At 32.6% G+C, this 72089-nt stretch overlaps 4 protein-coding genes across 5 annotated transcripts; 3 read left to right on the top strand and 1 right to left on the bottom strand.

The window, feature by feature from the left end:
• The first annotated feature begins 22072 nt into the window (after nt 1–22072).
• LOC8275122 (protein BOLA2) lies at nt 22073–25550 on the top strand. Its single transcript, XM_002522154.4, has 3 exons — nt 22073–22308; nt 25039–25061; nt 25155–25550. The coding sequence occupies exons 1-3, from the start codon at nt 22246–22248 to the stop codon at nt 25348–25350; spliced, it is 282 nt and encodes a 93-aa protein (XP_002522200.1). The 5' UTR covers nt 22073–22245; the 3' UTR covers nt 25351–25550.
• Nucleotides 25551–25918: 368 nt separating this feature from the next.
• Nucleotides 25919–28339, top strand: LOC8275121 (fibrillin-5, chloroplastic). Its single transcript, XM_002522153.3, has 7 exons — nt 25919–26503; nt 26613–26728; nt 26822–26944; nt 27217–27315; nt 27434–27478; nt 27698–27771; nt 28186–28339. The coding sequence occupies exons 1-7, from the start codon at nt 26233–26235 to the stop codon at nt 28256–28258; spliced, it is 801 nt and encodes a 266-aa protein (XP_002522199.1). The 5' UTR covers nt 25919–26232; the 3' UTR covers nt 28259–28339.
• Nucleotides 28340–38973: 10634 nt separating this feature from the next.
• Nucleotides 38974–48693, bottom strand: LOC8273910 (2-dehydro-3-deoxyphosphooctonate aldolase). Of its 2 annotated transcripts, XM_002522151.4 has the most exons (14): nt 48480–48692; nt 48292–48389; nt 48042–48138; nt 47193–47258; nt 45514–45573; nt 45314–45388; nt 45113–45197; nt 42364–42422; nt 41621–41665; nt 41188–41286; nt 40736–40783; nt 40523–40570; nt 39247–39315; nt 38974–39153 (listed from the first exon to the last, which is right to left on the bottom strand). In XM_002522151.4, the coding sequence occupies exons 1-13, from the start codon at nt 48513–48515 to the stop codon at nt 39259–39261; spliced, it is 873 nt and encodes a 290-aa protein (XP_002522197.2). In that variant the 5' UTR covers nt 48516–48692; the 3' UTR covers nt 38974–39153; nt 39247–39258. The 2 variants fall into 2 exon arrangements, with proteins under 2 accessions (XP_002522197.2, XP_048233107.1); XM_048377150.1 differs by having other exon boundaries at nt 38974–39315; nt 48480–48693.
• Nucleotides 48694–67937: 19244 nt separating this feature from the next.
• On the top strand, nt 67938–71045 carry LOC8273908 (50S ribosomal protein L15). Its single transcript, XM_002522149.4, has 4 exons — nt 67938–68500; nt 69236–69319; nt 69412–69501; nt 70545–71045. Exons 1-4 carry the CDS (start codon nt 68108–68110, stop codon nt 70803–70805), a joined length of 828 nt encoding a protein of 275 aa, XP_002522195.1. The 5' UTR covers nt 67938–68107; the 3' UTR covers nt 70806–71045.
• Nucleotides 71046–72089: the final 1044 nt, after the last annotated feature.

Below are 72089 nucleotides of genomic sequence, written 5' to 3' on the forward strand. Positions count from 1 at the left end.
CTCATCTACATACAACAGTAAGATAATAAAATCACTTTTACCAAACCTCTTGAAATATGCACAAGGGTCTGCATTAAGTCTGTTGTATTCAAGGCTCATGATGAAGGAATCAAATCTCTTATACCTACACCTCGGCGCCTACTTTAGACCGTATAGAGATTTGTTCAACCTACAAACCAAGTTTCGCTTTCCTTTTTCTTCAAAACCTTCTGGCTGGAGCATATAAATTTCTTCCTCAAGATCTCCATAAAGAAAAACTATTTTCACATCTAGCTGCTTTAGATATAAGTCAAATGTAGCACACATCGTCAAGACTACTCGAATAGTTGTTAATCGAACCACAGGAGAAAATATTTCGTTGAAGTCAATCCCCTCCTTTTGAGCATATCTTTTCACCACCATTCTTGCACGAAACCGCTCCACTTGATCATCCCTATTTCTTTTGATCTTAAAGACCCATTTGTTGCCAATGGCCTTTCTTCCTTGTGGCAGTGGCACAAGCTCCCAAGTCTTGTTCTTATGCAGAGCTTCCATCTCTTCTTGTATTGCTGCCATCCACTAAGATGCATCTGAACTGCTCATTGCTTCTTAGAGAGTTGATGGCTCCCCTTCATCAGTTAGAAGACAGTATGCGACATTGCTGCCTATATCATAATCTTTTTGCCAGGTTGGTGTAAATTTTGTACGTTCTCCCTTTTCAAGTTTTGACTCTTCAGACTCGGGTAGCTCTTCAAACTCGACTGGTTCTTCCTCTTCGTGCGCTAGTGCTGCTTTAGAAGAATCTTCTTCTGTAGACTTTCTTTCCACCTATATAGTTGTAGTCTTTGAATTTTTTTTCAAGTGCTATCATCTTCTCCCTTCAATTTATCTTCTAAGAAGGTTACATTCCTGTTGATTATAACCTTATGGGCAGTGGGATCCCACAGGCGATATCCCTTCACACCATTAGCATATCCCAAGAACAAACACTTCTTGGATTTTGGATCCAGCTTTGTAGTTTCTTGGGTATTATACATCACATATACAAGACTTCCAAATATATAGAGGTTTGAATAATCAAATGGCTTCCCAGTCCACATCTCCATTGGTGTCTTTTGATCAATTGCTGTAGATGGAGACCGATTAATCACATAATGTATGTTAACGAATGCCTTATTCAGGCCTGCAGCTCCCAACATTGCTCTAGTTCTTTCTAATAGAGTTCTGTTCATCCGCTTTGCCACTCCATTTTGTTGAGGAGTGTATGCCGTAGTGAATTGCCTCTTGATGCATTATTACTTGCAAAAGCTATTAAATTCATTACTTGTGTATTCTCCTCCATTATCTGTCCTCAAACACTTGATCTTATTGCCTGAATCAAGTTCAACCCGCGCTTTGTAAGTTTTGAAAACTGCAAATACATCTCCCTTGCTCTTGATAGGATACACCCAATATCTCTTAGAGTAATCATCGACGAAGGACACAAAGTACTTAGCTCCTCTTGGTGATGAAACTGGTGCTTGCCATACATTAGAGTGAACTAATTCTAGGACATCCTTGCTTCTAGAATTGGATGTATTGAACTGTAGTCGATGCTGCTTGCTTGTTATGCAATGCTCACAAAAGGGTAATGACACCTTTGTGAGACCAGGAAGTAGATTTTTCTCAGCAAGAACCTTCATGCCTTGTTCAGACATATGTCCAAGCTTCTGATGCCACACCATTGTAGATCTCTCGCTCGAACTACTTGAAGCAACAGATGCTTCTGCTTCATGCACGGTCTCTCCCAAAAGCATATACAAATTAGCATCAACTTTTTCTCCTTTCATAATTACAAGCGCTCCTCGGCTAATCTTCATGATTCCTTTCTGAACTTTGATGATGCAATTAAGATCATCCAGCTGTCCTAGAGATAACAAATTCTTCTTCAGACCTTCCATATGTTGCACTCATTGAATAGTGCGGACTGTACTATCGTGCATCTTCAACCTAATGGTTCTAATGCCTATAATCTTTAAGGCATTATCTTCACAACTATACGTAGATCCTTCTAAGATAGGTTCATAATGATGGAACCACTCTCTTCAAGAGGTCATGTGATAAGTTGCTCCTAAGTCAAGAAGTCATACATCAGCAAATCTCTTCCTACTCTCGATTGATATTGCTGCTTCACGGCACAATATATTTCCATCATCCGAAGTGCATGCCACATTCCTTTGAGGTTGGAATTCTTCAGACGCCAACAATCCTTCTTTAGGTGACCTTTCTTACCACAATGGTAGCATTTATAATTCTTTTTACTTTTTGATTTTGATCTACCATGATTGTGACTCCCATTTGGGCCATGTTCTATTGATCTTTCTCTCATCACCATCAAGGCTTCCACCTATTGTGAACCTGCCTGCTTGTCTTCCTTGTTCCTTTGCCGATTTTCTTCTTCAAGAATAGCGGCTGCTATATCATCAAAGACTAGAATTTCGGTAACAATATTATTTATCAAACTGATGATGAGTTGATCATACGAATCAGGTAGACTTTGGAGTAGAAGTTCTGCACGTTCTTGTGACTCTATTTTATAGCCCAAAGATGTGAGTTGAGAAAATAGAGTATTCAAGACATTAAGGTGCTCTGTCACTGAAGTAGATTCTAACATTTTTAAGGTGTAAAGTTTCCTCTTAAGGAAAACTTTGTTCTGTAATGACTTGGCCTCGTACAGTCTAGTGAGATGGTCCCAGATCTCCTTTGCCATTTTCTTTTCTTCTATACTGGACAAGATCCCATCTGCAAGTGCCAAATGAAGGTTTACAATAGCATTCCCATCCATCTTGTTCCACTTATTATCATCTGTGAGTGTTGTCGGTCGTCCACTGATAGCCACAAGACAATTGTCTTTTCTTAATACAGCCTTTATCTTTAATTTCCACAATGAGAAATTACTCCCGTTGAACTTTTCAATCTTAAATTTTACCGCCATTGCTTCAACCATAAATGGTGTCTTTTAGCTTATAAAATGAACCGCAGTAATGAACACAACTCACTAGGTAAGTTCCCAAGAAAGACTAGAGGGTCACAAGCGGACCTCTTAAGAACCAATCTCCTTAGACAGAACCTTCCCTAAATTGTAAGTGTTCTTACTACTCAACACAAGCTCTTTTGCACCAAAGAAACCTCAAAACCCTTTTCTGATGTGAAAGATCAAACTGAGCTGCAACCATAAAATTTTAAGGAATTTCTTGCCAACCAAGCTCTGATACCAATTGTAGAAAAACATGAACCTGATAGAGCAAAATCACAGCTAATAATTTGAGAAAATAAAGATAAAGAAAAATAAAATACACAATAGAACACACAAATTTACGTGGAAAACCCCTAAACAAATTAGGGTAAAAACCACGGGCAAAGATAGAAGAATTTCACTATAAGAAAATAATAGGAGTTACAATCTCTCTATTTATAAAGGAGAAAACATTAAAATTCTCTCTTTATAATATGAGAAAAATAATTGCTTAACTCTCTAATATTTTTCTCTTATTTTTGGAATGAATGAATAACAAAGTGAGGCATCTATTATATAGACTTGGAAGGTACTTCAAGATTGTTAACTTAGCAATGTGGGAGAAATACTCCTCAAAATTAATAACTTAGCAATGTGGGAGAGATACAAACTCCCTAAATATCAACAAGTTCTTGGTTATTGGTTATTGGTTATTGATAAAAGAGAAAACATCATTGTTTGGCTTTTGAAGTAAAATTAGAATATATAAATTTAAAGTAAATACATTATTACTTATAAAAATTTAACTTCAAAATAACAAAACAACAATCTTACAGAAGCTAGTTATTGCCCAAACATTGGATATGATAACTTGATTGCTAAATGAGCTATCAACAAGATCTATAATTACTGACATGATCTTCAGAGTACATGCAAGGATGATTAGAAAGCACCAGACGAGGTTGTCCGGCCACTTACTCTGATAATTATGTAAGTAATTGTGAAAGAGTGACTTAAGTATAATGAATATGTAAAATAGCATGTACCTGTAAATACACTGTAGTGGTTCCTTATATAGACATTGAAAATCTTTTAGTCCTATTAGAAGTGAACTTCTACATTCGTAGGTCGTCCTGCTTATTTTAGGACTTGTCTTCTTAGCTGTTAGTAGAGTTCTAGGTCGGGTCATATTCTTTGACTAGAGTCCGACTATTACACGATCTCTGAGACTCCCTATTATAATGGAATACAGACATGGTCAACCCTGTCTTTCTTGGCGCATGACAGATTGGCATATTATGCTCAGTTATCATTAGTCTCCCCTCTTGTCTGAGAGTATTTATGCTCGGTACATCCTGATAGCTCATACTCATATAATCTTGCTATATAGCGAACTTTATATTATCTAATGAGATGGTCACTTGTGCTTGATCATATTGTTAGTAAGAGATAAGCTCAGTCATGTCATATGAATTTCAAACATGTAATACTTGGAAATTTTTTTTAATAATAATTTTATTAATAATAATAAATAAATGACTTTTGATTTAAATTAATTTTACTTTATTTTTATTTGGTTTAATTTGGAATGATGTGATAGAAATTTTAATGTTAGACAAATAAATGAGTTATTTTCCATATCCAATTAGTTTAATTTTTAAGGAGTTAATTAAGTAAATTATTTGAGGAATAAATTATATTTTGGTTATTCAAATTTTTTTCAAATGAATATATTTAATTAAATTATATATTGGAGAATTATGGAAGAATTTGTAAAGGATGTTTTTATAAAAGAAATTTCTTGGGGAAAAAGGGTATTTTAATTAGTTAATGGTGTAAATTTTTAATTGGAAATATTTAGCAAATTGGTTATTTAATTTAATTGTGTGTTAGGACTAAATTGGAAATTTATTTTGGAATAAGGATTAAAATTATACTTTTATTATTATGGGGGTTTAATAAAAATTTGTATGTTTGGTATTTTTGTAATTAAATATATCGGCAAGGGCTTTTTGATAATTTTACATTTAAAAGCAAGAGTGTATATATAATTATGTATTTTCAATAATTCTAATTTGGCCCAAACTAAATAGTTAGGGGCTTAATTGAAAGTCAAAGAAAAGTTTAGGGGTTAATTAAAAATTTTACAGGATGAAATTGCAATAATTATAAAAGTTGAGGGACCAAAAGGTAAGAAAGAAAAGATTAGGGACCAAAAGTTGATATGGAGAAGAAAGAAAAAGAAAAGGGATCGGGGAGAGAGAAGACGCGGGGGAGAAGAGGAAGAAAGAGGAGCTCGCGAGGCCGACCGGGCGCGAATGGCGGTGTTAGCGCAGGGGCGGCCGAGGAGCGAGAAGAGCGAAGAAGCAATGACTTCCGGACATCATTCCAGCCGTTTCCGACGGCCTTTTCAGCTGATCTCTGTGGCGATCGGCTCCTCTTGGCGAGAGCTTCCTTTTGGCGGTAGCGGCATCGATTTTGGTGGCCGGAGGAGGGAGTTCCGGCAAGGTGTAGGCAGGAGCGTTTTTGGGTTTTTCCGGCAAGCTCCGGCGGGCTTTGGATGATCGGAGGACGTATCCCGACTCTCCTTAGCTCAAGCTTCGTAATGGCACCAGGTTTCGTGGCGATCGGACTTCGTTTGCAAATCTACGGCCGAGATCGTCCATAAATATCTCCGGATGATCGGGGGTCGGATCGAAAAATCTGAAACGGGAATCGTCATCAGCGCCTCGTTTCGAGTCCGATGGTGAGTTTGAATTATCGATCAGACTCCGGCGACTGGAAGCGAATAGACTGAGCGATCAAGCGTCTCGGTAATTTTCTCTAGCCGTTAATTTTGGAATTATTTGATTTAATTTATGCTTATTGATTTGTGTTGAGTATTAAATGATATTTATGAGTCAAAATAATAGTTTGTCGAACTGCCTGCCGTAGTCGTGATTTTGTGCTGTGTGGCGGAGTCGGGAAATTAGTGAAGTCTTGGGACCAGACTCCCATTGTATTAAATTGTTAAATATTTGAAGTATCTTTATGGCAGGTCCTAGACCCGTTTTATGAGGGGTAAATGTCTGTATATTAGGAAAGGTTCTGCTGGATTTTCGGTAGAATTTACCCGAGTCATGATTCTTAGACAGTCAGTCCTAGGAATCTAGACCTAGGATTAATGGTCAATTGTTTCAGCGTTTTGATAAATTTTTTTCCGTGATTAGATAATCTGTCTGTTCGGCTCGCTCCAACCAAGGCACCAAAGCAGAGCAAGAAGGTCGCCAAAGCTGTGAGTTAAAGTCATATATCTGCTTACGTGTGTCATGCAAATATTTTATATGATATCTCTGATTTAATGATTACTATTTTGACTAATTGGTTATGTACTGTTTACGCATGCTTCATTTTTCACATTACAATTTTCATTGATTTTGTGTTGACACGGGATGGGACGGCAGTAGAACACATTAGGTTGATGAGTGTACCAATATAGGTCCGAGAGTGATGGAAAATGGTAAATAGGTAAATTTGAAAAGTAAGGATTAGGACTTGCCCTGGTCGAGCATCGCTCTCTGGGCTTAGTAGAGTGTGGTTACCGGAGTAAAGATTCATGGTTGAGCATTGCTCTCTGGGCGCCGGCTTATTTGGAAATCTAAGTGACCAGACTAGAGGTATGGTCCCTGGTCGAGCTTTGCTCTCAGGGCGCTGGTCTTATTGGAATAAGAGAGCCGAAAGGCTTAGGCATATGGTGAACATTAAGTGACCGGACTGGAGTTAAGGACCCTGGTCGAGCTTTGATCTCTGGGCGCTAGTCCTATTGGAATGAGATTAGTCGGAATGTTAGAGTTGAGATTAGCCGAGATGTTAGTATGGAGATTGATCGAGATGTTTGTGTTGGGATTAGGGTTCTATTGGAGTACTCCATCCCGTAGCGTGTGAAAGTTATTTTATTTAATTTAAGCATGACATGACACGTATGTTTTTAAATGACTTATGTTCATTTCAAATTAAATAAATGTATGATCGAAGTATATGCAAATATTTTTGGGTATATGATTTTAACTCACTCTTGAGACTGACAGTCTTAATTTTACTGTTTTTCAAATCTGTGACATCTTCCCGCGACTCTTATTCAGTAACCCGACTCCTTCATCATCGGGTAGTGAATTTGATTTGGTATGTTAATTTGTAAAATCTTAGATTCTTCGCAGTAGTAAAAGTAGATGTATCAGCTGTAAATTTTCTGAGTTTCGGATCTTACCAAATTCTTCTAACAGACCGAATTAATTGTGTAAAAAATTTAATGGTTTCGATAAATTATGGCATTAATAACATTGATTGAGATGAGATTTGTTTAAGTCAGTGAGTGTCAGGCTTATTATGGGATTCGGTGGTCTTACGCCTACACATTCCCTAGTGCCAGTCGCGGGCCCACATATGGGGTCGTGACAAAACATTTGTGATGTCTGATAAGCCCATTGATGTTTTGTACATCGCATCCCTCATTATGAGAACTGTTCTCCATTTTTTACCTATTCATCATCGGTTATGCCCTTACCTTCTAAACTATTCCTTCATTGATTTGAAGGGTATTCTTATTTAATATTTTGAGGCTATAAAAACTAGTTTTCCCTTTCTTTCTAACATTTGCACTCTTTTTCTTTCTTTCTACTTTCTCTGTCTCTCTTGACTTTATGTCCTTAGAATCATCTATTTACGGTTGACAGATTTTCTCATCTTCATTAGTAAGTACTTTCTTGACTATTGTTGCCTTTTCTTTTTTAGTTTTCCTTCTTTTTTATATTATTTCCTATTTCTATGGACCCTCGTCAGCCTCCAATCCAAAACCCATTTTTTGAGTCCGTTAATGGGGAAGAACCTGTTTAGAACCGTTCCTAGAACCTTTTTGTTGAGTCAGTTAGTAGAGAATGACCTTCTTCTCATCAGGAGGAGTCTGAAAGCCTTGAGTCGTCCCCTAAAAATGGTGAAAATGACTATCATCTTTATCCATCTAAAAATAATCTTTTTATCGCCTCAACTATATCAAAGATTGGTATAGGATCTCGCCCGAGTTTGTCCTTAAGGAGTGCCCCGAACATTTCCTCGGTAACAACACTCCTAAAGTAAATCACGTAGTCCTATATGAAGAGCACTCGAAAGCTGGCCCTAGGTTACCTCTAGATCCTCTTATTAAAGTAGTTATCTTAGATACTAACATCTTCATAGCTCAACTTCATCCTAATTCTATATTTTTTCTCATTGCCTTCAAACAACTTTCTAAAAACTTCAATTTTAATCATACTCCTTATTTCTTTTCTTCCTTTTATTTGGTTGCTCGGACAGCCGAGTACGCCTTTATTTACCTTAGGGCTCGAGCTAGTCACAGGATTTTAGACGGTCTTGTTTCTTTTGTATATAACTGGTGAGACTACTACTGTCTAGTCGCTCACCCTTTTGCATTCACCAACATTCTGAGAAGGTGGCATGTGCCTTCTGCTTGAAAACAACCGAAACTAAATCTTAAGAAGGACCTAAAGAACCAGAAAACCTTGTTGAATGTTAAAAGGGAGGAACTATTTGCCCATTTCTCCTCTCATTTCTCAATTCTTAGTCGAACTTGAAACTCTCGAACAACAAAGAGTTGAACAAGGTGACAACTTTTCAAGTATACTTACTATTGTTCAATTATTTCTTTTATCGACGATGTAGCTTTAATTTGATCCTTTAATTCTTTTTCTTTTACAGTGATTGATTTAAAGCAGTTGAGAAAATTTAAATTGGTCAAGGGCAAGAGGTCCACTAGTACGTACTCAACTCCTTCTACTCCTTCTCCCAGGTCCACCAAATCATGGAGCTCCTGAGGATAGCACGACTGTTACTGACCCGAGCTTGGGGGTCTCTACTAAGGTTGCTGATCATGTGATGGTGGTGCGCTCTCCTTCTTCTAACCTGAACTTTGGGAAGCATCCTCAGTTGGTGGATACGGACAACATTATCGAGTTAGACATTCCTCATTCGTTATCTCAATGTCCAGATACTTGACCCTATATGGAGAAGAAATATAGGACAGCCCCATCTATTCAGACTCCTCTAGTTAAGGAACTAGCAAGCTTGATAAACTTCAAGCACGATCTAAAGAAGCTAAAAAGTGTCCATCCATCCGAGCTTCATGCTCAATAGATGTCTCTTATCCTTTAAGTAAACTTACCGGTTTATCATCGATCTTTTAATATATTCTTCATTCTCCTTATCAAGCTAATTTTCTATTCTTTTCAGGCTGTAACCTTGGCTAATGCTCGGTAGCGCTATCAAAGCCAACTGAGGGAGCAAGCCTTTCATGATCATGTAAAAGCTGAGAACCCTGAGCATATCCTGCAAAAGCAGTCTTAGGACTTCTCTGCCAAGGAGAAGAAATAGGAGAAAAAGCTTTGAGCTGCAAATGCTCATGCTGAGAACACCACAACTAAACTCAGTGCTATTATGGTTGATAAGAGGTTTGCTAATCTATGGATTGCCAAGTTGGAGCTGGAGTATGCTGCCATCACCTTAAAACTTGTTGATCAGACCTTAAGTAAGAGACTAGAGGCTAAGAAAGAGGGCTTCTATACCGAGATGTCTCTTCTTCTTAACAGTTATGAAGAGGGAGCGAAAAAAGCTATCAAGAACAAATTTCCCGATGTTGACCTGAGCTTTTTAGAATAATTAGATATTTAGGAGATTTGGAGCAAGGCTCGGGAGAGGGCTTATCAAGAACTTGAGGATGTCGAACAAACTGGGGATGCCTGTGAGGTTACCAATGTAATTCCCTCTTCCAGTGATTTGAATGTATAAGGCGATCTTGTTAAAGCTCGGGACATAGTTAATGAATCCTAAGCTTCTAATACTTGTAATTTTTTTTTTGATATTATCCGATCTAATCTTTCTTTCTTTCTTCAAGTATTCAAGCTCATATGCTTTTCTTCAACTCTATCACAATATTTCATTGAGCATAGTAACTCAATAATATTTAAAATAGGATAAACTTTCATACTTGAATAATATTATACTAAGTGTTAGAACTCGGTATATTCATATCCAATGCTTTGATGTGGATGGATCGCCTTTACAGGTAATGTTCTTTTCCGAGATTATCTTTAAGCTGATGTACATGATTGAATGCTAAATGTTCCAAAATTATCTTGATGCGCCTACGATGGTGTCTTTAGGTTAATGCACTGGTAATATGCTAAACATTCAACAAAGCTAGATTAGTGGTAAAATGTTACAACCAAGAGGAATGTATTGATTATGATAAAATCTTTACTCCGGTTATAAGATTAGAAGCCATTATAATTCTTTTGGTTTATGCATGTCATATGAATCTCAAGTTATTTCAAATGAATGTGAAATATACATTTCTAAATGATTTTATTGAGGAGGAAGTATATGTAGAACAACCTCCCGAATTTGAAAATCATAAATTTCTAAATTATGTTCTTAAATTAACTAAAGCCTTATATGGTTAAAACAAGCTTATAGACCTTGGTATAAGAGGCTTTTTTATTGAAAACAGTTTTTCAAAAGGAAAGGTTTACACAACCTTGTTTATAAAAAGACACAAGCATGATAACACTCATTGTATAAATTTATGTTGATGACATTGTATTTGGAACTACTAATGAATTTCTTTGCAAGGATTTGCTAAGTGTATGACTAGAGAATTTGAGATGAGCATGATGGGAGAGTTCAAGTTTTGCCTTGGTCTCTAAATCAAGCAAGGCAAGAATAACTTCTTCTCCAAATCAAGCAAGGCAGGAATGACATCTTCATCAATAATTCCAAGTATATAAAGGAATACCTATAGAAATTTGATATGAATGGTTGTAAAATAGCCAAAACTCCTATGAGTGTCTTAATAAGATTGGACAAAGATGAGAAGGGTAAAAGTATAAATGAAAAGCTCTATAAAGATATGATCAGTTATTTCTTATATTTAATTCCTTCTAGACCCGATATCATGTATAATGTTTGCTTGTGCGTAAGATTTCAACCAAATCCTAAAGAGTCTTATTTATATGCGATCAAAAGAACTTTAAAATATTTATATGAAATATTACATTTAGGACTTTAGTATCTTAGGAACTCATTTTTTGACATCATTGGTTTCTCGGATGCTGATTATACGAGAAGTATTCTAGATAGGAAAAGCACTTTTGAAACTTGTCACTTCTTAAGTAAATGCGTAGTTTCTTAGTTTAGTAAGAAATCAGTTTTGGTAGCTCTTTCTATCGTGGAAGCCGAATATATGGTAATAGAATGTTATTGCACTTAAATTCTATAGATGAAGCAATAACTTAGAGACTTTAGGAGAAAGGTTGATCACATTCTCATCAAATGTGACAATATAAGTTTATAAATCTTTCTAAAAATCTCATTCAATATTTTAGAAGTAAGCATATATATATTAGGCATCATTTGTGTGCAAAATAGTGAAGTTGTGTTAGAATTTATTGATACAAAAAGTCAACTAGCCGATATCGTCACAAAACCTCTCAATGAGAAAAGATTGAACTTAATAAAAAAAGAGCTAAGAATGCTTGATGAAAGCACAATAGGCTAGACTTTCATGATCATATTATTTCATATGCATTTCACTTCTTATTCAGGGTTCTTGATTGAAATAGTGTGCTCTATGTGTTAATTTATTGTGATACGAAGTTATGTGTATAGTATTTGACTATTTTGATAAATTGAGTATCCTTTAGCATATGAGTTTCTTATAATCTTATTATGCTTTTTCCATGCTCAATTACATTAATATTATGATCAAGCATTACAACTCTATATTTATGCATTGTTTTGAAAATGTTTTCAACAAATTTAATAAAAAGCAAGCTTATGCCTATATAGAGTGCTCGTACTTTCTTGGTCATCAACAAGTATCTAAACTAACCTCAAAGCGGGTCTGCAACCCTGAAGAATGATCATTATTTTACTTAAAAATAGTCATTGTAACACGATTTTCAATTGCACGACCGCGTCTAGCAAGAGTGCCCGCACTCTCACTCGATATCTGCAAAAATATAGTCATTACATAGTTTTCTAAATTTATAATTAAAGCAAATATAGCTGGTTTTAGACGTTTTCTTCCTTCCCCAAGGTCTATATAAGACCCATGTTGAAAGTTTTTATCACTTTTGCTTACCTTTATTTCTAATGTACTAAAAACCTTTTTCACTCCACTAAATTTCAAACTTCTTCTATATCTTTTTTATTCTTTAATTCAAATGGGTCCAAGAAAACTAGTTAGTAGAAGGTCTAATTCTTTTCAAAACATTCAAGAGAGAATGAAAGGCATTAATGATGAAGGTAGGATTAAGTGCCTAATAATATATAGAAAAGAAGTCTAACCCACACGATTCTTTAATGAGGAAACTCTTTATAAATTGGGTATTGATCAAAAGGTGAACACGCCCTTAAAGAATGTAGGTTTAAACCATTTCTTTTACCCCACGCTCTTGATGGAGGTTGTGAAAACCTCACTCAGAAATTTCTTTTCTCCTTAGTGATAAATAAAAAAGAAGATGGTGATGATTACTACAAGATATAGTTTATGATGTTTGGAGAGAAATACTTATTGTCTAGAACTCAATTTCTCTCTATCTTTGGGTTTCAATAAAAGGGTCCTATGAGAATCATCAAAAATATAGTTGATATGACCCTTTCTCTTTCTCAATTTTGGAGACAAATCTCCACCAAATAAACTCACATTGTAGACTCTTTATCTAAAACTCTCAAAAATTCCTTTCTAATTAGGTAGCACATAAAATGGTGACCTCCTAACCTTGTTAGATTAGGAGTTGAAAAGATTCCTTAAAAAGACTTAGTTTTCTTGTTTGCAATGATTCATGGTAAAAGGATTCTCACTTCAAAGTTTTTTCCATCACCTTCTCTACCTTGAAAATATTTTAAAATGTATCATTTTTGTTTCTTCTCATATCACAAAACTCACCAAACACCTTCAACTTATCACTTTTCTAAACAAAACCTACCTCACACCATATATTGCTCCTATCTTCTTAGGTCTTTCCTTCTTTAAACATGCTAGGTCATTAGATTAAGCCCTAAGTGGAAAACAAATGGGGAGTTCTCCCTTTTGATTAGTGAGTATGTAGATAATATGAAGAAAAGAAAAAAGGACTACAAAACCCCTAGTGAGTCTACTCCTACCTTTAAGAGTGAATCTTATCTTTCCTTTCAAGAAAAAGCGTTAAAAGAATATGGGGCAAACTTGGAATTATCTCCATCATCTTCATGTAGATACATGTTATATTGAGAATTAGGAAGAAGAAGAAAAGGAAGTGAATCCCCCTACTCAAGTTGGCACTAGTGGTTTGACTTCATTTAAGGGCAAGGCTCCAATGGAAAAAGAGGAAGAAAGTGATAAAGATTGATCTTATGTTTTCAACTATGTTTTCTCTTTCATTTTCCTTTATTCTCCATGGATCCTTGCGCGATCTTATATCTATATGTATTTTTTTACTTCTTATTAATGCAATTCTTATATGTGTTCTCTACTTTCTAGCCTTCTTTATCTTTTACCTTATTATTTTCTTTTCTTTTTTTTTTTTTGCCAAAGGGGGAGGGATATATTAAGGTGTAATATTCAAATTGAAAAGAAGAGAGATGATATTGAAAATAAGAGTTAATAATAATATAATACCCAAAGAGGGGGAGATGATATTGAGAAAAACTATACCTAAAGGAAAGATGCATAGAAATCTCTAGTTGATTGCAACCCACACAAGCTCCTCACTTCCTTAATCTAGCTTCCATAATAGAACCAATTGAAATAGCATTATTTTGAAACTATTACATTTTTACCCTATTTCTTTATTTATTGCAATTTTACATTTTCATGTATACGTTCTTTTACTTTTTTTAGTTTTATTAATTAAAGTAAATTTTTAAGCATTTTTAAAAATAGAATAGAATATTAGCACTATGTAATATTATTATATTTTTCTAAAAAGAAAACAATGTAATTAGTGGCAGAAGCAGATTTTAAATCTTTGGGGGATACTACATGTTAGATAAATTATGTATGCAAATAATATATATTTAGCAATTTGTAAGAAAAAATATGAACAAAAATAAAATAAATTATAATGGAATCTAACCTTGATAACTATTTTATAATCTAAATTCTAAAATAACATTCAATTCCAAGACTGAGTTCTAATAGCATTAACAAAATCTGCTCTAGGTGGTGGTATGATCTTCTTTTTGAATAAAAGAAAAGAATATCAAAAACAATAAAATTTTAGTCTACTTAAACATATATATAAAATAAAAATGAGAAGAAAAAAATATTACTCACCTATTTCAATATGTTAAGCTATTTAAATTGCAATTGTCTTTCTTTCATATAAAAAACATTCATTAATTATTGGATCGTCTTAAGAAATTTGAGTAATTTTTTTCTATATGTATATAATCAAGCAATTTAAAAAGTTGTCTTTCATCTTATTTCTAAGCCTAATCTTCACAATTTTCATAGCTGAAAAAACACGTTTAGTAGTGGTCGTAGAAATAGAAAGAGTTAGCACAAGTTAAATCAATTATCAATTAGAGGATAAATTATTGACTTTTTTTTTGTCTTCATTAGCACTTCGCATAATTCAGAAATTGATGAAAAAATTTGAAGTGCAGTATATTGGCGAATATCAAAGCTCCAAATATTCTAATTGAAACCTTAAGTGCAACTTCTCATGTTCTAAATAATTTTCATTGTAGAACCTCTACACAAGCCTATAAATATTATCAACATTGAATGATTTGTAATTATCTCAAGGATCTAAAGCTAAACAAAGCATGAGTAATTCTATAATTTCTTCTTTAAATTTTTCATTAAATTCTTGCAACTGAAAATCAATTGTAAGAAAAAAAATATGTTAACTCAAAAGTGATGCTCTATTGTAATTAGATCCTTTTAGTGACGAGATCAATCTCTACTTGTAGCATAAGGAGCATTCATATCGGGAATATTTACTCCATGTTTATCATAAAATGACTTCGTTTTTTCAAATAAAAGATCTTATTTATCTTCTCTTGGTCTCTAGATTAATGTCTCTGTTAGAGAAAAGTTGCGTTGCATTTACAATATCTTCAGACTTTTGTTGCAAAGATTGACAAAGATCATATGTGATTTCCATGATATCAATCATAAGGTGAGAAATAAATACAAATTCAAATGATGTAATTCCATCATAAACTACATCTGCATCTCTTCGTTATGTATAGGTTGCACCATCAAAAATTATATTCTTCAAGACTAAACATATAGCTCCAAACATTATTTTCAAGTTTCGAAGAGAGCTGAAATGAGAACTCCATCTAATATCACATGCTCGCTTTAAGGTTCCTATTTGATTTAGTCCTCTAACTATTTCCAACTTTTCAATAGAAATCAATCTTTCAATTTCAGCAACTTATGCAACTTGCAATTAATCATGTCGCTTGTAAGAAGAACCAACAATATTAATAATTATAATTAATTTAGAAAAAAAATTGATGGATTTTAATAACCTCTCTTAATGCTGCTACTAAAGCCAACTAAAGTTGATGAGCAAAACAATGTATATAGTAAGCATATGGACACTCTTTAGATATAAGAGCTTGCAATCCAGACCATTCTCTATATTACTAGCCCCATCATATCCTTGATCACGAATGTCTTGTAAATTGAGATTATGCCGAGATAAATGTGTAAGATTTCTTTTTTAAAGTCAATGAGGTGGTATCAGAAATATGAACTTGGTCAAAAAATTGCTCCGTCAAAATAACAGTTTTGTCAATATATCTCAAGACAATATATAAGATTCATCTCTTGCTTCATCAACAATAATGCAAAATTAGCATTGCCAATTTTCTCTCGAATAGCATTCCTAATCTTTTTCACAAAAACATACAATATTTCTTTTTGAATTTGAAGTGATGTATGTGATGCATTTTGAGAAGCATTATCCAATATAACTTAAGACATATGCTCATTTTAAGATGCTAATAAGTTTATCAATTAAATAAAGTTACCTGATTTTTTTGAACAGAGACGTTCATCATGGCCTCTACAAGCACATTCTTGGAATGTTAGCCACCTAACAGCATTTATTAAGGTCTTTAATTATATGACGATAACTTGCTGAGTTTTTATTAAGGTCTTTAATTATATCACGACAATCGATTATTGGCAACTTGCTGAAAATTCTGTTTCTCAATAACATTCTGAATGTGTTGAGCTTGATTCATTATATCACGATAATGCATGAAAGCTTTCTTATATGGTGAATTACGATCCTTTCCAATATGAGATAAGAAAGCATAATTTTTCCTATCATTAACTTTTTTTCATGATAAAAATTCATCGATTATAAGTGCTCATGAACCGAGTCGTCCACTTGGTTTAGTAACCAAATAACAAGAAAGACAAAATGCAACATCTTTACTCGGAGTATTCCAACCATTCAAGAAATAATTTAAACTAAGAAACTTGAAAACGACAATGAATTTATCATCAAAAGGATATTTTGACATCATATTAATGATACGGTCCAGACATGATATATTATGCTTTTTGAATTTCATCTTGTTGCTTTATAGGATAACTCCAAATTTGTAAACGCTTTCCAAGATCACGCTCCAAAGACATGATGTCAATTTCTTCTTCTTGAACAACCATTCTAGGAGCTTTTGATGGATGCCCTTTTTCATGAGTTGTAGTCTTGATGTTTATAATAAAAATTTCAGTTGAATTTGAAGTAGAGGTACTGACTTCAGAGTTTTCTTTCTTAAAAAAGAAATCAATGGTTTTGTTCTTCATCATATAACTGAATGAATTGATGAATCTGAAATTGATTACCATTATAATATAAGAAATTTATCCTTATTCAATCTTTTCAATATTTAAAAAATTAAAAATATTTATTTATTAATATTGAAAATATAATTTAAAGTGTCAAAATATAATACTTGAAAGTGGTTATTGTAATAAAAGGATTTATAAATTTTTATTATTTCGTATATTTATATTTTAAATAAGTATAAATTTTATCATCGTCTCCCGCTCATTTCAAGTTCGGCATCCGCCCTTGTTCCAACTGCATATTATGTCCTGCATATTGTTGCATATAGGTATAATTTATAATTTTAATTTTAGATATGAAAATTACTTTATTAAATATTATTATTTTTAAATTTTTGTGTAATATATTTATTTTATTTTTTTAGCTTGATTTTATTTTTATATTATGTGTTTAATTTTTGATATAATCTGTTAATAGTTTTATATTTTATTACATATAATATTGAAAAGTATATAATGTATTTTTATTACTTAGTAGTATGTCTTTTAAGATGACATATCCTAAAGCGTGTAGCTAGCAAGCGGTGAGTAAGATTTTATATTTCTTTTGATTTATTGTGCTGATAATTTATTCGAAGCTTCAGTTGCCCGAATTTCTTCAACTAGTTTCACTGTCATTAATTGTCGCCTACTGCTGCTACTAACGTTGTTGATGTTTAATTTATTTTCAAATCTATAAAGAATTATTTTTAATTTCTTTTCTTGAAATGTTATTTTTTTCTTTTCGTCTCAACTTTTATTTTTTCTTTCTCTGATTTCTTTCATTTCAGTTTTTTTTTCATTTTAAAAGGAAAGTATCGTCTTCTAGAAATAATCTTAAGATTTTATTAGGATTTACTCTATGTAAAAAGTTTAGTTTTCTTTTTAAATATTTTATAAAAAAATTGTTTGTGTGTGTGTGTTTTGAAGTTTTATAATTTTGGGGTTTTCTATATTATACTTAATTTTCTGACTTAAAAAAATAAAATATGTTTTGGAATGTATTTTCACATAAATAAAATAACAAAGCAATAAGAAAAATATTTTAATATTTTAAATATATATATATATATATCATTTAATTTGGTTATTATTATGAAATTGAATTATGTTGTTGATATTTGGTTGATGTATGTTGATGTTTAATTCATTTTAAGATGAATATGCTTGATGTTTAATTAATTTTTTATTCTATGAAGAATTTTTTTCAATTTCTTTCCTTAAATTATCATTTATACATTGAAGAAGATTGAAAATATTAGAATTTTTAATTTTTGAAAAAATTATGTTTCGGTGAAATGTTTGGTAAAAACCATAGTTATATTTTTTTGAATATATATTTATATTTTGAAACCTTCTAATTTTCGATATATATTTACAGTTCCAGTATTCTTTTATGTAGATTTATGCTTTCTTAAGGTTCTTTTTGTTGTTTATTTTACTTTTTTATTGATTTATATTATTTTAGATTTCTAGTATAATGGAATGATTTTGTTGATGTTTGATTGATTTTTAAATCTATGAAAAATTATCTTTAATTTCTTTCCTTGAATTGTTATTTAGCATATTGCTTTGTAATCCAAGATGATGTTTTCTATCTATTTTTTATGAATCTACTACACCTATGCTTATATACTAATGTCTTGATAGCAAATGTCTTATCCTTGGGAATCATGCTCCCATAAAATTTTTAAGGATAATTTTCACACATCCCATCTCTAATTGATTTGTAAAATGACACATTTCTGGACAGTCTCTTTGCATTGGTGACCATTTTCAAATCTTATACTAAAAACCAACTCCACGTAATTTGTGATTACACCTAGGGCTATAAACCACTCTTTTTGTTTTTCTTGTTATACCCTTATCTTCCAACTCAGTCTCCTCACTTGTGCATAGAGAATTTACACCACTATCTGAATCTTTATATTCACTGTAGAATTCATTGTCCTCATCTTCATCAAAATCCTTCTATCCACTATCTTTATTCTTGTTAAATATAATATGAGTATGAGACTGACAACAAATTTTAACACATTAATATCTACAAAGTTCTTATACTTCATCCTATTCTACCTTGCTTCCACATATTCCTCATCATTAGATAATTCATCATCTTTAGGTCTACTATCTATATAACTTTGCTCCACTGACAAGTAATATGGATCTACTTCAGTATCACTCTCTTCAGTGTTCTCTGCCATCACTTGCACTTAATGTTCTACAATTTCATATACACATGCAGCATCATTTTCCTCTATCTCATTATTCTCTTCTAAATCATTATAAGCATCAATTACATCTAGTTTTCCAATAGTTGGTTTTTCAGCTTCACCTATAATATTTGTTTTTTTCCCTTCTACGTAAAATTCTATCATGACATCACCCTTACGTACAAACTCAAGCATTTCCATCACTTGTATGTCATCCTTCAAGCCTATTAAGCCATTTGTGAAGCCAGACAAAGGAACTCTATAACACCAACCTCTTGCATTGGTATCCCATCTTTTCAACTTCATCAACCAAGTCAAAATGCCCTATCCTATTTCCATTAGCTCATGCTTTACTTGATATTCCATCCAAATATACTACCTCATTGTTCATGGAGGTAGACCGACCACCATATTGAAAATAAACAAAGAATCATTGTTCATTTGATATTAAAATGAAAAGAAAATTGAAAAGAAAGCATTAGATTGTAACCCTATGCAAAACCCCATATTAGAACGAATAATACACTTATTCAATCACTAATGTCTTAATGGTCTCAAACTCTAATAATTAATTAATTAATTAGTTTCAGAAAACCCTAAATTATTTTGCAGATATTCTACATGAAATATTATTTTATGAAAACCTAGAAAATTTCCCATAAACAAGGAAGTTGAACTGGATTTAATAAATACTTACATGTCCAAGTCGCAATCACGTGTAGGAATTCATTTTCAAGGACCACCAATCTACTCACTGTTCAGGACCACAATCAAATTGAATAAAGAAAGAAGGAAAAAGAAAGTAGATCTCTGTTTTTGCCTAACAGTTTTTAGAGTTAGAAGCTTTTTCCCTTTACTTCACATTCGCTAGAGTTATATTTTTCTATACGAGGCAATTAAGACCTAGAACCCACTTAGGTCCTAGCTGTATAAGTGCCCTAAGTTCCAATTGCCACATAGGATAGAAACTATTGAAAAACTTATTGGTGTATCGAATCGCAAAAACTTCAAAGGTGATGAGTGTATGACATTGCTAAAATAAAAAAAATAGATGATTAAATTTCAAAAAGCATCAAAAGTGTGTATTTTTTTTGCAATTATTATTTTAATATATATTCATTTAAATAGTTAACTATTTTAAAATTAAATTTAAGGACAAACACTTATAGAATCTATGAAGGCCTAATTATTAATTAAATCACCAATTTTATTTCAATAATTTTGTCTAATTGTTTCAAATCTTTTTAAAATAAATACTCATTATTTAAAACAAAAAACACTTTTTGATGACAATTCTTCAAAATAAAAAAAAAATGACATAGAAAGTCGACTATACTTACTAAAATAATAATAATTATAAATCAAAAAAATAGTTTGTCAAAAACTTAACGATATGGTCATTAGAAATCTCATATATATTTATCCTTTCACACATTTTACATCTAAATACAACAAATATTTTTTACTAACTTGCTAGTTTTTTTTTTTTCAGTAAGCAGGATTGACTTGCCACATTATTTTTCTCATTATAAAATTATAAAATTATTGTTAAGAAATATTTTTAAAAATAAGTTAAAAACACAAATATTTATTTAAAATATTAAAAAATATAAAATTTAGAATTTAATTAATAATTATTTATCATTGAAAATTCTAGAAAATAATTATCAAATATTATTCATAGATGGGCTTGTTGAAGCAATTTATGTCCTGCACCCTAGTCCACCTTGCAGTATGGGTCGGAGGCAGGGACATACATGCGAGACACGGTCCCGCACTTTAGTTGTTGTTTTTTTTTTCAAAAAGAATTTGAGATTATAATAAAATATATTATAAAAATTAATATAATATAATTTAAAATTATATATAAGTAAATATTTTTATTTATGCGTTATTACAATTATGATAATGGTTTTGAGTTTAAATAATAATGTGAATTAAATTTATAAATAAAATTAAATAAATTTTTAATATTTTATAATCTATAATATTTTTATAATAATAATATTTAAAATATTTTTAATATCTTTTTAATTTCTTTAGACATAAACTTAAATTCTATGTATTAAAAAAGTACAAAATATTAAAATATATCAAAATATAGTAACACATATAAAATAAAATTTATATTTTAAAATTTAATATATATATATATATATATATATATATATATATATTTATTTATTTATATTATAGGTAAGTAAAATTTAAACATTAACATAATCAGTAACATACTTTTATTTATTTTTCAATTAATTATATTATGAAAAATTAAAAATTAATATACTTTCGGCAAATGATAAAATAAATTATTTATTAAAACTAATATAATATAATTTTTTAGAAATTTTTATATACTAAAATTTTATATTATTAGTGAATAAAACTAATGTTTTACATATATAAAATTTTATTTATTTCATCAATATGTGATTGATAATTCCATAACTAAAAATATTATATTTTTATAATAAACATCCATATTCATCATTCATTAGATAAAATTTTATTGTTCACTGGGATATTTATTTTGTATTCAATCAATTTCTAAATGTTCATTATTTCAGTGAAGCATATTAATTATTTATGATCTATATGTTCATTAATTTATCATTGTTAATTCAGTAATTATAAATTTATATATATTTTTCAAATTACTTTGAGATATTTATTTTCAGATGATAATGTTTCATGATGTAACTATTTATCATTTATAAACATAATTTTATTAATTTATTAATAGATATTTATTAATTTATTTAAACGGGCATATATAATATAGATATAATATAAATTATCTTTACGGTTAATAAATAAAAAACGTCAAAACTAAAATTATTATATAAATATTTATATTATAGTATAAATATCTTGTTACTAAAATAAAATTAATAAATAATAAAATTTTAATGTTTAAATAATAATATTTAGTACATAAATAAATATAAATAAAAAATATCTAGCGATTTAATTTATATAAAAAAAAATGCACTTAGAAGATGACGCATGTGTTGTACCTAGAATCTAGAATTTGTTCCGAGATTCATGATATGAGGCCTCCCTTGTTGATCAGTCCGACCGGACGTATATATTCCACCCAATTAAGGAAACATTAAACAAAAAAATACGGCAAATATAAATTTGGAAGGCGCTTGTTAGCAAGTTAGAACCGAGTTGGCAAGACAGATAGAAAGATGGGAGTGACAAAGGAACAAGTTGAATCCACTCTGAAAACTAAGTTAAATCCTTCTCATCTTGTAAGCCCCCTTTTGATTCTCTTCAATTTCTCCACTTCTTCTTTGTTATAACACTGTATGTGCTTGTATTTTTTTCTATTTGTGATATTTGTTTATTTTATTTATTTATTTATTATAGTTCAGGTAGCTATTTGAGTAACTGCGTTCTTTTTTTCCTTTTTTTTTTGGTTTTGATTTTGCCTGATTTATCACTTCGGAACGGCTAGTGGTATCTATTGAATTGGGTCTTTTTTTAGGCTAGTTTTGGGTTTTAAAATATTGTTCCTTATGATTATAAAAAAAGAATCGTTTTGGAATCCGAGGGTTGTGAATGCCTGAAATAATTGTGAGTTATTGTTTGTAGAATCTTTTATTGATAGAGTCTGGTAATTCTTTTGTTATATCCTTGCAAAAAGATTATAAGGAGAAGAGAGAGTTAGTGTTACTTGAAGGAACATTAAGTATACTCTTACTACATAAAATAAAAAGTGCCCTTTTCTGGATGTCTACATTGTTGTATGCTGGAAACAGTAGAATTGATGAAAATCTTATAACTGTACTAGTTGGGTAGCATGTATATGACATGCAGAAACCAATAACTAGATAAAGCAAGTTTGTTTACTTGCAAGCCACTATGGCCTGTTTCATTTTCCACAGTTGGCTTGGATTTGGAGTTGCTCTTGTTCCCTCATCTTTGGTGCTTATATCAGTTAATGTTTCTTTACTCAGGAACTTTAAAACTGCAGATGGTAGTCCTCAATTTTCACCTTCCTTTTGTTGATTGTTTTCTACAGACTGCAAGGTTTCATGCGTCTCAATATATGGTTTCAGTTAGAATCAATGTTTTTGAGATTTCTTAGTCTCTTTTATAGATGAAACTTTTGCTAGTATTTTCAACTTCTGTTAGATGATTCCCTAATATTTTGTGGTAAGAATATCTAAGTGGAAAACTAGAGTACAAAGATGACTTGCATATTTGCTTTGCATTTCATATCCTTTATGAGACTTGGTTTCATTCTATACAATGGTAATAAGGATTCAGGGACTCATTGCAAAGTGCAAGGTAGTAGAGAAAGCTTTTGTAGGTTTTGTTACCAAATTTATGGTCAGGGCACTAGTGGAAGGAGTTTTATGTGGTTCACAGTTTTGGAGAAATGAATTTGTAGGTCTTAAGTGTGGCAATGTGACTATGGAAGATGCTCCTGGTCTTGCAGGGTGGGGTGGATGATTTTCTGATTTTGTTTGATATATTGGAAACACTTCTTTCTATATGGGAATCACAACTTTTGGAAGCCTCTCCTTGAGTCTCTAAGAATCAATGCTGCTCTTTTTCAACCGTCAATGAACTTTTGAGAAGTAGAATAAAAGAAAGAGGTTTTGGTAAAAGAGGATGGAAAAGAATAAAGCTCATATGGGGTTTCGATCATTTTGCCAAGCATTGGCCAGATCTCTTTGGGGTAAAGCTCAGATTGCTTGAAAATTTTGAAATATTGAAGGAGAAGCAAATGCCAAATATCCTTTACGTGAGCTAGTCTTTATGAATAGCATGGCAAAATTACTTTTTAACTCAGAAGTCGGAATCCAGTATCTCTTTCATTTTCAGAGAACTAAAGGTAGGAAATAGGAAAGAAGACAAACCAAATTAAGATCGATGTTCTTACTAAGAAAAGGAACGAGAATGAACTTTCATCTTCATAGAATTTTCTAATATGTAACCTTGTGGACATGAAAATCGTCAAAGGCCTTATTGTTTGTAATTATTCATTTCCATTCTCTTTATTCAGCTACTAAACACCCAAGCCAAATTCGAATGGAGCTGAATGAATGATGCCTTGCTTTGACCTATGGTGACTTTATTTTTCAATAGTTTAGAATGCATGTGTGACTCGCATGTTGAGTTATTTTATTTGCATATTTATAATGCCAATTAATTTGAGTTATTCATATCAAAGTATGAAATGTTCTTTTAGACATTTGTTTATACTTTATAACCTACATCTTGATCGAGTCTGTATATTCTCGATGCCCTCGCAACTTGTTGCATAGATCTGCAGAGGTCCTATCTATTTAGCATTGAAAGGATATTATGTTTATACAATACATATGCTTTCCTTCTCTCCTGTGATTCTTCTGAGTGAATAATGTATCATCTCACTTTGTATGTACCATTACTTTAATGATCGTGTCATTACTTGGAAGGAGATTTTATACACAGTTATATCTGAGTATTAATAAGGTATTGCCCAAAATATTATATTTTCAAAGGATTTCCACTAATGTAAATATGTCCCACACTATTCTATTTTTGGGAAATTAACCCTACAGTTTATTGTAATACTTTCCCACCTGGAAATCATAAGCGGGCTTATTGTTGTCATGACTCTGGGCAATTTCATTCATTTTAGCAAGTTTGGTTCAATGGTTTTCTTATTTCCTTTTCAAAGGTTTATTAACATAAATTTCATATGCTAAGTTTTACTTATGTAGAAGCCTTTTCTTAAATGTTCTATTCATCGAGGGAATAATCCAGTTTTAGTTAAGGTGCATGGAAATTTTTTTCCATTTTGAGTTATACTTGTTAGGTGAAAATTGGATTTGTGTACCTTGGCTGTGTCATAGGAGTTCTTTTGCACATCCTAAAATGCATGTTCAAAATGGACTTTTGTCATATCCTTGCAGTCACGCAGACTTGCATGATGCATATTTGTCTGAATCTGACCAGGTTAACTAATTCTGATTTCTTATTTTCAGGAAGTAACTGATACCTCTGGAGGGTGAGTTTGCTGATGCCCACTGATACTTGAAATATAAATTTGTATCTTTCTCATCTTTGTTATACACGTTGATGATATTTCATTAATTGTCAGGTGTGGCGCAAGTTTTGCAATTGAGATTGTTTCCGAACAATTTGAAGGGAAGAGGTTGCTGGAGAGGCATCGATTGGTGAATGCTGCTTTGGAAGAGGAGATGAAACAGATTCACGCTCTCTCAATAAAGAAAGCTGTGACCCCTGAACAGTGGAAACAACAGCAGGAGTCTGAAAAATCTACATCTGCTGCATAAATTACTTTTTTTCAACAGTCCATTCAAACTCGCATATATCTGGGAGTTGATAACTATGAATGGGAAAAACATACTGGAAATACCAGAACTGAAATAATACCTCGTTTTCTTGTTTATATACAAAATTACTGATCTTTGCTTAAATTCTTATTTTAATCTGAATGGAATTCATACGGGTCTGGAGTTGCTATTTGATGATCGATTGCTTGTATCATTCTATATTGTAAGTTATGGCCAGTGGCTTCGTTATGCATATCATCTGAACAAAAAGAAAACTATCAAATTTTAATGAAAGGAAACGAAAATCTTTGGCCATTCTGAACCCAAAGTTTTTCTTGTTCTGCCATGATTTCTCGACTCAACTGCAGTAATTACAAGAGTTTTCTTGTGTTTGATTCTTGGTACTCTCTGAGGATGTGAAATACTGTTGCGGAGATGCAAGGTTTCACATGTTTTTCTTTTTCTTTTTAATTATTTATTACAGCTGAAACATTGCCCACCTTTAATGTGCTTACGTACATGGAACTATTCTTTTTCTCTTATCTCTTCATGGGGACTCTCAACCACATGATCCTTCACATATCCTATCCTAACATCGAGGTATAGGACGTCTGTGGTTTCCATCAAAATTCGTCCATTTGCCATACCTTATTGCATTAACTTATGGTACCTCTGCTACCATAAATATATTTTTTTTCTGAAGAAAGAGGGAAGAATGCAGAAACCGACAAAGAGCCAACACAAACAGAGTCGAACAACGCAAATTTTGTCAGTAAGCAAAACCAAAGGAATCCCAGTTTCTTGGCCATGACCGTCAGCTACTGCACCTTTCTGGCTCAAACAAAATACAAGCAGCATTTGTCATCTTTTTAGTTGGATTTCATGGCTACTAAGCTTGTCCAGCCAGCTTCTCAGGTAATTCCTGCCATTCCCAGAATCACAAAGATTCATACTACAGCTTACAGGTCACTACTAGCCACTCATCCATGGACCAGGGATGCAAAATTTGGTGAAGGATTTGTGCCCATTCATATCACTAAAGTGGCAGAACAAACTTCTGGTTTAGTTGGGGACAATAAGGACATAGAAGAGAACGGAAAAAATAACAGGACAGTTTCACAGATTAAAGAAGACCTTTACCATGCCCTTCAAGGTATGCCTTCCAGTATTTTCTTCTGGGCATTGCATTAGCCAATGAAGTATGTAAGCAAATTGAAATGAGTGCTGAAATTGTTTGCATTTCTTTTTAAATATGACACAAGGAACTAACAGAGGGATTTTTGGAGTCAAGTCTGAAAAGAAGTCTGAGATTCATGGTTTGGTGGAGCTGTTAGAATCTCAAAATCCAACTGCAGATCCTACTGTAAATTTAGACAAGGTAATTCCATGATGCTAATATGTGATTTTTATAAGTTTACACATAGAGAAAGGAAAAACCAGCTAGTTACAGTTTTATATCTGAATTTGGAAGGTGGATGGTTGCTGGAAACTTTTGTACAGTACAATTACCATATTGGGGTCAAAGAGAACAAAGCTAGGATTAAGAGATTTTATCAGCTTGGGGGACTTGTTCCAGAATATTGATGTTACTAAGGTATAAGATTCCTTTTCTTTCTTATAGCAAGATTAATGTTTTCCTTTTCCTGGTTTATAATATGTATAGTTTTGTTCTTCTCAATTTTAATTTGCAAAAACATTTCTAACCACAGAAGCAAATAAATAGCCTATAATACACAGGTGATCAGGCAAACTTGTAAACTGTGCTTCTTTTTGCAAGATCACCACTAATAATTGGCAAAATTTGTGAAATGAATGATGGTGTTTGCCTTTTACTAAGTTTGGACATTTGATGGTGCAAAAATGGAGGGCAAAGCAGTTAATGTGATAAAGTTCAATGTCAGAGGATTGAATTTGTTGAATGGACAACTGACAATCGAGGCCTCCTTCCAAATTTCATCTAAATCAGTTAAAAATTCTTCTCTCTACCTTTCGCTCTCTTGTTCTTGCTTTTCTGGTCAGCTAGTATCATTATGCATGCAAGTTGCAGGTTCTGATTCAACTATATTTGCTCATTGTTTTGCAGAGAGTTGAAATAAAATATGACAGCTCAACTATTACTCCTGATCAGGTATGCTAAAATTTATCCATAACCCAGTTAACAGTAGTCAATCACTTCCACTTGCGACTGAAAAAAGAGAAAAGGGAAAGAACTTACCTACTCCTAGAATATGTTGCCGTACATACACCAAACTGATAGATAAAACATTTATATTCATTACTATTGAACGTTCGAGGCATCTGTCTTATGCACTAACATATATTCTATTGTTTGCTAAAAAATCAACAGTTGATGAATATGTTTCGGAAGAATTATGATCTTCTGCTTGGCATCTTCAATCCAGAAGGTTGGCTAGACATCACGTATCCTTTCTCATATTTTAAGCAATCTACTATGAATATGCTCATGTTGTGTTATGATAAATGGAGATTTCAAATGAATGAATCTAAATTTCGTTTTCTTTATTCAAAAATTATATTTTGACTAAACTAATAAACAGGACTTAGGTTCATGAAAGTAAATGAAAGAACTTATTTTGATAGTCAATTCGAAAGCCCTATTAGAGGGGAAAAAGAAACAGAAACTTGTGCGGAAATGTATTTCCTTAAAGTTTAGTTGAAACATTTGCTATTTTCCTATTATTTTGAGTCCAAAGTCATATATTTACAATTGAAAATAAAATTACACAAATTTCAAATCTTGTATGCAAACACACATTTCATTTGGTGCTCTGTAATGGCAGATGATAAGTTTGATCCTTGATGTGATTAACATAGATATGTTGATGATAACACGAGGATAGGGAGGGATGACAAAGGCAATATCTTCATATTGGAGAGATCAGTTTAATTTGGTGACCATTGATTCTCATGAAAAATGTTATAATTTTTAATTATAAATTTTTTTTTATAAAATAGTTTAATTTTGTAATTTATATTTGTTAAGCTTATATAGATTCGATTAACTTTACTTAGGCGAATAAAAATAAAGGAGCTTTTCAAAAATATCCTAAAATTAATAAAAAAAGATATTTTTTTTAAAATACTGTTTTTCTAACTCTTTTTTTTAAATTTACGGTATCATTGTTTTACAATTTTTTTCAATTATACTTTATTTTTTTTACTAAAAAACAATCAAAGAAAACTAAAAGAATAATTAAAACTGTAATTTTAAAAAAATTTTAAAACTGTATTTTTGATATTTTAACACAATAAAAAATTTAAAATAATTGTAAATTGAATAAAAAAAATTAAAAAAATATAGAGATTTTTGTTATTTTTTCTAAACTAATCAAGCCCAAAGTGGCCAAAATTACTATCCTCGATGTTGATTTTTTTTGAAAAATGAAGAAGGGATTATTTAATGAATTTTACTTAATTGGCAATTAGTAATTAGAATAAATATGACTTCCTATGATGAGAAGTGGCAAGTTTCTGACTAAACAATGTTGATCCTGCAAAGGAAATAGTTTATATATGGTTTTTCTTTTCTCTTCTGGAAACTTTTCTTTTTAATCCATATGGCATAAAAGTTATAAAATCTATTGTACAATTGTCAAATTATAAAGCTACGGTAAATGATAAGAAGCGACCTAAACGCTCCCACACCAGCTTTATAGAATCAGGACCATTGGCATCCTTTAACTACATATTTATAAGGACCAGGGGCTTGATTGCCTGAGCCGGTCGCCTATAACTATTGTTGATAGTTAGTTAATTAATAATTATGCTTGGTACAATTATTTATAGTTGTTGCTTTCCATATACTTAATTATTACTATAGATATTGATGAATTGTTTTTTTAAATAAAATGTTTATTTATTACTTCTTGTAAAAAGTTTTATATATAATATAATTTGCTATTAGTAGATAACAATCATCATTTTAAATTTATTTTTATAGCAGCATAGTTAATCATGCAAGGAAATAAAAAAAATATTGAGCGAAATAAGTATAAGTAATATATATAATAATAGTAATTTATTTTAGAATATCACAGAGATTTTTTTTTATTTTACTTTTTTGTATTTTAAGAAATTTTTATGCTAAAAGGAGAAATGTAATTTTTTTTAAAAAAAAATAGTGTAGTATGTTAAAAATAAAAAGAGATAATTGATCGTTGTATTACAATTAATAGAGTTGTCCACAAAAGCTTTAATTTGGAATTGATATGAACTGTGATTTCCAACTATCAACAATCACACGAAAAATAATTATCTTATAAATAGACCCAATTTTTTGAAATTGAATAGCTACTAGCTCCTCTCTATCAACTGTGCCAAATGCCAGGGATTAGCATTCTTATGTCTTAGGGGTATAATAGTCTTTTCATGTTATATTTTATTATTTGTAATTTTGGAGGAGTATTGAGTGAAATATTGTAATGTCTTCTACTATAATTTCTCAAAGTGCTTTTTAACCTCTTTACGAGGGAAGTGACTAGCGATGAAAGTCATTCACTGTCAAACTAATTAGACATCGAGTTAATGATGTTCCTGTCATTTGTAGGTCCTCCTCCGTACCTGCATTAAGAATGTAATGCTAAATTATCATTATTGTATTAATTATAATTATTATGAATAATAGAGATAGTTTAAATTATATTTTGTATATGTGTTTTTATTATGTTGCCCGTGGCTATATTTTAAATAATATTGTATGATATTGTCAGTTGAGATATTTATTTTTGATGCGTTCATTATGCGTAACAAATTTATTATAATATTTTCAATTGGCTTATCGAATTATGATACAATCTCAAATTATAAGTATTGAGTTGGCCCGTGACATTTAATATTAGAGCAATCGGTAAACCTTGATATGCGCGACAAGATGTCAAAGTCGAGTACTAAAGCATGTATTAAGGTGCTTGAAAATAAAATTAAATTTCTTGACGCTGAGATAGGCAAAGCTAATTTGTTTGATGGCTGAGAATCATACATCATGCGTTGATGCATATAAAAATAATAAAAGGACATGCATTGAGGCGCTCGAAAAGAAAAGTGAATTAATTAATGTTGTGGTGGCCAAATGCGAGTTACTTGAGGCTGTAGTGGCCCAAAGAGAGTTGTTAAAAGCTGTGGTGGCCGAGAGCAAATTATATGAGGTCATGGTGGCTAAGAGAAAAATATTTGAAACCACAATGGCTAAATCAAGATTATTGGACACAGCAGTGGCTAAATCTGAATTGTTGAAGGTTATAGTAGCTAGAGCTGATTTATTTGAGGTTGTGGTAGCCAAATCTTCATGGACTGAGAATAGGCCAATAGAGATTGAGGCCTTGTCCAACGAGGGGCATGTTAATGCTTGTGACTTCAGAGGATTAGAAGAGAAGTTACACCATCTAGAGAGCTTGTTTCCTCAAGTGGCCACTTTGGAGCAATTGCCATGTGTTGTTCTTCAAAGATGCTAAAGACCTCAGCGAAGAGTTAAGAGGTATGAATGATAAAGTAGATTTGCTTATTAATGCAGGTAACTTATAAAATGTTAATCGTGTAAGTTCCTGAGTGAATTTTTTTGAACCAAAAGCCTATACTGGAATTAGGGACTCTAAAGCTGTAGACAATTTCCTTTTTGATAGGGAATTATATTTTGAAGTGATGAATAATCATTCTGACAAACAACGATTGAGAATAATCCCCATGTATTGTCTAAGGATGCAAAACTTTGGTGGAGAACTAAAGTTAAAGATACACAAGCAAGTGTTTGTATTATGGATTAGTTAGAAGACCTTAAACAAGAGTTGGACTATCTAGAATAGGATATAATGTTTGTTGCAAACTCACAGAATTAGAACACACAAGTTCAATATGTGTGAAAGTTTTCAGCATTAATTTTTGATGTCCCAAAGCCAGACAAACTATATTGTTTCCTCAACGGATTAAAATCGTGGGCTGGAAAAGAACTTCAAAGAAGGGAATGTCATGGGTTAGCATTTTTTATATCTTCAAGGTATAATAGTTTTTTCATATTATATTTATTATTAGTAATTTTGGAAAGTGATAAGTCATACATTGTCTTCTACTATAATATTCTCAAAATACTTCTTAATCTCTTTACAAGAAAAGTGACTAGTGATTAAGGTCATCCACCATGAACCTAGTCATGACATCATGAGGAAAGCTAAGAGCTGTTCATTCTAATAATTCTCATACTGAATGCTCAAGGCAGGGTAAATCCTCAAGTTAAGACCAATAGAAGGCAACTCAACTATAAATGGTCTTTATATTCTATTGGATCTATGTGGCCGAGCTAGTCCTTTTGAATTATAGAAGAACAGATCGTGCAAACTAAGGACTCATAGTCAAAGGATCAAGAGAAGATAGATCGAGACTTAAAAAGCCATAAAGAAAATCTTTTTATTTATGATTAAGGAGAGAAGGCAACTTGCCTTTACACTACACGAGACTCCCTTTTTATAAAGGAGCCTTACATAAAGACAGTAAGGATAAGATAAGGAATCTTATCCTCTTACACACGCATAAAGAAAATAAGATAAGGGTTACACAATTTTACATAAAGACAATACGGATAAGATAATGAATCTTATCCTCTTACACACGCATAAAGAAAACAAGATAAGGATTACACACTTTTATATAAAAACAGTAAGGATAAGATAAGGGATCTTATCCTCTTACACCTTTTCAATTATTACATGAAATATGAAGGAGAGAGATTGGGTACTGGGCTGTCTTCATTGCATGGATTGCCATCGTCTGTCATTCTCTAGTGGCTGGGAATCTTGCATAATGGCGTCTTGTTGTTATATGGTCAAACTTGGATCATCCAGAGGTGATGGTAGAAAAGGTAAAGTGGATTGTTCAGTAGTGGAGTGTTCAGTCGATTGGTTATCAGGTCCATTGTAAGTGCAGACAAGGGGTGTAGAGACGTTGATCTTTCCTAGATCATTTTTTAATTGCAGAGTAAGCTTTAATTCCCTTGTTATTGACGGAGGAGCAAGATGTAAGGGCATTTTGATTGTCCTCCAGTATTTACAGATGTTTTGGGTGACAAATGTGTCCATTGAGAGCTTAAAATAAGGCATGTGAAGAATATAGATGGCATGGTATCCTTAAGCTTTGGAGTTATTGTCTATGAACAATTTACTTTCATGAATAATTTTGAGGAGATCCTTTTTCCATTGATATGAGGTTTTGAACCAAGTGAGATATTTTCATGGATAAGTTTCCGCATTTGTATCAATATTGAAGAAGTATAGAAGGTCTATCATTGGAACTTCTATAGCATGATAACATATTGTGGAAAGATACCATAGAAACCATAGTTCACGTTCGATTTGTGGATGGGTAGGAGAAAGATGGTAGATTAAGCACCAAAGATAATCTGGATAAAAGAAATTGGGTTGGATAGAGAGTGAGAAAGTCTGCTGGATGATTTCTAAATAATGGAACATCATATTTTTTGCAAAACTGTTGACCTGTTTTGTTGTGAGGTTCGTAGGAAGGTCTGGATGAGAAGGAGGCTGTGGAGGCTTTTTTGGCGAGGGCGTAGAGGCCATAAAGATTATCAGAAATTTGGTTGTTGAGGTGAGGAGAACAATAGGTTAGGGTTTTGGTTGTGGCTTTGAGAGTCTGGATAGGAAATCTGGGATGAGGCTTTTTGTTCCTTTTATATGGACTTTAAAATCATATTTGCTAAACCTTGACTTTAACCTTAATAATTGTGGTTATGGTAAAGTTTTCTGGTTGGATTCAAGAATTTTTGGAAATGAAGAGTTATCCATCCGTACTGAGAAGTGTTGACCAATCAGAAAGAATTCAAACCTTTTTATCCCATATTTCACTACTAAGATTTCATTACACGTTGAATGGTAATGCTTTTCTGCTAGAGAAAATTGTCTTGATGTATGCCCACACAATTTTTCTGTCATTAAGATTTTCAAGAAGAATAGCTCCCCACGCGTGATCTGATGCATCTGTCTGTAGGACAAGATGTCATATAGATGGGGCAGTAAGTGGTGGAGGATTCTGGGCCAATTTCCTAACAGCTGATGTTTGTTCTATTGTCCAAGGAGGGGATTGAGTATTCCAAAAAATTGCTGGATTTGTTTTACAGAGAGATTCTTGTCTAGAAAATTATCAAGCTTTTTTATCAAGTGTGGACCATACGTATATTGGCCGTTCTTAAAATGCATTTGAAGGAATTCTATTTCTTGCTGGCCAATAATACTCTTCTTTTCTGAAAGCATTATTCCGTACTTCTGGATGATAGAAAGGAATTGTTTCAGAAGCTGATGATGATCTTCTGCCGTTTCTGAGAATAAGAGAATATCATCAATGTATATTAAGGAAGAATAGAGGATGGGTTCAAACATTTCTATCATTGTTTTTTGGAATAGGGAAGAGGTCGTTTTAAGTCCAAAAGGCATGACCGTCCATTGGTATTGGGCATTTGGAATACAAAAGGTTGTTTTTGTACCTTTTTGAAGGATGGATACCCAACTGCCAAAATCCAGCTTTAAGATCAATTTTTGAATAATATTGGGCCTTCTGGAAGTAGACTTTTAGGTTCGAGATGCGAGAAAGAAGGAACTTGTTATCTTGCAGGAAGTGATTCAAAGGCTTGTAATAAATAACAAGTCTCTTTTCTTGTAACGACCCGAAACCAGATCACATAAGATATTGTCCACTTTGACCCTCACTGTCCTCATGGTTTTGTCCCTCTGGCGGGTTTGAGAACTTCTCAGGAGGTCCCCCATCCTAGAATTTCTCTGAACCAAGCACGTTTGACTTTGGAGTTCCTATAACTCCATAGCCAAACAACCAAAAGGCGCCTCATGTGATTAGTTCCAACTCTTTATATATATGTTATCAATCATTCCCTACCCCATTTCGATGTGCAATTAGATTCATTCATGTACCCCCGTACTTTAGAGTGCTGCCATCCTAGAAGCCTGCCAGAAGCCGCTCCTTGTCCAGGCATCCTATCTTTTTTTTGCCTCGGCGTTCACTTTCCGCCCTCATCGGACCGCTCTCTAGGCCAAGCTGTCACATTTTTCCTCTTAGTTTTTCACATCTTTTCTCTATATAAAAGGCTTGGCAGGCCTATTGTGAGGTCATGGGCTCAATTAGACCTTGTTGTAGAAGGGTCAGGCACTCAGATCTAGCAAGAGCTAGGTCTGTAGGTGAAATTCCTAGATGAGCGGCCTTAGTAGGATTGACATCTTCATTTGGGATATAGATCCTTCAAAGTGTTACCCAAGATGCAACTATGCAGAAGAAATAGGAGAACCATGTTTCAGAGACCCAAACTTGAAAAGCCTAGATTAATTCTAAAAGCCTTCTACAGTTCTCCATGTTCACACAAAAAATCCAAACACGATGATTAGGACCCAGACGAGGATATCAATCCTACTAAGGCCACTCATCTAGGAATGTCTCCTACAGATCTAGCTCTTGCTAGATCCGAGTGCCTGACCCTTCTACAACAAGGTCTAATCGAGCCCACGACCTCACAACGGGCCTACCAAGCCTTTTATGTAGAGAAAAGATCTGAAAAACTAAAAAAAAGAAAGACTTGTTATTGATTATAAGCCTTTGAATCACTTCCTACAAGATAACAAGTTTCCTCTTCCTCGCATCTCGAACCTAAAAGTCCACATCCAGAAGGCCCAATATTATTCAAAAATTGATCTTAAAGCTGGATTTTGGCAATTAGGTATCCATCCTTCAGAAAGGTACAAAACATCATTTTGTATTCCAAATGCCCAATACCAATGGACGGTCATACTTGTTGGACTCAAAACGGCCCCTTCCCTATTCCAAAAAATAATGATAGAAATCTTTGAACCCATCCTCTATTCTTCCCTAATCTACATTGATGATATTTTCTTATTCTCAGAAACGGTAGAAGATCATCATCAGCTTCTGAAATAATTCCTTTCTATCATCCATAAGTACGGAATAATGCTTTCAGAAAATAAGAGTATTATTAGCCAGCAGGAAATAGAATTTCTTGGAATGTATTTTAAGAACAGCCAATATACATATGGTTCACACTTGACAAAAGAGCTTGATAATTTTCTAGATGAAAATCTCTCTGTAAAACAAATCCAGCAACTTCTTGAAATACTCAACTATGTCAGGAATGCCATACCACATCTATCCAACCACACATGTCATCTTTTAAAAATGCTAAAAAAGAACCTCCTACCACATCTCAGTATGGATGTATAACTCTTCATTTCTAAAAATTCTTGAATTCAACCATAAAAATTTACCGGAACCACAATTATTAAGATTAAAGTCATGGTTCAGCAAATATGATTTTGAAGTCCAGCATATAAAAGGAACAAAAAACCTCATCCCAGATTTCCTATATAGACTCTCAAAGCCACAACCAGAACCTCAACCTATTGTCCTCCTCACCTCAACAACCAAACTTCTGATAATCTTTATGGCCTTTACGTCCTCACCAAAAAAGCCTCCACAATCTCCCTCTCCTCCAAACCTTCCTACGAACCTCACAACAAAACAGGTCAACAGTTTTGCCAAAAATATGATGTTCCATTATCTAGCAATCATCCAGCAAACTTTCTCACTCTCTATCCAACCAATTTCTTTTATCCAGATTACCCTTGGTGCTTAATCTACCATTTTTCTCCTACCCATCCAGAAATCGAAAGTGAACTATGGTTTCTATGGTATTTTTCCACAGTATTGTTATCATGCTATAGAAGTTCCAGTCATAGACCTTATATACTTCTTCAATATTGATACAGATGTGGGGACTTGTCCATGGAAATATCTCACTTGGTTTAAAACCTCATATCAATGGAAAAATGATCTCCTCAAAATCATTTATGAAAATAAACTGTTCATAGACAATAACTCCAAAGCTTCAGGATACCATGCCATCTATATTCTTCAGATGCCTTATTTTAAGCTCTCAGTGGACACATATACCACCCAAAATATTTGTCAATACTGGACGACAATCGAAATGCCCTTACATGTTGCTCCTCCGCCAGTAACAAGGAAATTAAAGCTTACTCTGCAATTAAGAAATGATTTAGAAAAGATGAATGTCTCTACACCCCTTGTCTGCACTTACAATGGACTTGATAACCAATAGACTGAACACTCCATTACTGAACAGTCCACTTTACCTTTGCTACCATCACCTCTAGATGATCCAAGTTTGACCACAGAACAGCAAGACGCCGTTATCCAAGATTTCCAGCCACTAGAGGATGACACTGGTCCATGATATCCAACTTTTTACGACGGCAATCGAAGCAATGAAGACAGCCCAATACCCAATCTCTCTCCTTCATATTTCATGTAATAATTGAAATAGTTTAAGAGGATAAGATTCCTTATTTTATCCTTACTGTCTTGATGTAAAAGTGTGTAACCCTTATCTTGTTTTCCTTATGTGTGTGTAAGAGGATAAGATTCCTTATCTTATCCTTATTGTCTTTATGTAAAATTGTGTAACCCTTATCTTATTTTCTTTATGCGTGTGTAAGAGGATAAGATTCATTATCTTATCCTTACTGTCTTTATGTAAGGCGCCTCTATAAAAAGGGAGTCCAGTGTAGTGTAAAGACAAATTGTCTTCTTTCATTAATCATAAATAAAAAGTTTTCTTTATGGCTTTCTAAGTCTCGATTTCTCTTCTCTTTATCCTTTAACTATGAGTCCTTAATTTGCACGATCTGTTTTTCAATAATTCAAAAGGACTAGCTCAGCCACATAAATCCAATAGAGTATAAAGACCATTTATGGCTGAGTTGCCTTTTGTTGGTCTTAGCTTGAGGATTTACCCTATTGAATCTATGTGGCCATCTATGTGCCTATCATTTGTAAGTCCTCCGCCTATCATTTGTAAGTCTTCCTCCAGACCTATGCTAAAAAATGCATGTGAAATTGTTCCGTGCCTATTATTTGTAAATCCTCCTCCGTACTTGTGCTAAAAATGCATGTGAAATTGTCTCGTTCTATTAATTATGATTATAAATATATTTTATATACGTATGCCTTACTATGTTGCTTGTGGTTATATTTCGAATAATATTGCATGAGATCGTGGTTGAAATATTTCTATTATGAATAATATTACATGATATCGTCAGTTGAGATATTTCTCTTGATGTATTATTTGTTGGTGACAAATTTATTATAATATTCTTGGTTGGCTTATCGAATTACATTCTTAACAAACGCCACACGGTCCCAAATTATAAGCATTGAACTGAGCCTGCGACACCAAGCACCCTATAAACTAAATGCATCCCACAATCACAATGATAATTATCTATTGAATTAAATGATAGCATGCATATCACGAACTTGATAAAAGCAATTGAAATCAAGGAAGTAGGATTTCTATAATATAACCTCTTCATTCATTAATGAACTATTTGGATTTTTTTTTAATTTAACATATTGATTTTTTTTTTTACTTTTTATGAACTGTTTTTCTCAAACCTTTTTTTTTTTTTTTTAAAAAAAAGAAACAATTCACCTGTCTTTTATAAAAATAATTTTCATATTCAAAAAATAAAAAATAAGAATAAAAATTGAGATTGATTTTCCAATTTTATGTCAAACACACCCATAGCCTAATTGGTTTGTCCACTTTGTGGAGGGGCCTTAAGTTGGTAAGGATAGTTATAGGAGTATAGGTTACCCAGTTCACTAACTGTCGAACAGAATGACAAACTCGACCAACTCAACTAAGCTTTAATCTCATATTATTTGGAATATATAGTTGTTCTACTCTTACAAGAATCACAATTAGCAAGACTATATTTGATTAAAATATATTAAAAAATTTATTTTATTTGAAAAAAAAAACATAAGAGAAAAAATAAAATAAAAATAATAAAATTGAAAAAAATATTTTAAATTATGAAATATATTAAATTACTAATATAGAATTCATTTAAAAATTCTACCTATTTTGTTAGAATTTAGTTTAACTATAACTAATTCCACACAAATTCACTTCATTCAGAATACATAAACTTTAGATTTGTAAATTAATTCTATAAATTTTAACAATTTCAACTAAACACAATATTAATCTTAAATGGTAGCACAAGTTTGGAATCTAGCAGCTACATGCCAAAATAATAGGCAAAAATAAGGTTAAAACTTTATAAGAAAAAGCTATATAGGAAATAATTAGTGTTATACTTGCATTTAAGTTGTTAAACTCTTCTCGATATCTATGGGGCTAGGGAGATAAATACATGACATGCATAATACTAAAGTGACTTTAAATCACATATATCATGAAAGTTAGCTAATTCCAAAGTTAATTTAAATCACGTAAACCATGAAGATTAATCAGCTTTAGGGTGCTTGGATACTGCAAATATCATGAAAACTATTACTTAGAAAACCATTTTCAAATATTTTGAATATTAGCCATCCTACATAGACTATCTTGCAGAAAATATATGGGGTCTAAATAAACAACCTTTTCATGAGGATGTCTCAGTTCCATAATCTTTTTCTCAGTTTAATCAGTATTATAATTCTTTGCGATTATTTCTCAGGTTTAAAGTTTTTTAAATTCTTTGCTATCATATATGGAGAGTATATTCATTAATATAATATTCATAGAGAGAGAAATCAACTCGTGAAAAAACCCAAAAAAAGAAAAATGGAGACAGAAACTTGACTCCAATGATTTACATAAAAAATAACGCAGCAGAGACCTAACTTCATCACCATCGCCAGTTTTAGGGAAAGGACCAAATAGTATCCATACTGCAAGAGAAGAAAATAAATGAGACGATTAATTATGGGAAAGAGATACCTACAATTTTGTAAATTCATTTCTTGCTGCTCCTTGACAGAGACCTTCAAGCTTTCTTAACCATGGAATGGTGTGAGATCAATGTCCATATGCCTCTTCCCTTTGCTAACCCTCTTTTAAAGTCCAACAAAATAAGCATTCATGTCAATATAGAATTTGTAAATCACAAATGGTAATGCCATAATGCAGAAACAACAGCTCAATTAATTTTGCATAGCAGATGATTAATGTCTGAACTTTGAAAATGGCAACTGAACGAGCACAAAAAGGACCTTGAAAGGAAATAATAATGACGAAAGAGAAAAGAGATAAAATCACTGGATGTTAAAATCACGATTCATGACAGAATATCTGAAGTTATTATTTTTCCATTTCTCATTTCTTTTCTATAAAAGCTAGCCACTGATATTTAAAGTGATTGAAGATGCAAAAAGATGAGTGAACAGCTAAGATAAACAAAATCAATTAATAGATAGGAACGCCTTGGTTTTAGGCTCACCATATTATATGAAAAGTAAACAAAAAAATTGCATCCCTGATTGTATCTAAAAATAAGTTGTAAGGCTTTTTCTTTTCTCCCTTTCCTTTTCCTTTTTGATGAGTAAAACCATGGAGAATATGCAGGCACAATACAAATATCCACGTTTTCATCCAAGCATGTAGAGAGTTGGACCTCCTATTCTTAACTATGAAGGTGGCAACACTACAACCAATCTAATGATAATTTGGACGGTATCCTATTATCTTCTCTTTGGACAGACAAGCGAAATTGTATGAGTTGATTTTGTGATTTTCACTTCCAGACACTACAAAACTGAACATATCTATTTGAAGGGGTTGAATGAATGACATTATGCAAAAAGGAATGGCTCAAGTGTCAAGCTGGAGAAAGGAGAAGTAAGAAGAGAAGGAATTGAAATTGACCTTACTAGCATGTTTTTTTCCCATAATATGGCAACCAATGGACAGTCCATTCAATTAGAAAGGCAAGAAGAATATAAGTGCCCAATGGTGACTCAGGGATAATGCAGATATGCACATAGATAGAAAAGGAGCAGAAAGGAACAAGAAAAGGCACTAATTATGACGTAGAAAGAGAATGATAGACGATGAAGGAGATGCTGAAAGAGTGGAAAAGTAAAATTATCAAAATGATAAGAGTTCTCTGAAAGAACCCATCTGACACTTGGATCTACTCCTATATATGCATTAGAATCCAAGCATGCAATATAAGTGGCATTGGTCCCAAGAAGAGTTCTAAAACTGAACATAAATAGAACTAGAATGCATGCATTCATTAAAGATGGGCTAAGAACTTACAGCTATCGCCGTGAGCTCTTCTAGCAATTCCTCTAAATGGCGTAGAGGCTATTGTCATGGAAAATCAAATACCGTTAGATGATGAGCTACTGAGAAACGCAAGTATTGTTTATAAAGTATTTGGGTCAGTGCAAGTGTCCATGGAAGAAAGATCTGTACTGAAAGAAAAAACCAGTGAAATTAATGGCAAGCACAGCATATAACAAAACTCACCCATTGTGTTGGACCATCCACAGGGGCGCTCAGAGGATCATCATGCACCTAAGCACCCAAAAGCAACTTTTAGAAGTCACAACAACAAGAAATCTTAGAATCAGGCTCATGTTAAAAGAGGACCCAGAAAAATAAACAGACAAACATAGCATATACCAACTTGCATGGAAACCATTGGGCTCATAGCCTAATGGTCAAGCGCCTATGTCGTAGTATAGATGTTCGGGGTTCAAATCCTAATACCCCTTTCCCTTAAAATATTTCAAATGTACCCAAAAGAAAATGCATGGGATTATAGAACCATATAAAATTTGCTATATATAATTCCTTCCTACCAGCAACTTTGATACTGCTAGAGAAAGGTATAAAACAGGTCATTCCAATTACTTGCCTTCAATATAATGGGCATCATCATAATTTTAAATTGAGTACTTTAAACAAATTCAACATACCTCCATGAAAATTCCATCCACCCCAACAGCGACTGCTGTCCTTGCAATGCAAGGTATTAGTTCTCGAAGACCTCCGCTTGCAACACCTCCACCATCCAACTATATGAAAAGCTTAAATTTAACCATTTAAAGAGACAAAGAAATTCAAGAAGAGAGAATAAACACAAAAGTTAAGATTGTAAATTACAAAAAAGTTCTTTTTTATTTTTGTTTTCTTTTGAAAAAAGAAAAAGCAGCACAAAACTATAAAAATAAAAATGAGCAAGATCAACACAAAGGCAATGACTTCTCCTAAGATTTCAAAATGATTAAGAGATTGGTTTCTCACATGCTAAAGGATACAACACAAGAACTGCTGTTAATTATGCATGCAATAAACTGAATTCGTGCACCATCATCTTATGATGCAAAACAATTTGAAAGACAATCTCACCTTTTTCCCGGCAGGCTGTTGTAGTGAATGTGTAATATCAGCTACCTGTATTAAAACATCATGACCGCGCATGTTAGAGCACCTAAATTGAAGAATATGAAGCATGCTAAAAGAACAACTCAATACATTAAGCTTTAGTCCTGAGCTAGTTGAGGATAAATGTAAGGCCGGCATTCTGAGAATTTACTCATTGACAAAAGAATTTATCTGAAGCTTTTCACTCTAAGAATTTACTCGTTGACAATCGCAATATGCAATCTCTTTATGAATTTCCTCTTTTAATAAAGAGTTGTTGTTCAGCTAATTACTTGATATTTCCCTGGCATCATTCAGTGAAGGATCCAGCCCTGACAAGGACACAGATATCTGTCCTTGTCAACGGAGTATTCATCCATCTCTAGTCAGCTCTCTTTTAGTCATAGAGCAAATATTTTAAAACCATGAAAATGAAATGGTCAAAGCTCGGGGACTTGTTCTCAGTGCCGTTAAATAATTAAAGGAAATCACTTAATTATATTATCATGTAGGAGTGCAGCTAGATCACCATATTCAATTAATCATCTCCGCCTTTTTAACTTCTTGGATATCCAAGGGTGATCCAGTGAGATCCCTTTCCCCCCCTTTTGGCCTAATGAACAAACTAATATTGAACTTTGGCATTTCAGCCAACAATTATAATTTTATCAATGCATTATAGGTACCACAGATTATAGAATCACATTATAAAATGTATTTTGACTTACAACAGGACAATCAGCTTCCCTTAACCACTCCAAGTTACGTGGATCAACGATCAAATCATCTGCAAAGCAAAGTCCAAATGCAAGATGAAACCAGACCAGAAAAGAAAAACACAGTAGTGATTCTTCAATTACTTTAATGTTAATATGTTTATAGTTGGTTCAGCCTCAATGCAAATAATTCATGAAAAGTTAATTTACCAGACTATCAGCCAAATATTCAACTATATAAATATCACTTTCAATAAACAAAATGCTAGAATGAAGATAAGGAAGACGATAAGCAAAAGAAGTTACAAAAACATATTATTTATGCTTAACATACATTGGAGTCAGACTGTTACAATTATCAGTGTATCAGAAGGTAACAAAAGAAAGAACCAGAAATCTAAACGAAAGCATGGAGTCATAAACGTATCAAATAACTATTTGTTCAGTTTTATTGATAAAGACTATAATTCTCGACCAATTCAACATCCTAATTTGCATTCAATTATAGCAATCATTGTCTACTATGGGAAAAGAACTGCTATTGCACCATATTCTGGATAACCACTCACTATATACAGCTTCTGGACATTAATTTATCTCAGCAAAGCAATCACCAAATTGATCAAGAGAACAAGCATAAACAATTACATTTTTGTGATTGTCTCACCATCTCTTTAGCTTTGTCCGAATATTTGTTTACAAGTTCCAATCATAAATATATCATGAATTGCCTTTCCTAGCCTGCCATCTCTTTAGAATATATCTATACATGCAATATTAATTTATTTTGCAAGAAATTACCATTGATATTGTTATATATAACTGCTTCAAGTGAGAAGTTTAAGTATGTCCTTCACCATTTCTAGATCTCACATGTTTTCCTTTTATCTTATTGAAATAATTCACAGCCTATGCTTTTTGCTTGCTTTTGGCACAAAAAACAATAAATCAACAATATTTCATTTTACTTATTCAATCTAGCCCTGCAATCTTCTGCTTAATTCTACATATGTTTCATAATTAACAGCGACTTATAGAAATTTGAGTGATTTATCTACAATTTTATTGCATAAAATTTTGAGATATCTGATTTCTCAGTAAAGCATATTGACCAAAAAAAGAAGAATAAAGTTCAATGTCATGAATCGTGGGAAAAAATAAATTTATTTAAGTCCCAATGGGGCATATAAGCTATGGACTACACAAGTAGCCATTCCCTCTAAACCACTTCCCCTTAAAGGTGATTAACATCCACTAATTTTGGTTGATAGAGAGACTCAAATTTGAAACCCCTTCATTCCCACATCCTTATAGAATGTCAGGAGACCAATAAGACTAGGCCTGATTAACAGGACAGAGAATTTAGTACAGCAATACAGACATGCTACAGGAATTCTATAAACTTCTCATTCAAGAAGACAAAGTTGAAACAGGAGGATCTAAAGCAATTTCTGCTTTTCTTTTTGTCCAATCTAAAAATAAAGATTTCTTGCTTAAATTTCTCAAATCTTTTAGGCTCTATGGAACAAAATATTTGAGTTCCATTTTCCCCCACTAGAAGATTGGTCAAGAGTTCGTAGATAAATATTACTTTTCCTTCCTCAAAAATTTAATTTTATGGAAATTATTGCATTCTATGTAATACATTGGGATTATTAAATTATAAATGCTTAAACTCTGAGGGAATAAATATTTAAGTGCTCAAACTTTGAATGTTTTTGCAATAAGGTGCATGAAGGATAAAAACATTTCTAATTATGTGCATTTTTCACATTTATCGCCTGGTTGTTGACAAGTCATCAAGGCTCCCCTTTCTCTGAGATTTATGTCGAGAAGTGAGATCAATCATCTATGCAGGATTTCTTTTTATCTCAGCATGCATAAATATTGAAGAAACTAGGATCCTGATGTCCACATCAATATCTAAGTGAGCAACTAAAAGAAAAAAAAAAAAAAAAAAACTAAAGATAAAGAACCTTGATATTTGCTTTTGCATGTAACTGCTGAAGAAAAAAAATTAAAATTTTAAGCATTTAAATAGAAATTTATTCAACGTTCAAACACTTTTGATGTCATCATGCCTAAGGAATATTGGTGTCTTAACTAGTTGTCTAATCATCATGTTGTATTAGTGGTTTATTGAATATATGCTAGAGTTTGAACCACAATACCACTAGCAAGTTAGTAGAATAGAAGTAGTAAAAGCTGTTGTAAGAGATCAACGTCCATAAAAGTTCTGCCATATATCGATAAGGAAATTTAATCTGTTTAGATTTGAAGTACAGTAAAAATTACTTTGATTAAGCTGCAAAGCTTATATATAAATTTACCAAAGACTTCTGATCTTCTCTTTTTAACGACAATTAAATATTGAATGAGGTAGTCTGATAGTTTCATTTAGATAAGCACCTATTACTCCTCTCTCTCCATTTCTATCTTTCTTTGCTTCTTTCTATTGTTGTGAAATTTTCTGACTGCAACTTGTATCTAATCTCGAAAAGCCAGAACTACATTGCCAAACCATAACTCCTCACTACCCCTCCTTGGCAACACATCAGAGTCTTAAGTTGCCTAGATTGTCCCACATCACTCTCATACAAATTCAGAGGTAAGTATTAAGTTCAAGTCAGCAAGAAAGTTGGAGAAGTTATAGTTACTCCAAACTAATGACCATTATACATTATTGAATGACAATTAAGATCAATGGCACCTTATCAAAAGCATATGGCATACAGGTTTTAAGTCATCCATTGCAACTTACTGTAGCCAAACATAGTTCCTCTCTCACAAACCATCACATTCGAATTTCCAGCCAATCTTACCTTCTCTGCAGAATTCATCATGACCTGCAGATTTTCATGATTAGAGATTAGATTAGCAACAATATTCTATCAACAAGTTTTGAAACTCATCCAAATATCTCAATTAGAATTCTTCAAATTAAAAAAGGAAGGAGACTTACAGAAGGAGCACAGAACTGGCCTTTTTTAATATTGATAATTTTCCCAGTCTTGGCAGCTGCAACTAGAAGATCTGTCTGTTATAAAAAAGAAACAAGACCTTTCTTTTTGTGAGAGATAATCACATACTTCAATTCAAAATAAAGTCATAATTCCTCATCATGGAAGCACTGGGCTCCATGACAGAAAGAACCAACTTCACCTGACGACATAAAAATGCAGGAATTTGTATAATATCTGCAACTCTGCCAACTGGTTCACACTGGCCAAATCCCAATGATTAAAATTAGTTAATGAATGTTGAAATCTAAAGTAAAATAATATTAAACCATTTTAGCACCAAATTAAATTTTAAGGGGATAAGTTATTGATATGGAATTTAGATAAAAATACTTGAAAATGACAGAGAATGACAAACTGGAAAAGAATATTTAGGATGAGAAGATTTTCAGCAAGAGAATGGCAAAGGCAAAATATTCAAAATTATAACCTTAGACTTATTACAGTAAATACACCTTCCGAGAACTCAAAGAAATGTGAGATAGGCGAATCCGTCATATCGAGCCACTTGAAGATTCAAAAAGAATTTATCTCTCTATCTTATTATAAATTAGAATTGAAAAAAAAAATATTCATACAATAAAATATGGGATTAATTTGAATTCTTTCCAACACTTCTTCAGAAACTACCCAATAGAATATACTCCAGTCGAACCAATGACTATTCATGATTTCATAATTGAATCAATTACATACTATTTCAAAACAATGTTATGGTATTATCTTGTTTTGAACAAGTTAGAGGACAGCTTGCAGGTTTAGTCAGGTAGGATTAAGTCTGAGTTGATATGAACCAGGAAAGAGTTGAAACTCAAGTAGACAACTGAGACTAGTGGCAGAAATCTGCACCTTTTTTTGCCTACTTTCATATTTGATAGCCGCAAAAGTAAGAAAAGGCATGAAGGTTTCCTTCACCCATTCTAGGAATTCCTTCGGCCTCACATCCAAGCTTAGCCTTGAATATTCTTTCATTTTAAACAAGAAAAAGAACAACTAACCAAGTAAAACAGTAGGGCAGCAAAGAGATGCAATAGGTTATTCTCAAAAAAATAGAAAGATATCACATTGAATGCTCTCCAATCCTTTTCATCAACCTATAAGTCTGTATTAATGTAATATATTGTTAGTCTACCATTCTTCTCCAAGTACATTGCAAAAATGTATATTGCTTGATTAGTCTTACAGTCATCAGATGAAAATGATCAAGAGAGTAGATCAAACGAAATGTAGTCAGCCTTAATTTGTATCACACCAGATAAAAATCTTTGCTCCAACCATTGGAAGAGCCATATAATGTGTATTAACAAATAACTACAATCTTTACCAAAATCAATTACAATAATTATACATAGCAACCTATTGTGCTTGGCTTTGGGAGTTGGCATTGGATTGTATCGGGTCTGTACAAAAAATGTGGAGATGGAACTTAATGCTAGGGGAGAATATCAGTGTAGGCCTGAATGTAAGGAGATACGCAAAGCAATTCCATTGAAAATTGTGGAGAACTTGGAGAGAATAGGATTTGCAACCTTGTGAAAACATTTATCACCCTTGGATAAGAATAAAAATGTTCCTTTTGGATGTTAACATATGTAAGATATTATATTATGCTTTTTCTAAAGTTTTTGAATAGCTTTTTCTTGTGAAGATAACTAAGTGGATATGCTCTATTTATACAAGGATAACACCACCTTTTGCACCCTGTATTAATAATAAGTCTTATTTTAGATCAACAAGAATAGATCACAAATAATAAAACATACAGGATGGACATAACAGAACAGGAACTCGAAGAGAGTTTGGCTCAAAACAAGTGGTTACCTGAATAGTTTCATGCACATCAGTAATAATAGGAATGTCATATGCTACTTTAACCTTCTCAAGAATCTGCCACATAAAGAAGAAAGAAAAATTAATCATTTACCATTTATACCTGTGAAGCTTCACATAGCTTGAACTCGTAAAAAAAAAATTAAAAAAACACGTCCTAGTACTATTATTGGTATATCAGAACATACCAAAAGAAGAAACTATGAAACTCAAATTTGAGTTTCCTAGTCAATTATATTGATAAAGATTGTAATTTCATGACCCTTTGAACATCCTATTTTGCGTTCAATGTGAACAACCAATGACAAATATGGGCAAGATATGTTAACATACTTATTCTAAATAACAATCCCATATCTACTACTCATATACATTTAAGTTACCTCAAGCAATCACCAAATTGACCAAGAGAACAAGCATGAACTAAGTATTGACAATATCCCAGCACTTTGACAAAAATAATAAAAACTACAAAGGTAGTTATCGTCAAGCCTTAGGAGGCAGCAATAACAAATTGGCATACTCCTTGACACGACACACAAGGCTAAAGTAGCATCAGTGTGTGTGACCAATAATTGCATATGGCATAGAATTTCCTTATTTACAAGCATTTTCTTTGTAGATCCCAATCAACAACTTAGATTCTACCACACTACTAAAAAAATAAATAAATAAATGAAAATGTTTGAAGTTGAACAATCCTTGTGTTCACGAATCACGAATCACGAATCTATGTTGTGAATTCCTCCCAATAGGCGAGTCCATCATTCTAATAATTAAAACACTAGCATTGGAAATTTGAATTTATTTATAACAGAAATTAATGAAGGAAGAACAAACCTTCAAGCCTTCACTCATACCAGGGCCTCGAAATGACTTTGAAGATGTTCTATTAGCTTTATCAAAGCTCGACTTAAAAACCAGTGGCAACCCTAGACTAACAACACGATAATCTTGATATCAGAGTTCTGTGACATCCATAATTATTATCAAGAAAAAGAGAAAACACTTACCAGATTTTCATTAAAATTATATTTAATTAGTTTTTAAAATTCGAATCAATCAATTAAACAAGAAAAAAGAAACCTACTTTGAAGTGATGGTCTTGAGGTGCTTAGCCATTCTGAAAATGTGTTCTTCAGATTCAATCACATTGGGGCCAGCTAACAAGAAAAACGGTTCTGCAGCCTATTGAAGCCAAATGCAATAACATTACATTAAGCAAAGCAATGATGATAGAGTTAAAGCTAAGTGATCTAGAGATATATAATATAAAACCTTGAGCTGGTTAAATAGCACTGTTGAAGAATCCATCTACAACTATCAACCAGAAAGCCAAAGAGGAGATCCAATTTCTTCTCTTCTACTTCTTCTTTTAATTCAGTTGGATCTAAAAAGATTCAAGAATTCAACAAACAGACAACCAACTGTACGCGGGAATTGAATATTTGTGCCTTTGTAGAGGTGTCGGTGGTAGTGGTAATCGGATAAAGTAGAGAACCAGGCTACTAAACGGCGTTGTTTTCGTGAAAAAGATACCAAAAAAAAAAAAAGCAAATGAAAAAAAGCCCTTGAACAAATTGATAGAGAACAATTAAGCCTCCATATTTACAAAACGTCTCAAATAGGCCCTTTGATTTTTTTTTTAAATCCAATTAAACTCAAATTGATAACACTATTAACTCTCTGTTAGAAGTGAAGCCTAGTAAAAAATTGTGTCCAATAATTTAATGACACTTGCCTTTATTTTTTTATTTTTTTATTTTCTAAACACAATTAAAAAATAAAGATAATTATTAAATACAAATAATCATTTTTTTAATACACAAACATTACCTAGAAAATACTTATCACCATCAATATCTCAATATTACACTCATGAATCCCCAATCCTTTGCTTGCTACATAATGACATCTCAATATAAACTAAGAAATAAGACCCAACAATCTGCAAATAGAACTCAACAATTTGGATATAAAACCATCGATTGCTCATATATCGTTTTTATTCATCACCGTAAAACAGACAAAGTAAGGCAAAGGCAGTGAAGATGGTTTGTAAAGGCAAAGGTTGTTGCTCATCACTATCACTTGCATCAATGGCGAAGGCAATGGAAATGGTTGGTGAAGGTGAGCTATTGGTGAGTGTTGTAAGACGGGTTGCCTGCAAGTAGCAAGCAATCTCAACTATCATTTAGCTACTGGTGAGAGTTTGGTAACGGTTGCAAGGCGACGTTGAAGGTGAAGCTATTTTGTTATACTTTTTTAGATTTGATTTGATTTGTTTGCTTGAGGATCATTTTTGTTATTTTTTAGGTGGATTAACATGTGCTTTTTCAAGATTTTGAAAATGATATTAATAGAGAATGATGTTTTAGTGGTGGGAAGGGAAGTTGGAAGGTGAACATGTTTGCTAAATTTTTTTATTTTATTTCCATTGTTAATTGATCTTTATTTCTAGTTAATTTTAATATTTTAATTTTAGAGAAATGATAAATAAGATGTGCTATTATATTATTGGTTCAATTTTCAATAGCCTCTACTACTAGCTAAGACAATAATAAAGTTAGTAATTTGGTTTTAGTTTTTTTTATATCAAAATTAAATGACTGAATTAAGTCAAGATGAAGGATAGGGTTTAACGGTTCTTCCGAAATTTCTTTAAGGGTTCTTGTACCTTTTACTTTATTTTTTATTTTTCTTCATTTATTTTTCTTCTTTTATTTTTCTATAAAGATAATTATAAGTATCCTTAAAGTTTTCTCTATTCTATTACTTTCCTCTCTCTACTTTTAAAATATATATAATTTTATCCTCATATATTTGTATATAATTTCATTTGGTAGTTTCTTTTTAGTCATCTAAGGAGTTAATATATAAAAAGAATTGGTCACCTTGTTGAAGTTTCATTTTTATCAAGAACTAAATTTTCTAAATTACAAGATATAGATACCAATTTATTATATAAAATTAAAATTTAAGAATTAGATTATAAGAAATTAATTATTATTTTATAATTTAAAATTATTTTCTTTTCTTTTTTATCATTGCACATCTCTCTTTCAAAAATATGACAGCAAGTGAGAAATGAAAATCAAAAAGTATATATTTTTGAAAATGAAAAAGACCCAAACTTAATCCTAATATTTTATCTTTTTTTCATATTAAACCTTGACTTTCTTTGGCCCGAATATGACATTAACATTCAAAAAGCATCCATTTAAATGCTTCCTCTAATGTTAGTTTGTTGAATGTTTACTCTGTTAGACTTTTGCTGACATGTAATATGATATGTGGCAAATTATATTACTATGTCATTTAATAGTTAGCTAGTTATTTTAGTTAGCTGCTGATCACACGTCTATCTTATTATTCTTTTTGTTGTGTATTTTTCTGTTATTGTATGAGTTGGCACCTGGGATGCTGAGCCTGCAATAGATATATTGCAACTCTATTATTGTATTTTAGCATGATTAATAACAACTAGAATTTTCTCTCGTTCCTTTAGATTCTCTCTTCTTTACTCTCTTCTCTACTCTTTTCTTCTTCTGTGTATCGATCCAGTTTCAAATGGATCATTTGGTATTAGAGCAGTTCTGATCTAGCCTTCATTATTTCATTTAACACCCACCATATCCAAATATCTTTCCACCATGTCTATAGCTGATAATACTCGAGCTCAGGAGATAAAAAGGCTTAAAGAAGACATTAAGAATATGGTGAAGGGCATGCTAGTTGAAAATAATAAATAGCATGGGCAAGCTTTGACAGAGATGATGAACAAGCAACAAAACTTAATACTAGATGAGCTTAAGACCCTAATAATATCAATGCATCTTAGAGGTCAAGGACCATATGCATCATCACCTGTAAGTTCACCTAGCCAAAACACTAAGAACAACAACCCTCCCCCACGAATTGTCAATCCCCAACTTAGAACTAACCTGTATATTGACCTTAGCCAAAACAGCACAAGTAATCCGAGTAACAACTACCAGTTGGCAACCTATTTTACTAAAATTGAATTTCCAAAGTTTGATGGCATTAATTTAGAAGGATGGCTCTTCAAATGTGATAGGTTTTTCTAGATCGATTTTACTCCTATGTCTATTAGAGTGAAACTAGTAGCAATTCATTTAGAAGGATAAGCATTATAGTGGCACCAATCCTACCTTAAAAATAGAGATAGGGAGGAGGAACCACAATGGAAGGAGTATATGGAAGCTCTTAAAGGTAGAGTTGAGGAGCGTGGTTATGAGGATCCGATGAAAGATCTAAAAGGGTTATTACAAACTAGTTCTTTACAGGTTTATTTGGAAGAATTTGATGTATTATCTCATAGGGTAACATTATCAGAGGAATATGCCCTTAGCTATTTTTTGAGTGGGTTATGAGATAAGATTAGGATTCCTTTAAGAATGTTTAGACCTAAATCATTATAGCAAGCTTATGCACTTGCTCAAATGCAGGAGTCTTACCTCACTACTACCAGAACTAGCAAAAGTTATTATAACAAGCCTCCATCACCAGCTACCTCCACACCAACTACTAACCAGAATAAACCATTGTTGTTAGCTACCTCTTTCAACGTTCCAAGATTCAATAATTCCACTACAACACCTTCTAATCCAGATTTCAGAAATCCAACCACTAACTCTACTAAACCTTACAAACCAAGGACTATGTGGCTTACTGATGCTGAGATTAATGAAAAAGGGCAAAGAATTTGTGTTTTCGGTGTGATGAGAAGTTTACTCTAGGTCATCAATGCAAGAAGAAGCAATTGCATATGATTATGGTTTAGGAATGGCCTGAGGACAACAACGAAGATGTGCTGAATTGGACTAAGGAAAGAACAATAACTATGCCACTATTTCTTTGTATGCTATGGGAGGCCTTGCTAAGTTAGCACACCAAACTATGAGGATTGTAGGCAGCTTTAAGATAAAATAAATTCACATACTCCTAGATTTAGGAAGTACAAACTTCTTTAATATGTTTGTACTTAAGAGTATTAATTATTCTTTGAAGCTTATTGATCCTATATATATTACTATAATTAATGGTTAAAAGATGGTTTGTAATCATTTGTGTGAAGGGTTTGGGAAGCTCGAGGTTACACTTTCAATGCTGACTTCTTGGTCATGCCTCTTGGAGGGTGCAAAATGATGTTGGGAATATAGTGGTTGGCTACCATCAGGATATCACCTGGAATTTCAAAATGTTGAATATGTCCTTTAGGATGGGAGCTACCTCATATAAGCTCCAAGGTATCATTACTACTTTAGTCAAAGTGATTTCAAAGAGTAACATGCTTAAAATGATTAAACGTGGTTCTACAACTTACATTGCTCAAGTTCGAGCAGTCCCTGCTATGTCACACAACTGCCACCCCAAAGAAGTCATGATCACATAATACATTTAGTTGAAGGTGCTAAACTAGTGAATTTGAGGCCTTATAAACATTCACCTCTACAAAAGAATGTCATTAAGAAGATGGTACAAGAGTTGCTTAATAATGATACTATCCAGCACAATGTAAGTCCTTATTCATCCCTAGTATTATTGGTGAAAAAGGACAGTTCATGGAGGATGTGCATCTATTATAAAGAACTCAACAGCAGGACTGTAAAAGATAAATTTCCCATTATAGTGATTGAGGAGCTTTTGGATGAGTTACACGGATATGTCTTCTACTCCAAGATAGACCTCACTTCTAGTTACCACCAAATTTGTATGTGCCCTCCAAACATCTATAAAACAGCCTTTAAGACTCATGAGGGACATTACGAGTTCACTGTCATGCCCTTTGGGCTGACAAACGCTCATTCCACCTTCCAAAGATTAATGAATGAAGTCTTTATCCTTACTTAAGGAAAATTTCTCTTGTGTTTTCTTATGACATCATAGTCTACAATAAGGACATGAAGTCTCACCTCCAACACTTGAGAATTGTATTTCTTAAGTTGAATGAGCATTAGCTACATGCAAAGAGGAGTAAATGTATTTTTATAAGCCTTTATGTGGAGTATTTGGGGCATATTATTGATAGCAAAGGGGTATTCATAGATCCTAAGGAAATAGAAGCTGTCAGGTAATTGGCCAATTCCAACCAATGTGAAGTAACTTATAGGATGGATCCCTTGGATTAGTTGGATACTATCAAAGATTCATCAAGAACATTAGTCTTATAAGCAAACCCTTTACTAACTTGTTGAAGAAGGATGGATTTCAATAGAGTGAAACTGCCCAGCATGCCTTAGAAGCTCTTAAAATTGCTCTCATAATTGCACTAGTTCTAACCTTACCCTCCCCAAACCATTAGTTTCTTATTCAAATAGATGTCTGTGATGTGGGCATTGGAGTAGTGTTGATGCAAGAGGCCTATCCTATTGCATATATTAGTAAGGCCTTGGTTCTTAGACATCAATCACTATCAGAATATGAAAAGGAACTCCTAGTTGTGGTTTATGCAGTAAAAAAATGGCATCACTATATAGGCCATAAACACTTCTTGATCAAGACAGATCATAGAAGTCTAAAATTCCTACTAGAATAAATAATTACAACCATCATCAACAGAAGTACGTAGCTAAACTATTTGGATATGACTTCAAAATTTCTTATAAGAAGGGTAAAGAGAACACAACAACAGACTCTCTTTCTAGGCTACCTACTTTTAAGCTTGTTGTGTTAATAGTATCCACTCCAATTGCTAGTCTTCTACCAAAATTGAACAAAGTTGGGCCCATGACCAAGCTATACAGTCCATCATCAAGGCACTACAAGAAGGAACTTCAACTAATAGTCCTTACACTTAGCGTGTCTTTTTACTTCAAAGAAATGAGAGGTTAGTAGTGGGGAATGATGAACAATTAAAACATAAATTGCTGCAACTAATGCATAATTTAACAGTGGGGGACACTCAGGGGTGTAAGCTACCATCAAGAGGTTAAAACTCCTTTTCTACCGGAAGGGATTAGAGAAGGATGTCCGAAATTATGTGAGGAATTGTGCTATTTATCAAACTTGCAAGCCTGAGAACATAAACATACAAGGACTTCTTTAACCTATACCCATCCCTGAAAATATATGGTCAGACATTAGTATGGACTTCATAGAAGGGCTGTCTAAGTCTAATGGTAAGGATATGATTATGGTGGTGGTTGACATGCTAAGTAAGTATGCATATTTCCTAACTTTGAGCCACCCCTACACATCTTCAATTGTTGCTCAACTTTTTTTAGATCAAATCTTTAAATTACATGGATTACCCTCCTCCATTGTAAGTGACCGGGATCCATTCTTTGTGAGTGCCTTTTGGATGAGCTCTTTAGGTTGCAAAGTGTGGAGTTGCTCAAATCTACTACTACCATCCACAGACAGATGGTTAGATAGAGGTTGTAAATCGATGCCTTCAGACTTACTTGAGGTGCATGACTGTAGAGAATCCCAAGTAATGGATCAAATGGCTTCCTCTTGTAGAATGGTAGTACAATACTAACTACCACTCTGCCAATCACATGACACCATTTGAGGTAGTGTATGGGATACGTCCACCTCTGCATACTCCTTACTTTCTAGAGGACTCTTCCATAGCAACTGTTGATCAATTCCTTCAAGATATGGAGATAGCACTGCAAATCATGAAGAATCACTTAAGGAGGCTTAAAATCGAATGAAACATGTTGATGCACATAGGAAAAAATAAGGTCCAGTTTCCCCCTTTAACTTTGCGTAAAGGTTCAATTCAGCCCATTCTAATTTTTTGGGCCATTTTAGCACATAACTTGTCTATGTCAGGCCAGTTAAACCCTTTTTTGATAGAATAAAGCATGTGAAGCACATACATGAGTTATAGAGCATGAATAATTTTAAAAATAATAAAGCAAAAAAGAGTGGGAGTCTTAAGCCACGTATTTCCAAATATGTGGTTTGAGAAAATGGTAGGTAAAAAGAGCTGAAAGATTTCATTATACAAGCTGTATAACCAAAACAAGCGAGAAAATGAGGAATTGCGATTGGTGAAAGAAAAAAGTTGTTAAACTAGGGATGAAAGAAACAAATTAGGAATTTTTTAATATTATTTCAACAAAATCTCTCATTGGTAAAAGGAAGATTTGAGGTAAGTTAACAAATATAAATACGTAATATATTTTGAAGCCATTATTTATTTGAACTCCTTCTCGTTGTCAAGTTATTGTTAAAATTAGCTAGTTTTTACAGTTTATTACCACTTAGTTAATCAGTATTTGTAATGTTGTTATTTATGCTATTGTAATGTGATTTTGTTAATATAGGAGGTTTGTGAATGAACTTTCTTTGAAGTTCTATCATGAGGGTAAGTTTGAGGAATCTACTAATTTACAGTATATGAATAATGAAGAAGCTATTTTGACTATTGGGAATAAGGATAGGTAACACTACTTCAAGATAGAGAAATATATTAGAGGTTTAGGGTATTATCAAATGCCACTAATTTATTAGTTGAAACCTGGGCATAGACTAAGTGATGGGTTGAGATTAGTACAAAATGACTATGACATATGTGAAATTCTCAATTGCTGTGAATGGGCAAGATACAATAGAGTTTTATTGTATACATAAGGTGGATATGTCTGGCGTTATTTAAAAGCTGCACCAATTGGAGTTTACTAGAATAGCTAGCAATAAAGAAGTGGTAAAAAATTGTGATGAGTTCTTAGTAAAGGATGAAATTCATACTAAGCTACCAAGAGAGAATGAAGCAAGTATGGGTGAAATAGAACCTGTTGTAGAGGATTACTTATTTGATGGAGTTGATGAGTTGCAACAAGCTAGAGCAAATATGCAAAGGTATTACAATAGTATTGAGCCTATATTGCTACAGGATGAAGAGCATCTAGTAGATGATAATAGATTAGATAATAAGAAAGAGGAAAAGGCACATATAGAAGATGATGTATAAATTGTACCTGCAAGTGAGACTGTTAATGAAGAATTAGGCACAGATGATGAGCATTATAGATCTAATGATAACTATAGTTTAGAGAAAGACACAGAAGATGAGGAGGGTAATACTATAAGAAGGCACAAGTCAGATAAAGTTATCTACGATCCAAGTTGCACCATGCCTGCATTTATGGTTGGTATGGTTTTTGAATCAGCTTAGTAGTTTAGGGATGCTGTAACAAAATATTATGTTTTAAAGGATTATGAAGTTGACTTCCCAAAGAATGAACATGGTAGAATCAAGGCTGTGTATACAAAAAAAGGTTGCACTTGGAGGATATGGGCTAGCACTGAAAATCAGACAGGGGATTTCAGGATAAGAACTTATAACCCTAGCATAAAAGCTTTATGGTATTTGAGAATAAAAGATTGACCATGAAATTTCTTGTAAATTATTATAGAGATAAAATATTGAAGAAACTGAAAATGAAGGTTAAAGACTTGTAGCAACTGGCAGCTGAGGAGTTGAAGTATAAAGTATCCTTTACAATGTGCCAAAGAGCTAAACAAAAGCTGATTACTAAAATGTTAGTCAATTATAAAGAGGAATATGAGAGTTTATGGGATTACATGGAAGAGCTTAAGACAACTAATCCTAAAACAACTACTCTAGTTACTCCTCAAAAAGATAGTAATAGATTTAAGAAACATTACATATGATTTGATGCCTTGAGAAAAAGGATTTAAGGCTAGTTGTAGGCCCATTATAGAGGAGAACTTTTAACAGCCATAGGCAGAGATGTGAATAACCAAATATCCTCAATTACCTAGGTTGTTGTAGGCATAGAAAACACAGCAAATTGGATATGGTTTTTCAATTTATTGAAAGAGGATCTTGACTTAGGTGGTGGTAGTGGAATCACCCTTATAAGTGACATGCAAAAAGGGAGTTTAGACTTATTAATTCATTATAATTGTATAAGTTATATATATATATATATATCCTTGCCCAAAGATTCAAAGTTAAATGGTGGGATAAATTTCACCACCAAGAAAAATTACCACGTGCACCATCCAAAGAATCCTCCACCCTTCAAATTGGGGAATGTTTCTATTTGGAAATCACCAGGGAAAACGAGTTTTATTTGAATCAAATATTTTCTTGAGGTTATTTCTTTTAAAACATTAATGAAGTTTTCTGGAACATTTTCAGAAACCTTAAGATTTTGAAAATCATTTTCTTCTTTAGAGTCAGAATCACTATTTTGTTTAAGAATCAAGCTTTGGAGCAAAACATAATCATTTTGTTGTTTTTCTTTCAAATCTTTGAGTTCTGTTTTAATGGCTTTGATTTCTTTTTGAAGTTCTTGGATAGTAGGGATAGGGTTTTTTAATTTTTTTCCTTTTTTCAAGATCATAGTAAGATCATAGGTGTTCTTACTAGAGGAAGGGACGAGGGTTTCAGTTTTTAGGATTTCTTTCAAAACTTGTTTTTGGATTTGAGGGTCATTAATATGCTTGACGGCTTCAAGAAGAGCTTCTTATTGCCTAGTGAACATATTAATATTGTTTGGAATATCATCAGAATCTGATTCAGAATAATCATATGAGGTTTTAATTTCATCAATTTGAAACTCTTCCTCACTATTCGAAAATTCTGATCTAGAGGAATCAACAAGAAGAGCTGAAATTTTGCTCAAAATTTCTTCTTCCATTTGGAGCTCATGTGCAGGATCCTCAGACGAGGCAACCACAGAGCATACACTTGTTAAATCTTAAAAGAAAATGGAAGATAAGATAAAATAACAAATTCTTTCTTATTGATGGATGAACAAATATATAAACTTTGAAATAAAAGCTTTAAAATGAAAGCTTTAAACAAAAGAAATATAACTTACAAAAGTAGTTGAATACAAGAGGAAGGTGGTTTCTCACTATCACTCTCACACTCTCTTTTCTCACTATATTTCTAATGGTATGACTTGAAGAATACAAGGGTTTCTTGTTATTTTTCAGTCTTTTAGTATCAGAGCCTACAGGGTTCCTGGGAAGAAAAGATTATCTGTATAAAAGAGATTTTAAAATCATTTTAATCTGCATCATATCACTGATAAACAAACATGTTCATTTATGCATAGTAGTAAGTCTCGTCTGATTTAAGGGCAGCAAATCTGGTGGCTTGGTTCATGTTTGTTTAGAAAGTTATCTTGATTTATTTTAAAATGAATTTAGAACCTTTTTTTTTTTGTAGATCTTCTTACTTCTCAAACTCTTCTACCTCTGAGTCTTCAAGGTTTAAAGGTTTAGTAAATAGTGAGGAAATCACTATTGAAGATTTTTTTAAAGCATATTGATAATTGGAAAATACCCAAGATTCAAAAGAAGCAAATCTATGAGTTTTCAAAGTTTCCTCTCTTCAAAACTGATTTTACTATCAAAACTGAATAAAGAGATATTCAAATTTCAAAACCTTTTGAAGAAATTTATCTTTTGAACCCAATAGCATTGATTTTCAAAAAATATTACAAAGCCCTGATTTCTGCTTTTGGTTCGAAACACAAACTCCACTCACCAAAAGGAGAAACCTTATTCCTCCAAATAGATCTTCCCAAATCCAATGCAACTATTCCAAAAACCATTCAATGGAAGGATATCACTCTTCCAGAAGAATGGATCCTTAAAGGTGCAACCCAACCTAAATCACCAAAACAAACAGAGCCAAATACAAATTTCAGAAACATAACCCAATTTCCAAATGGGAAGGTAAAGCTTACATTTAACAGGAAATCAACCTCTTCTAGATTTTCTGATGATGACTCTTCAACCTTGACCATAGATATTGGAATGGTATCAAAAATACCTCTGTTGTTTATGCCCCTTACAAAGAACCAACTCCATCACAAACACAACCAAGATTTTCAATATTTGATATACCAAGCTCAAACACCATATTACAAAATGTTGATTACCAAAGCAATATCCCTAGACCTGTTTACAATGAACCAAAGAAAGATAATGACATAGAGACCGTCTCTACCCCCTCTTCACCATCACCATCTGCAATAACTCAAAATCTAGAAGCAGAAATCAACATGATTTCAAAAGATTTTTAAATCAATAAAAAGCTTTTACATGAAGATTTCTATTCAAAGAAAAACTATTCTAAAAAACTTTAGTTTTTTAAACATTTTTTACAAGAAAAGGACAGTATCCAAGAAATATACTACCAATTTTGCATACAAAACAAAATCCAAATCAAATTTTTTGATTGGTTTCAGATTTATTGTAAAGAAAACAGTATTCTTTATCCTTCAAAAACTTATTAGTCCTGTTACTGTAAGGAACAAGACTCCAGAGTGGAAGGTCGGAGAAAACTAAACCATCCAGTCTGAACATCCTTCCCTTAGGAAAATAACCATTCCTTATGGAGAGAACGAAATAGAAGCCACACCTTACAAATTAGTAGGAGAGAAGATTGAAAAAAATGTCAAGAATATTGTTCAGCAGAACAATTTCTCAAATACCTATCTTAACACAATAGGTAAACAGCTTGTTAGGATATAAAGTCAAATTTAAAAACCTCTTATAGTCTTCACCTCTCCAATTCCCAACATTGATCATCCAAAAGAGATAAGCCAAATAGAAAAGCTCAAAAATCCAGTCTTCAAACCCTACCAGATCTCAAAGCCCAGTCAAAACCAATTTCAGAAGCAAACTGATTTTGCTAGAGCAGTCAGTGAACAACTTAGGAAATTAGCCACTTCTGAGTCCTCCAAAAACCTAGTACCTGATACTCCTCAAAGCAGTAGGAATACCAGTGCTATAGATCAAGCCCAATGCGATGAATCTAATGATTCAAAGCTTGAAAGTGTCATTGAAAAACTTTCCAACATCAACAGATTGGGATGGTAAGCCCCTAGATTGACTTGGCATACTTCTAGGAATACTGCCCCAGATCTAGGGATAGAAAATAGAAATAATATCCTCACCCAATCTAGATTCAATTCCTCTTCTGTCTATGAATGGAATATAGATGCAATGTCACAATACAACATTCTTGGTCTCTTACAACAGATGACCATGGCAGCCAATGCCTACAAAACCCAAAGTGATACCTCCGATAGAGCCATTGTTGAGCTCCTTATAGCTGGATTTTCTGGCCAGCTTAAAGGATGGTGGGATTACCATATCATACAAGCACATCAGCTCCAAATCCTAGGTGCCATCTAAACAACCATAGAAGGGATCCCCATCTTAGATGAGCTAGGAAATCCTATTGAGGATGCTGTGTCAACCTTAATCTTGACGATTTCCCTCCATTTCATAGAAGACCCTTATCTTCTAAAAGATAAGAATGCTGAGCTTCTCAGCAATATAACCTGTAAAAAGCTTAGCAACTTCCAAGCTTATAAAGATACTTTCCTGACCAGAGTCATGCTTAGAGAAGATTCAAACCAACCTTTCTGGAAAGAAAAATTCTTAGCTGGTTTACCTAAGATACTAGGTGAAAGGTTTAGGAATACCATAAGAGAAATACATAATGGCTAGATCCCTTATGATTTCTACAATTATAGTGAATTAGTCAGCCTTACCCAGAAAGAAGGATTGAAGATTTGCCATGACCTTAAACTCCAAAGACAACTCAAATGGGAAATGAAGAAGACTAGGCAAGAACTAGGTAGTTTTTGCAATAAGTTTGAGTATAATCCTATAGAACCTTCCCCTACCTAAATGCAAAGAAAATTTTTCTAAATCTTTTAAGAAAAAACGTTTTTTCAAAAATAGAAAAGCACCAAAAAATAAAGAGAATTTCTACAAAAGGCCATCTTCTTCTAAATTTTCAAAACAAAATTTCAAAAAAGATTTTAGCAAAATTACTTGCTACAAATGTGGGACAAAAGATCACACTTCAAAGTATTGCAAGTTTTCTAAAAAACTTCATGAGCTCCAAATAGAAGAAGAAATTTTGAGCAAAATTTCAGCTTTTCTTGTTGATTCCTCTAGATCAGAATTTTCGAATAGTGAGGAAGAGTTTCAAATTGATGAAATTAAAACCTCTTCCGATTATTCTGAATCAGATTCTGATGATATTCCAAAGAATATTAATATGCTTACTAGGCAATAAGAAGCTCTTCTTAATCCGTCAAGCATATTAATGACCCTCAAATCCAAAAACAAGTTTTGAAAGAAATCCTAAAAACTGAAACCCTCGTACCTTCCTCTAGTAAGAACACCTATGATCTTACTATGATATTGGAAAAAGGAAAAAAATTAAAGAACCCTCTCCCTACTATCCAACAACTTCAAAAAGAAATCAAAGCCATTAAAACATAACTCAAAGATTTGAAAGAAAAACAACAAAATGATTCTGTTTTGCTCCAAAGCTTGATTCTTAAACAAAATAGTGATTCTGATTCTAAAGAAGAAAATAATTTTCAAAATCTTGAGGTTTCTGAAAATGTTCCAGAAAACTTCATTATTGTTTTAAAAGAAATAACCTCAAGAAAATATTTGATTAAAATAAAACTCGTTTTCTTTGGTGATTTTCGTATAGAAACTATAGTTTTATTTGATACAGGAGCAAACCTCAACTGTATTAATTATGAGTTGGTTCCTAAAAGATATCATCAAGAAACAAAAGAAAGGCTCACTTCAGCCAATAGTTCAAAGATCAGAATTGCGGGGAAAACTGAAGCTGCAATTCTAAACAACAATATTGCTTTAAAAAATATTTTTATTCTTACAAAGGATTTACATCAAACTGTTATTTTGGAAACTCCTTTTATCAATTTAATTACTCCTTTCAAAGTAACTACTGCTGGTATCATTTTTAAAGCTAAAGATTCAAAGATTGTTTTTCCTTTATAGAAAAACCCAAGAAGAGAAATCTCAATCTTATAAAAGCTCACTCAATTTACAATTTTGAAATAAATATTTTGATTAAAGGAAAACAAACCTAGCTTTTTCACCTAAAACAAGATATGGGTTTAAAAAGAATTCAAAGCCAATTGCAAAATGAGTTTATCTAAAGAAAAATTTCTGATTTACAAAAGATTGAAAAAGAAGTTTGTTCTGATCTTCCTAATGCTTTTTGGAAAAGAAAATAATATATGGTGGATTTATCACATGAAAAAGATTTTTGTGACAAACAAATCCCCACCAAAGCCAGACCCATCCAAATGAATGAAACCCTAGAAAGCCATTGTAGAGTAGAAATAAAAGATTTAGAGCAAAAGGGTTTAATTACCAAATCCAGATCCCCCTAGTAGTGTGCAACCTTCTATGTCAACAAAAATAGTGAGATAGAAAGAGGAACACCTAGGTTGGTGATTAACTACAAACCTTTGAATAAAACCCTAAAGTGGATTAGATACCCCATTCCAAACAAAAAAGATCTTCTTCAAAAACTTCATTCTGCTTTTATTTTTTCAAAGTTTGATATGAAATCAGGATTTTGGCAAATCCAAATTCATCCTAAAGATCGGTACAAAACTGCATTTACAGTTTCATTTGGCCAGTACGAATGGAATGTAATGCCTTTCGGATTAAAAAAAAACTCCTTTTGAATTTCAAAAAATTATGAATGACATTTTCAATCCTTATTCAAAGTTTTGCATTGTCTATATCGATGATGTGTTGATATTTTCAAATTCTCTAGAGCAACATTTTAAAAATTTGGAGACATTTTTCTATGTTGTTAAGAAAAATGGTCTAGTAGTTTCAAAGTCCAAGATATCTTTATTCCAAACAAAAATTAGATTTCTTGGACACTACATCTCTCGTCGAACTATCACCCCAATTGAAAGGTCTCTAGCTTTTACTTTAAAATTTCCAGACAAAATTTTGAAAAAACTCAATTGCAAAGATTCCTTGGCAGTTTAAATTATGTCATGGATTTTTATTCAAATTTGAACTGTTTAGCAAAACCCCTCCATGATAGATTAAAAAAAAATCCCCCTGCATGGACTGATGAGCATACAAAGATTGTCCAAAGCATTAAAAAGCAAGTTTCTAAAATTTCATGTTTACACCTAACTGATCCATCTGCATTCAAAATTGTTGAAACTGATGCATCAAATTTAGGATATGGTGGAATTCTTACACAAGTTCAAAACAACGAAGAATGCATTGTCCAGTTTACTTCTGCACACTGGAATGATACACAAAAGAATTATTCAACTATCAAAAAAAAAATTCTTTCGATAGTTTTATGCATCTCAAAATTCCAAAGCGACCTTTTAAATCAAAAATTTCTTTTAAGGATTGATTGTAAATCTGGAATTTGTTATTTTATCTTATCTTCCATTTTCTTTTAAGATTTAACAAGTGTATGCTCTATGCTTGCCTCGTCTGAGGATCCTGCACACAAAAAACTTGTTAGATTTCATCTTTTAGTATTATATATATATATATTTTTTTTTTCTTTTTTTCTTTTTGAGCACTTGTTTATGTGTAAATATTTCAAGGATTACTTGCAACAGTTAGACAAGTGTTTCCAATCGTCAAGTATAGATGGTATGCTATGCACATTTGGTCCAACTGACAGAAAAGGTAAAGGGGCTTGGAGTTGCAAAATAAATTTTAGAGATGTACAAAAAGTAGTTACAAGAAATACTTTATTGATCAGTTGGAGAAACTAGATATGTAGATGATTTATTATGGTACCTTCCAATTTCATGGTCAAAAGCTTATCAAGATTTCAAATGTAAATTAGATGCAGTAAATAACAATATATGCGAGGCATTTAATGGCACAATTGTAGATGCAAGGACTCTATACATAGTGAAGATGTTAGAAAAAATCAGGATCCAAATGATGAATAGGATAAGTGAGTGGTTTAAAGAGTATGAGAAGTAGACTTACAATATTAGCCCTACATCATTAGAAAAGCTTGGAAAAAATATGGAGAGACCATTCAAATGCCATATAGACTTTAATAGTACATTTGGATATGAAATCATTGAAGGCAAAGACACGCATACAGTTGAACTTAATAGCAGATCATGCACATGTCGTTCTTAAGATCTCACAGGCATCCCTTGCCCAAATAGCATATGTGCCATATATTATAATGACCAGTGAATGGAAGATTTTGTGAGGACATGGTATTCTAAGGAGACATATAAAAAGAGATATAGCTTTGTAATGTTTCCATGCGAAGGAAGAGATATGTGGCATCAAACAAATAAACCTCCTCTACAGCCACCTGAATTCACTCAAAAGTTTGGAAGGCCTAAAAGACAATGGAGAAAGGACATGGATGAGCATAGAAAAAGTGAAGGCTGTCTAAAAAGGGTGTCAAGATGACATGTAGCCTGTGCAATCATAAGGGACATAACAAAAAGGGCTACCTAAGAAAAGATCTAAATATGAGTATGGATATTTAATTCTAATATTATAAGTAATATATAATTTTATGATTTATTTTGTTGTTGTATATCAGCCAAATATAAGGCAGCCACCAACCCAAATTATTGAATCTACAAATGAAATAAGTGAACAAGATGGACTACCCATATATCACAATAATAAGACATAATTGATGGTAAAAAATTTATGTTTATTATTGTTTGTATTTATTTAAATGCCACATTTACTGTTATACTTCTTTGATTTATTCTTAGCAAAAAAATTCATATGTTAAGACAATCGAAAGAAAAATAAAAAGCTGTTATTGCTTCTAGAGCGTCTATAGGACCAATTAAAAGAAACAAGAAGCAAAAATCTAAAAACTACTAAAAAGATCCAAGATGCCCAATGGATATGAAATTCTTATTGATGAAGTTATTAGAAAGACAATTTTAAATGTAAGTGGTTGTTTGTTTTTTTGTTAATTATTTTTTAAATGGTAATGCTTTGATTAATATTTGCATTATGGATTGATGAGTGAGAAACTTATTCAAGCTGAGATTCCAGTACCTCGAGAGCATTAGAGGGTGATCATAGAAGACATTGAACATTGCACTATTGAAGGTAACTCACACATTATGGGTGATTCCGAGCTCCAGGGCTGAAATGGTGTGAGACACCTTTAGTGATTGTTAGAAAATTACATGTTGAGACATAAAATAGGATAGGCAGCTTGAAAAGAAAGTTCATAAATGAGGATACAAGCTTACCAGCATGTTCTGAAGCTGGAATTCATAATGATATTCAACTTCATGTTGTTCAATCCACATAGGAATCATCTGATCCAGTTGGTACAGCTAGCTCAATAGTCACTAACATACAGCCTACCCATAAGACTAAACTTCTAACTAGGCCTAATTTGTAAAGTAGGCTTCCATGGAGAAACTAAAGACAACTTATTTTGGATAGTAGTTAGTAGGAGATATTTTTTGGTATTTTAGATGATGTAAATGGTAATACATTTGAGCAATTGAACTCCTATATTTTTTTTTTATTTTGATTGGATTATAAATGTCATAATATGTTTGCTCGAAAGGGCATAACACATATCAGTTAAGTCACTTTTTGGGTTTTCACATATACAAGTTATACATGCCATATATTTTAGTTTTTTTGAGTTACTAGATGTAAACGCTAGATCACTTGTTATATATATAGCTTTCTTAATTAATTTACTATTTGATATGAGAGGTAGCTCAATTCTCCATTCTGCTGCAGTTACTATATTTTTTTATCAATTTTTGTTCAGACAAATATGCTGAAAATTGAATAAATAACACATCCTTAATTATAAAAAGTCAATTTCATTGCCAAGTTACTTGCATTACATACAAAATGAAATCAGAGTCAACATTACACTTTAGAACTTCCAACCAATCACAATTGTCAGTATAATACAACAAATTCCAAGCATACTCTTCAAGTACATATTTCTCTTCCTCAACTTTTGAACTTCAATGTTGGTTTCATAGAGAAAAATTGTTGTTGTTTTTATTTCATACTCCATTGAATTCAAGTCTCTTCCACAATTGTCACAACCATACCTTTGCACCCCATTAATATAATATTTTAGCTTTTTTCTTTCAAACCTAAGGCCATTGATAATCTCAATAGACTAGTTAGTAAATTCAGTATCATACCACTCAAAGTATTTGTATTTACCTTCTCCTTGCAAAACTCATAGCTTTCAAAAATTAAAATATCAATACAAATAACACAACTCAAACAAAATGGACTATACCTGACGCTTAGGACAAGTGAAGGACCGCCTTCCTAGATTAATATCAGTCCATGAAACCCACATAGGGGCTTGTAAAGCTTGAGGTCAATACCTACATTTTTTCTCTTTCCCACTATAGTCAAATTTTGCTCGCTAGAACCATGGAAGAGGGTGACCTAACAAAGGAGTATGGAAAGATGATGACGAAATTAATGACATTCTTACGATATGGCAAAAGCAAATATTCAATTTAGAGAATTTTAAAAGCTAGGGTTTTAAGAATTTGAAAATTTTATTCTAACTGACACAAACTAACTAATTTAAAGGAAATATAAAATAAAGAAACTAAAAAATCTATTATTTTTATTATACAAATATAGCGTGTGCTTTACGCGCTTTGTTATGTCAAAAAAAGGGTTTAACTAGCTTGACATGGACAAGTTATGTGCTAAAATGGCATAGAAAGTTAAAAAGGGCTAAATTGAACCTTCACACAAAGTTGAGGGGGGAAATTGGACCTTATTCCCACATAGGACTGACAGAACTTTAGTATTAGGGATTGTGTTTTTGTTAAGCTTTAATCCTACAAATAGGTTAGTATAGCAGCTAGAGTAAACTAGAAACTCTCTCCCCTGTATTTATTAAGGGCAAGGTGGGACAAATGGCTTATAAGTTGAAATTACCTTAGGAAGCATGCATCCATTCTATCTTTCATGTTTCCCAGCTCAATAATTCAGCCCTTTCTATTGTGGTTCCTAATGCATAATTGCCAGTAGCTCCTTCTTTATCACCTACTCTAATTGTAATATTTGACAAGAGACTATTCAAAAGAGGGAACTAAGCTGCAATTAAGGTTCTAGTGCAATGGTCAAACAAAAGTCCAGATGAGGTTACATGGGAGTTCTTGTTTGATATTCAATAAAGGTTTCCTCATGTCAATCTTGTGGATAATGTTTCTTAAGAAGGATGGACAGATATGTGACAAATTATACTACTATGTCGTTTATGCCTTAATGCAGTCGTTTAATAGTTAGTTGTTGATCAAACGTGTATAGTGGTTATTTATCTTTTTATTATTCCTTTTGTTGTGTATTTTCTATTATTGTATGAGCTGACACTTAGAATGCTGAACCTGTAACGGATATATTGTAGCTCTATTCTTGTGTTTTGGCATAATTAGGAATAACCAGGATTTTCTCTTCTTTACACTCTTCTATGCTCTTTTCTTCGTGTATTGATCCAATTTTTGGTGGATCAATAATAATATGGGCCTATATCTTAAACTAATCATGACTTTCTCTCTTTTTCTTCTTTTACCCAAATGAAACCATAGGTTTCACTATTACAATTATTATTATCTAAAGCTATAGTCCATTACAAATTTAAAAGATGAGAGTCCAACTAGTTCCTGTTGTGGATTTTTTTAGGGTTATGGAATAAATTATACTTATGGATTTTCTTGAATAGATTATAGTTATTCTTTGGGCCAAAAATCACATGAGGAGCATATGTGATAAAAATGAAAAATAATTGGGGCAGATTTAGACCTTTTCCCTTTTGAAAAAGAAGGGATAAAAGTGTTGAATAGGAAAAGCTCAAGGAGTATTCGTAATTATCCCTTTTCGATAGGTATAAAAACAAAGCGCTCTATTGTAAATGTCAAACGACGCCGTTTCATTTCATTTTTTTTTTTTTCTCGACATATTCTCTCTATCAGTTCGACATTGAGGTCATCTTTCTGCTTCGAGCTATAACTGTAACTTAAACCCTAACGATCTCAAAATGAGCAATTGAACCCAAAAATCCTAAACATTCATCTGATCCCCATTTCCCTAAACACAAAAAAATGTTGAGAAGAAGATTACTTTCTTCACTTATTTCATCAACCTCAATTCTCAAACCCAAAATCAACCCAAAACCCATATCCACCCTGATCCCACAATTTCAGTCTCATTCTCTGCAATGCCCAAAACCCAATAATTGTGAAGCATTTGAGTTTATGGGTATTAGGAGTTATAGTATTTTGAGTTTAAATGACTTGAGGGATAAAGTGCCCAGAAAGCTGAAGACAAGGAAAGGACGTGGAATTGGGTCTGGCAAAGGAAAGACTGCCGGGAGAGGTCATAAAGGACAGAAAGCGAGAGGTACAATGAAGTTTGGCTTTGAAGGTGGTCAGACACCAATGCGACGGCGTTTGCCTAAGAGGGGATTTAAGAACCCGTTTAGCCTCACTTTTCAGGTATCATGATTTTTAGTTGTAGATTTCAATGTGGCTAATAAGTAGTATACATTATAGAAAAATTGGATACTAATTTACAAAATCATGGTTTATTATATTTAGCTAGAAGAACTCTTTTTTGTTTCTGGGTCTGTGTGTCTCCTACTTACTAGTTTAGGACTAACTATTACTCTAGTTTACTTGAGTTTGATATGCAACTAAGAAAGAAAATTGCACTGTTACTCTCCGATTTTGAAGGAATTAACTAAGCATAAAAAAAAAAAGGGGCCCTTGACATATTCAGAATTCTCAATTGGAAATGCGCGAATTATGAGCATGAATTATTGAAGAGGCATTTCTTCAAACACCTGCAAAAGGGTCCGTATAGTTTCCCATGCTTGGAAGCTTCTTTTGAGTTTTTAATCTAAAAAAGTGCCACCACTTTTAGTCTGTCTTCGAGGACTGTGAGTGTGTATGGGTGATCTTTGTAAAAGGAAAAGCAAAGTATCATATGGGAAGCAGTTTCTAACAGCGAGTTTAACGTTGATGTTATGATGGGTATGATTGTATAAAAATAAAAATTATTTGTGGCCTTAGTAAAAGGAAAAATGTTATTGCTCACAGCAGAAGTCTTACTGTTGCATGTTCCCTTCCATTGCGATATTTGACAAACATTATCCATTTTAACCTTTTAATGGGATACTCTTAATCATTTTGTTGCTTTTGTTTGCTTCTTGACCTACTTGTGTATGGCAGCCAGTAGGGTTGGGAAAGATTGCAAAACTTATAAACGAAGGGAAGATAGATTCTCATGAATTAATCACAATGAAAACTCTCAAGGTACAATAGCATCCTTCTAATAATCGTCAAATTCTTAACCGCCTTCCATGGTGGACTTTGGATTATGTTGATCATTGCAGATGTTATAACAGGAAACTGGGGCCATAGGAAAGCAGATAGAAGATGGAGTAAGACTGATGGGACGTGGTGCTGATCAAATTAAATGGCCTATTCATCTGGAGGTAAATATTATTTTGACAAGTTTTGCTTTGTCTGCTGAACTTATAGCAATTGTTTTATTTTCTGTCTCATTTTCTGGAGTTTTATCTTATTGCATTTCTTTTGCATCTGTAATTGTTAATTTTGCCAAAGTCATGGTGCTTTATACATGGCAGCTAGTGGCTCACTGCGCTTGTAGCCGCTATTATATTAGTCAGACATTTTCCAAGATGTAAATGTTGCTACTCTTGAGAATCTTCTAGTGTTGTTTCCTAACCTTCAAGATGGCTAAATTTATGCCTTTTTTTGTTTGATTTACACATCTACTCTTGTCACTATTTTCTTGTTGTTTAAGCTTTAATAGACAACCAGATATCAAACAAGCAGTTAGAAGGGTGCTTCACAAATTACATATTATTTTTCTTCTGCTTCTCTTTGAAACAATGAACGAGCCAAGTTTATTAATTGTGGAAGCTGTTTTTAACTGGGTTCTGGAGAAACAATTATAGGAAATCCTGTTATTTCATGAAGGGAGAGAAATCCTTTTTTCTCCTTCATATTGAATGTAGTCTGTCACTTTGAGGTTATGAGAACCTTGTGAATTCCCTATTCTTATCGAAGAAAAGGAACAAGAAAAACCGAAATCTTCATAATGTTTGAAACAAGCCAGCAGTAATTGCGTCAATTTTATATAATATGAAGCTGTAAGTTTTGAAACAAGAAAAAGCAGCAGGAAATCACGGCATTGAGTAATTATTATAATGTTAGAAACAAGTTGAAACTTATGTCAAATTTATATGTGTGAAATTTGTATTTGCTTTTGCTACTAGTGTAAATTTGCTTCTTAGTTAACTGCTAAAACATTATGAGTTCTTGGCTATATGCAGTAGTTTTTCTTTTTTCTTTTTTTTTTGTTGCTGGTTGTCTAAATCGATAATAGATTTCAAATTGATAAAGCAGCTCACTATTATGCTCTTGATCCTATAATTATCAGTCAATTTATAGCATAGAATATTTTGCTTTCTGCATGCAATTCAATCTTGTGCTGACAACTGAAAATTTGCAGGTGACAAGAGTGACTGTAAGAGCAAAGCAAGCAGTTGAAGCTGCTGGTGGGTCTGTAAGAAGAGTGCATTATAACAAGTTGGGCTTGCGAGCACTGCTCAAGCCTGAATGGTTCGAAAAGAAGGGCAGATTGTTGCCAAAACCAGCCAGGCCTCCACCGAAGCTAAAAGATAAAGTTGATAGCATTGGCCGCTTGCCTGCTCCAACCAAACCTATTCCATTTTATGCTGAAGACAAAGAAGCAGTCTCTACTCCTGCTTGAGTTTATCATATGACCATTCTCGAAGTTACCATTTTGTACTCTGATTTTTATGAAGAACTGTATAAGCAGATTTTGGTTCCTGTCCAAATGTTAGTTCCTGCCATTTTTTCACGCATATTTCCGTCTTTTAAAACTTGGTTTTGTGGACAAGTGAATTTGTCAGGTGATGTTTTGATGGGCTCTTATAGGAATAATGGCAATTTGCTTATATGGGGTCATAGCTCTATATTCACTTATTCATATTTTTTTTCCCTGAAAAGGATAATTCACCTCAATTTCAAATTCTATTTTTTTTCCATTCTTGTAAAAGAATGTTACCAAGTTTAGAGTAATTGTTTTAAAAAGAATTCACTTCAATTTTACTAGTAGAATTCAATTTGAAAAATATTAATTTATTTAATATTTAATATGAGAGAATCAATTATCAATGGGAAGGAAAAATTTTGAACTCCCTAAAATACTCATATAATTAATCAATAATTATTAATTTTATCCTAATTCTATATGCAATTAACTAATTCAGTGTCCACTCTTTGGATAGAAATTATTTTACATAAATAAAATATTTATGTGAATTAAAATTAATATGAACATTTATAGTATTATTAAAAATAAATTATTTGAATGTAAATATAAATTTATATAAAAATATGAAATTAGACTTTCTTTATATATATAAAAATATTAAATATTTAATTTGAATAAGGAAATGATCAAGAAATATTATACATATAATGGAATTAATTTGAATAAGTAAATAATTATGAATTATTATACAAATTGGAGAATTCTATTATTTGAGGATTATAAACTTTTGTAACACAATTTTAGAAATAATTTTTTCAAATTTCCTTGCACTTTAATTATATTGGAGATGAAAGTAGAATATATGAATAAAAGAATAGTCATTAATAAATTGATTATAGTAATAAAATAGTTTTGTGTCCGTCCTTTGGACGGAAGTCATTTTATACGAATAAAATGTGACTAAATACATAATGGGTCCCTGGACTTGTCTCATTTTTTACAATTGACCAACGAACTCAACTTTAATTCAATTAAACCTCTCAATTTTGTGGATTGTTACTTTTAACCTATTCAATCACATACGTTATGCGTGTGTATTTTATACTATCTAAAAACGTATAAATTTGAATAAAATAATAATATATTTAAAATATAAAAAAGTGGCTAAATATAAAAATGGCCCCCTAAACTTGCCTTATTTTTGCAATTAGCCCTCCGAATTCAACTTTGATTTAATTGGACCTCTTAATTTTATAG

Source organism: Ricinus communis, chromosome 7, assembly GCF_019578655.1.
Source record: "Ricinus communis isolate WT05 ecotype wild-type chromosome 7, ASM1957865v1, whole genome shotgun sequence".
NCBI classification, from domain to species: domain Eukaryota; kingdom Viridiplantae; phylum Streptophyta; class Magnoliopsida; order Malpighiales; family Euphorbiaceae; genus Ricinus; species Ricinus communis.

Bases quoted from the DNA above. Each gene is read 5' to 3' on its own strand.
- LOC8275122 (XM_002522154.4), top strand. From the start codon at position 22,246: ATGGGAGTGACAAAGGAACAAGTTGAATCCACTCTGAAAACTAAGTTA. The intron at 22,309-25,038 runs GTAAGCCCCCTT...TCTTATTTTCAG, and splicing joins AGTTAAATCCTTCTCATCTT to GAAGTAACTGATACCTCTGG. The intron at 25,062-25,154 runs GTGAGTTTGCTG...ATTAATTGTCAG, and splicing joins GTAACTGATACCTCTGGAGG to GTGTGGCGCAAGTTTTGCAA.
- LOC8275121 (XM_002522153.3), top strand. From the start codon at position 26,233: ATGGCTACTAAGCTTGTCCAGCCAGCTTCTCAGGTAATTCCTGCCATT. The intron at 26,504-26,612 runs GTATGCCTTCCA...ATATGACACAAG, and splicing joins CCTTTACCATGCCCTTCAAG to GAACTAACAGAGGGATTTTT. The intron at 26,945-27,216 runs GTATAAGATTCC...GCAAAAATGGAG, and splicing joins AGAATATTGATGTTACTAAG to GGCAAAGCAGTTAATGTGAT.
- LOC8273910 (XM_048377150.1), bottom strand. From the start codon at position 48,515: ATGGATTCTTCAACAGTGCTATTTAACCAGCTCAAG. The intron at 45,198-45,313 runs GTAAGTCTCCTT...GAAAATCTGCAG, and splicing joins GCCAGTTCTGTGCTCCTTCT to GTCATGATGAATTCTGCAGA. The intron at 39,316-40,522 runs GTAAGTTCTTAG...GGACTTTAAAAG, and splicing joins AAGAGCTCACGGCGATAGCT to AGGGTTAGCAAAGGGAAGAG.
- LOC8273908 (XM_002522149.4), top strand. From the start codon at position 68,108: ATGTTGAGAAGAAGATTACTTTCTTCACTTATTTCATCAACCTCAATT. The intron at 69,320-69,411 runs GTACAATAGCAT...ATGTTATAACAG, and splicing joins TCACAATGAAAACTCTCAAG to GAAACTGGGGCCATAGGAAA. The intron at 69,502-70,544 runs GTAAATATTATT...GAAAATTTGCAG, and splicing joins AATGGCCTATTCATCTGGAG to GTGACAAGAGTGACTGTAAG.